General features: G+C 43.3%; 5 protein-coding genes, 1 long non-coding RNA gene and 2 other non-coding genes across 9 annotated transcripts; 4 read left to right on the top strand and 4 right to left on the bottom strand.

Annotated features, from left to right (window-relative positions):
- The first annotated feature begins 407 nt into the window (after positions 1–407).
- LOC134023931 (peptidyl-prolyl cis-trans isomerase B-like) lies at positions 408–3,214 on the top strand. 2 transcript variants are annotated; one of them, XM_062466285.1, is made up of 5 exons: positions 408–575; positions 1,640–1,753; positions 2,022–2,115; positions 2,273–2,457; positions 2,891–3,214. In XM_062466285.1, the coding sequence occupies exons 1-5, from the start codon at positions 474–476 to the stop codon at positions 3,011–3,013; spliced, it is 618 nt and encodes a 205-aa protein (XP_062322269.1). In that variant the 5' UTR covers positions 408–473; the 3' UTR covers positions 3,014–3,214. The 2 variants fall into 2 exon arrangements, with proteins under 2 accessions (XP_062322269.1, XP_062322270.1); XM_062466286.1 differs by lacking the exon at positions 408–575 and adding an exon at positions 1,177–1,215.
- An 11,565-nt stretch (positions 3,215–14,779) lies between these two features.
- Positions 14,780–15,334, bottom strand: LOC134022939 (uncharacterized). The gene is made up of 3 exons (XR_009930718.1): positions 15,298–15,334; positions 14,964–15,162; positions 14,780–14,829 (listed from the first exon to the last, which is right to left on the bottom strand). It is a non-coding gene; the product is annotated as an uncharacterized LOC134022939 (long non-coding RNA).
- Positions 15,335–27,474: 12,140 nt separating this feature from the next.
- On the bottom strand, positions 27,475–33,077 carry LOC134023104 (interferon-induced protein 44-like). The gene is made up of 8 exons (XM_062464948.1): positions 32,923–33,077; positions 32,411–32,465; positions 31,166–31,199; positions 30,837–31,035; positions 30,540–30,686; positions 28,530–28,701; positions 28,346–28,446; positions 27,475–28,235 (listed from the first exon to the last, which is right to left on the bottom strand). Exons 2-8 carry the CDS (start codon positions 32,457–32,459, stop codon positions 28,050–28,052), a joined length of 888 nt encoding a protein of 295 aa, XP_062320932.1. The 5' UTR covers positions 32,460–32,465; positions 32,923–33,077; the 3' UTR covers positions 27,475–28,049.
- Positions 33,078–33,225: 148 nt separating this feature from the next.
- LOC134023103 (interferon-induced protein 44-like) lies at positions 33,226–39,628 on the bottom strand. The gene is made up of 8 exons (XM_062464947.1): positions 39,366–39,628; positions 39,163–39,196; positions 38,811–39,009; positions 38,563–38,709; positions 36,879–37,050; positions 36,666–36,766; positions 36,414–36,583; positions 33,226–35,921 (listed from the first exon to the last, which is right to left on the bottom strand). Coding segments are annotated over exons 1-8 (897 nt in total). The 5' UTR covers positions 39,439–39,628; the 3' UTR covers positions 33,226–35,920.
- LOC134024272 (U7 small nuclear RNA) lies at positions 36,306–36,361 on the top strand. Its single transcript, XR_009930878.1, has one exon. It is a non-coding gene; the product is annotated as a U7 small nuclear RNA (small nuclear RNA).
- An 11,068-nt stretch (positions 39,629–50,696) lies between the features above and the next one.
- On the top strand, positions 50,697–50,752 carry LOC134024271 (U7 small nuclear RNA). The gene has a single exon (XR_009930877.1). It is a non-coding gene; the product is annotated as a U7 small nuclear RNA (small nuclear RNA).
- A 48-nt stretch (positions 50,753–50,800) lies between these two features.
- Positions 50,801–53,072, bottom strand: LOC134023106 (interferon-induced protein 44-like). The gene is made up of 4 exons (XM_062464949.1): positions 52,951–53,072; positions 51,270–51,441; positions 51,057–51,157; positions 50,801–50,974 (listed from the first exon to the last, which is right to left on the bottom strand). The coding sequence occupies exons 1-4, from the start codon at positions 53,035–53,037 to the stop codon at positions 50,804–50,806; spliced, it is 531 nt and encodes a 176-aa protein (XP_062320933.1). The 5' UTR covers positions 53,038–53,072; the 3' UTR covers positions 50,801–50,803.
- Positions 53,073–55,113: 2,041 nt separating this feature from the next.
- LOC134023827 (uncharacterized) lies at positions 55,114–60,172 on the top strand. The gene is made up of 6 exons (XM_062466185.1): positions 55,114–55,471; positions 55,553–55,773; positions 56,844–56,960; positions 57,081–57,158; positions 57,276–57,543; positions 58,758–60,172. Exons 1-6 carry the CDS (start codon positions 55,114–55,116, stop codon positions 60,170–60,172), a joined length of 2,457 nt encoding a protein of 818 aa, XP_062322169.1.
- The last annotated feature ends 9,985 nt before the right edge of the window (positions 60,173–70,157 follow it).

The following is a 70,157-nucleotide window of genomic DNA, read 5'->3' as shown; positions in this document are numbered from 1 at the left end:
CAACATAAGTTTACTGTATTTGTGCATATTGTAAATTATAGCACAAGGAATTGTAAAATGTAATACGGTTTATTTATGTATAAGAAAAAAGATAACGAAAAAAAACATTATTTTAACACTCCCATGTTGTACTTTTTACTGTAATGTAGTGTTTATTGTATTACAGTTTATCAGTGTTTAAACTACAGTAATGTGTACGTTTTACAAATAAATATGATTATTTTCACATTTTCTTTCATTAAAATTAACAGTTGTGTTAGGTTCCGTATTTTGCTAAATATTACTGTAAATCAAACACTGCTTCACTGTTTTTCTATTAACAATTTTTTACTGTCATGATTTAACAGCATTTCACTGTTAATTCCACTGACATTTTTTACAGTGCAGTCTCCTCCCGGGTTTTCTCCCCGGCATATATATTTCACCCGCCACGGCTACATTTTCACTGGTTGGTTCCTATCTACGAGAAGAGGATGAAGTTTCTAGTGGCTGTCACAGTTATAGTGGGATCGGTGTTTATTTTGATTTTTCCCAGCAGTTCAAACGCTGAAGAAAATATTGAAGTAACGGCCAAGGTAAATCATTTACCCCTTATTCACTCCGGACGCGTATGCGGCGTGCTAAACCTGGTTTGTATGGAAGGCCAAATGTGCAATAACGTGTAATTTGACGATCGCGTACAGACGACACATTTATCCTTCCTTAGACGACAGGAATCAACGTCTATACACAGCCGCATGGCAAGCCAAGTGTGCCAACACATGTAATTTGACGTTTGCGTACAGATGACACATTTTGTCGTTTTTCTACGTCAATTTCTGCGCGCCATTCGCGGCGCTTCGCAGTGCTTTGCGGCCTGTGTGGCCGATCCAATTTGATAACATGGGCGCCGAAAGGAAAAAGGCTGTGCTTCCAGGCACTTCGCGCTTCGCGTCCAATCGCACAGCGATTTGTTTCGGGAGCTGGTTGAATTTTTCCGCGATCCGCATGCACTTGAAAAAAATACTCCGTTTGCACGGAGTATGGACCCAACACAAAACTATTATCTCGTAATACTGTACTACTAGTGCCAGCAGTGGGAAGAGCGTGATCAAACCTGTGCTGCTCGAATATCCACGACTATGTGTCACACACTAGGACTTTGTGTGGCATAATTGCATAGCATGCCAATTGAACTATATATTTCACACAATGTGTTGCAACTTTAGCTTAAATGTTAAGTCATTGTGGTCAGTGCTACAACAGATAATTCAGATCATTGGTATACCGGAAAATAATTAGCTCGGTAGCTACCTAGCTACTATGGTCACATTGACTAGCATTGCAGACAGCTTGTAAAAAATACAGTGAATGTTTCTGATAAGGCTCGACACTAGGCTACCATATATTGAACATCTCTTTGTCATATGATGGAGTTAGAGCAATAAGTACGAGTGATGTTCGGGTCATCAGAACAGATGCAAAACATTATAAAGCTGACTTCATTTAAAAATATATATTTTAAGAAGGGGTTTGATCTCTAACATTTCCGCCAGGATGAGAAGCATAGTGACTGTTGCCCTTTTCAAATTTAAATTGAATTTGGTATTTGAACGTTATCTGAGTGCTCAGACAGCAGTAATGAACTTCTACCCCGCAGGTTTATTTTGACATCCGAATTGGAAATGAAGATGTTGGACGAATTGTTATCGGTTTGTTTGGGAGGATTGTTCCCAAAACGACTGAGAACTTCATTGCCTTGTCGACCGGACAGGTAGGTGTTTAATCTCACTGGTTTAGTTAACTAAAATATTACTGTGGGTGTAATAATGGTTATGCACCAGTTTTGTAAAAGGAACTGATTTTTATATTTTGTTTAGCATCTGATTGATCATCCAGTATAATGTATCACCACCAATGCAGCATCTCTTCTAATGTAGTGATTTTGCCACAAAAATAAAATAAAACTTGATACAGTATATGTCTTTTTGACAAACAATCTGATTGGCATATTACTGACATTATGCCTGTTATCTAAACAGAAAGGATTTGGCTACAAGGGCAGCAAATTCCACAGAGTCATTAAGAACTTCATGCTTCAGGGAGGAGATTTCACCCATGGAGATGGCACTGGAGGTAATCACAGCACAGATACAGTATCTTTAAATCGGCATGACAGGGGAGGCATATGTTCATATGTCAATGAATAACACCGGTTTTTTTGTGACAAAGTACCAAAACAATATGTATAAATTGTATGAAACGTTTACATTTGCTTTCTTTTATATTGTAGGCAGGAGTATCTATGGAGAGCGGTTCCCTGATGAGAACTTCAGGCTGAAGCATTATGGCCCTGGCTGGCTCAGTATGGCCAATGCTGGTACAGATACCAACGGCTCTCAGTTCTTCATCACCACTGTTCCGACACCGTGGCTGAATGGGAAACACGTGGTCTTTGGCAAGGTTCTAGGGGGCATGGTGAGTGTTTTACTTCTGAATGATCTACACACCTACTTCAGAGGCATGCTCTGAACATCCTTCAATTAAAACAAGTGGAAAACTGTTTTAGCAGATGTTCATTATCCATTTTATTTTTCAACTTTTCAAACTGAATGTAAAGATGATATACAGTGTCCCTTAGTTGAATTATTTGCTATGCTCGATTGTTATCTAACAAGTATTTCTATAGGCACATTTCTATGGCTAAATCATCTTGGGCAGTCATGCAAAAGCTTAGTTGAAATCAGAAACTGCCCAGACAGACTGACTGTGCCTAATTCAAAAGCCAAATTCCAAAGAGCAGGATTACTGAGTTGACTACATTTGAGAATCACAAGTGTTGGTCTTTAAAGTCTTATGATTACTGAAATAAAAACTATCCAGTGTGGATCCTAACATGCCTTATCCACAGGACGTGGTCAAGAAGATCGAGAACACAAGGAAAGACGGCCGGGATAAGCCTCTTCAAGACGTCACCATCCATAACTCAGGCACTATAGCAGTGGGAAAGCCATTTGTCATCGCCAAAGAGTAGGAGTCCTAGTGAGGGTACTGGGAAAACAGGACTGAGGGGGGTTGGAAACAAATTAGTCCTTGTTTATCTCAGTCTTTTTCTTTGTGAGTCCTCTGGTCCAGAAGGACAGCCTCCTGTAGTGGAGGTGGCGTCATGGCAGTGCCAGAGCAGACCACCAGATGGTGCACTGGGACCATTTGCATTAAAGCGTTCCTTAATGTCGCTCAGCTTTTGTGTGGTTATTTTGTAAGGGATCTTTATTAAAAGGTTTGGATTTTTGTCAGTGAGGTATGGACAGTTTTTTTATGCAATTCCTGCAGTTTTAAGTTCTCACTGAGTTATGTTCCATAAAAAGTCTAGTACTCAAAACAGTTGAGTACAACCCATTTAACCATTCATCCCAATGAGTATTTCATTATAGAGTGACCATGACTTTGCATGTACAAATTTTGCAAGTGCAAACCACCTACATATTTTCATTTCTGGAAATGAGTTAGCAATAATAGGCTGTCCCTCTGTACAGTGCTGAAAGAGGAGGAGCTTGGAAGGTAACTACAGGCACCGAGAGGGTTTAATCTGGAGGGCTGGGTTTGGTGTTATGAAACAAAATTTCATATTTTGGATTTAATTGGGTAAGCATTAGAGGCTGCCATACCTGAGACAGAGATTGTCAGATATGGATCCTTGCAGAATCCTAACCTGTGATGTTGCAACTGACAGCTAAGGAATGAAGGAGAAATGTGTTGACATTTTATTCTGGTTTATTTTTTCCTCTATGGGTACGAACACCTAAATCAACGTTCTGGGAGGGATTAAGTGGGAGGATAGGAGTAGGGTGATTATTGAGTGTATTTTGCGTTTGTTTGGACAGGGGTTAAATAGCAGCAGATACATAGTTGGGAATAGTAGGTGGAAATGATATTCAATTATTGGTATATGGTAATACCTGTTAGTGGGATCATCCATTGGTTTACCAGTTGAAAGGGTATACAAGTTTCCAGTCTCAATCTCTCCAGGGCTGATCAGGTCTCACATTAACACATTAAAGTAAACATTTGGACTTCAAACAGATGCTCACCCATCGTCACAGAACTTTATTTATTCACTGCAACCTGTGATACACGGGTGGAAGGTCTGGCTCAAGAGGAAACATGTTTGGAGTGCCCGGTGGTGCCCCCAGTACAGCACGTACAGCTGAAGCCCTAACGCAGCGGGTCAAGTTCAATTCTGGCTCGGGCCATTCCTGTATGTCTTCCCCTCTACATTTCCTGTCTACCTCTAACTACCTGTCGTACAGTAGACTACCAATGCCTGGTCTTCAGACTCTAGTTTAATGGCTGCTATAAGTTTCGATAACCACCAGATGTCCCTGTGAGCTCCACTTTCAACATGCTTAAACTTCGGCAGGCACAATCCGAAAGAAAGCACCAAGGCATAGTTCACCCATCCCTAGTAATACTTCCAACAACCTGTGTAATCAACATACATAAAACTGTAACTTGTTCATCATCTGGACATCAAAAGCCCTTCTGTCAAGGTGTTACATGAATGGTCAGATAATCCAATGACCACATAAAGGTGCATGAGTAGTGTCTTATCATTAGTTCTTATCACTTCAGAATTGAAAGTGAAAGAAACTTATCTTCGTCCTTTAAGACATAAACTTGGACAGTTTAAATATAGTAATCAGTAGTACTGTAGGTTAGGAGATGTACTGTCAGTATAGTCTAAAATAGCCATTACTCTGGACTGGATTTCAAATAAAATGCATTACATGTTGAAAACTGAGGAGGCCATATCATATCCTGTGTTTCCAAATCTGTGTACAATTTTGCAGGCTTATATTATTACTACTTCCAGCTTGGCGCTGACTAGGTTGGCTTCCTGTTGCACCAGTTCCTGCTGAACCTGGCAGGTCCATGCTGAACATGTTCTACCAGTCAGTTGTGGCAGGTGTTATCTTCTATGCGGTTGTCTGCTGGGGTAGCAGCATCAGAGTGGCAGATTGCAACAGACTGAACAACTTTATAAGGAGAGCAGGCTCTGTTTAAGGAGCCAGCCCTGACTGTCAAAGAGGTGGCAGAGAGGAGAATGGAGGCCAAACGATTGACCATTATGAACAACACCTCACACCCAATACACTAAACATTTTAGCAGAACATAGGAGCACTTTCAGTTACAGTTACACTTAATTCTGATCTGACTTTTAATCAAGCAAACATTCTAAAGTGGATATACAGGTACCATGCTCTTTGAATACAGTACATACAGAAACAGGTGTAACAGTATGGTATAAGGTATACATTATGGTTGCGTAGGGAAACTTGGCTTGGCTTCAAGCCACCACTTCACATAATACACATATCAACAACGTCACAATGCACACAAGCACATATATTATACATACAAAAGTCATGTAACATAATTTCCTTTCTGCGATTAAGTTTAGTTTGTTCTGTCGGTCACAACGCTCCAGAGCCGGAGTAAATTCATTCTCTACAGTTTCCGTGGTGCTTTACTATTTTTGTTGAAGTGTCCATATGTAATCATCGGCTGCCTGCACAATCTGAGTAACAGCCTCAAACATACATACATAAACAACATACACAAACTTAACGAGTGAAGAACACATGGGTTACCAAGAAGCGGATGCTCTTGCTCAAGCTAGGGGCTTCATTTTGAACAAATATTGTGTGTTTCCAGAATCGTGGGCTAACCCACAAGGGGGTCATGACATCCCTGATAACGAAGGCGAGAGGTACCTTCGAAACTATCATGAAGCGTTAGGCCATATAGGAGTGGAAAGAATGCGCCAATTTCTGACCGCGAACAGAATACATGTACGTCGCATGATGGAAAAACTGGCACGTGTCAAACAAGAGTGTCGTTTATGTCAAGAGAAGGGGGGACAGAAACCTAACACGCATGCAGAATTTCCGATTAGGTGCGTAGAGAGCGGAAAGCATTTTTCTGCAGACATAGGTCAAACTGCAGAGGCAGGAAGTGGCGGAAACAAAATGTTCTTGTTGATTTGCGATAACGCGGGGGGCGATGCTCAGGTTTTTCCCCTGAGACGGGCCACAGGTCTGACCGTGGCAGATAGGCTAACACATTTCTTGGGGGGTCGACAGAGTGCTGAGTCTATAAGAATGGACAATGGCACCCATTTCAAAAACAACATGGTCATTACTCTGTTAGAGAGTATGGGCATCGAGATAATATGGTCTATCCCGTACAAAAGCAATACAAACGGAGTTGCGGAGAGACGGATAGGCATCGCGAAGGATTACATTAGAACTAATTTGGGGAGAGAGTGGGACACGGCGGCAGGCCTGGCGGCTCTCAATAAACATATTTCGTTGGAAAATTTGAAACAAGTCAAAATTAACGAGGTTCTGTCAGAGGGGAGCAACGCTAATCTGGGCCACTCTGTGTTTCATGTAGGGGACCAGGTGTGGTTGAAGAGGGGGCCCAAGAAAGCTGCCGGAGTCGTGAAGAGTAATCTAGAAGATTGGGACACGGTGATTGGCATCAATAATAACCAAATTACTCTTGAACACTTTGGGCAGGTGCACCCGAACCAGATCAGTATAAAACGTCGCGTCGAGGACAAAATATGATTTCTAACTTTAGAAATATGAGCATTAAACGAGTAGGGGGTGAAATACCCACAGAAAAAAAACCTTTGCGCAACGTAAAGGGAGAAAAAGTAAAAAAATCTGAGAGCGTGTCTGAACAGGTGAACCACCTTTCCCGGGGCAAGCTAGTGGTCTCTGGGGGAGCGGGGGGCATATACCTGGGGCACTCTGCCCCAGGGGAGAGCAAAGGCAGTCATTTGAAATGGAGAGTTTATATTCCAGGCCAATGTGCTATATGTGATTTGAAGTTATATGATCTTTTGTGGCAGGGTCCCAGGTCTGAGAGGGGGGTCATGGCAGTGAACCCACCGATCTTGGACAGGAGGGGATATCCTGTTGGGCAAGAATTAGGAGGGGACTATAAAATAACTATATGTCGCACATGCTTGGACATCCAAGGTTTAAAGTATGATGTCTGCAGACTGGATCATGCTGATGGCAGACTGCCGTTCCAGTGTTGTTACAGAAACACTTATAGCATTGTGTCTTGCAACCAGGGTAGTAAACCAGAGTTGTTCCAGTTAGGTAGTCTGATTTACAACAACGGGTATAGATATAGATCTGCGGATCAAGATTTGATTTGCAAAAAGCAATATCCAGGCCTAGTGAGAGTGAAGGGGCGGTTCATGATGGGACACGGTCAGATACAGAGGCTAGGGTGTGCCATCACGGATGCCCTCAGGGGTGGGCTGATCAGAAACGCCAGGAGGATGGTGAAGCATTCAGTAAACCCATATAAGCCGACTTCACGGGGTATTTGGGACTGGGTAACCACAGGAACGGCTCCTAGGCTTGAGTCGGTTAAATATGTGACCACCACTGCTAAAGTAAAGGTTTTTTGCACTGATGAAAAGTGGCATTACATGCATATTTCTAAGAGCGTCTATTACAACAGTAAAGACAAGAAAGCGCCACCACATGCATTTCATGTTTATGCCTACACAGCGGCTACACACCGCTGTCTTTGGACTGGGCATCGATATAAGTCACATCCCTCTTTTTTGTTCCAGGTCCATGGCTTTGCCTGACCTGGAAGGAGGGGTGTTGAGGGATGTGGATGAGGAAAGGTCAGTGACAACACGATTAGATGACCTAGAGAGATTAATTCGGACAACTTCAAAACAAAAGAAAAAGAGAATTGGGGGTCAAATAGCTATTTTGTTAACCCTTATTTTAATAACTGTGACCCTATATTTAGTTGATCATGTGCAAGAAACAAAATGGATAGTTGCAAGAAAAATAGAAAGTTGGAATGGGACTTTTCCCATTTTATGGATAAAACAAGAAGAAGTAATTTTACCATCACATTCCGCTTATAGCAAATGTAGGAGTTATGATGGACAGATAGCTCCACATAATAAGGGAGAATGGGATGATAACTTTTGCTATATTATACCAATAGGATGTCGTCATTATAATATGCCCTTAGATGTATGGGACAAGGAGGGGGATTGTGACCCCTATTGGGATTGGATGACAATAACTGCAGAAGTATTTGAGAGATGAAGTGGGAGATATTGTGATGCCATAGCTACAAAACAAATAGACAACAGAAGAATACTTATAAATATGATTTGTGCGGAGAAAGGAAAAGAACTATACAACCCAGTATGTGCATCGACTCAATTAGTGGGCGTAAGTCGGACGTGGCTGAGTAAAAGATTAACAGAGACATATTTCCGGCAAGACAACTGTAGCTGTCAGCTGAATAACGGTATAACGGGGCCCCAATGCTTGCTAGATGTAGAAAGTAGATCAGAAGGGAAGTGGGAGGTAGACTTTCTAAATAACCCTTCTGCAGAAGTCATATATGTCCATACTTACGAAGACAAAGGAAAGCAAGAGAAACACATACAAGGTTTACTTAGTTATTTTGATAGTGAAGAGATACCAGAACCAGAACCAAAGGGAAACCAAACTCTAGGGAATCAAACTACAGAAAGCAAGAATGACCCTAAGCTAGTAAAAAAGATAAAAAAGACTGTTTCCTTGGAGTCCGATAAACTCAATGGTAATACAAAGAATAAATTCAATCCTGTTAGTGTCGAGGGGGAACATATATGTCGCCATTGTGCATTAAAGGATGTCAAACTTGGGGATATTGATTTTACTTGGAATTGGACTCTGTTAGTTACTCATGGAAAAAGCCTCCGATATCCCTCTCCGGAGGAAAATAGCCATAATTTCAATCTATTTTGGGGAAGGACTTCAGATAAGAGGATTTATGAATGGTATATTGAAGTGCCTCACATGGGAAATAAAAAAGTTAGAGAATGGATGAATGCAGGGTCCAAAACTGAGGGTTTCACAAAATGGGAAAATGAATTTATGAAGTGTGTGGAGAAAGTAGGAAAAGAGGTTGACTCACATGTGGAGAACGGCACAGTGGAGGCAGACCCACGCATGAGACAGAAAGGTTTAAATCATAGCACATGGTATGGGGGAAGTGGCACTTGGGGTCACACTCACCTAGGATCGATTCAAGAAACAATAGGGTGGTGGAGAAATTGGCTAAGACCAAGACAGAACAGAACTGGTTTAGGTATTATCCCGGGGGGAGGGAGAAGATGGGAACAAGGTTTAAGAAGATGTCAAAAATCAACTGCAGGCCCAATAGCAAAAAAAAGACAATTTCGAAGTCTCCCCCATAAGATGAGAACTTACTGGACTAGTCAATACATGACTCTGGTCGGAGCTGTTTATGCATATCCCGAGGAAGATATTACTAAGGCCTATCCAGGTATTCCTACAGCCATTCACATAGGTATAACCACCCACCACAGTCTGGGAACCAGAAAGACTATGAATGTTCCATTCATCGTTATCACTAAAGAAGGCGAGGATGGTTGGAAATATACACTGCTAAAGAAATCAGATTGGGATTGGAAAGATGTTTGGGGAACTTATTATAAACTGGATGTAAAGGGTCTAAAATGGGGAACAGCTAGATATCGGTATGATGGAGCTCGAGATAAGAGTATTGCTCAGAGCCGGGAGTGGCAGTCAAAAACCATAGAACAAAGAATCATTATGGGGGACATAATACAAAAACGGCCTTCTTTGAGCAGGAGTAACGTACCAGATTTTGGAAATGGGACAGTGTGCCTTAATCCTTACCATATTTTCCTAAACCTAGATCATCGTGTACTACCCACGACAAAAGGAGCAATAAAAGAAATGGCTGACAGTGACAGCCAAGGGATTGTATGTGATAGTATGGAATGGCCCTCTTTGGGCTACGACGATTTTAATATAGGCACCAGGATGGGGATAACCACTGCTTTCTGTCAGAGAGAAATAGAACAGAGTTATACTTATCTGGGGGTGGAGAGAGTCTGGACAGATGTAATAGATGCGGGAGGAGTATGGTTTAATAATTTTCTAGAGCCCACAGAACCCCCAAAGATATCAAAAGAAATGCACAACATGATCCCTAATGGTACAAAACACTGGAGATGGCAGTATAAAAGAGAGGCTGGCTGTAGGCCTGAGAAGGTGTGGATAGAACCAAGAAGGGAGGCAAATTATACCTGGCAACAAGCCATAGTAGTAGGAGTAACCCTGGGGGGGGTTGTAGCGGAAACCATGGGAGATGCTGTAGTGGATATAAGTCGCGAGATATGGGAATGGACAAGGGATTCAATAACAACAGTCCTCTCTAGCCTATGGAATTCGGTAAAATGGCCACTCCTGATAGCAGGAATGGTTATAGTAGGACTTATTGTTCTCTTAACAATTCTGAGAAAAGGGGTGAAACTATGTGTCAATAAGATGTGGGGAGTATATAGCCCTATTGTTGAAAAGAGCAATAAAAGAGCCGAACACCCAAAAGACCGTTGGGTCCGGTTTAGGAGGAAGTCGAAGAAACAGAGAGATGAGGGGCCCATTTCTTTAACCACATCCCGTTCAACTGAGGGGGAAAGGTTTCTGAGACGCTGAACCGAAGATTTTGCGCCTCAGAAACGAAAGGGGAATAGTTCATGACCAAGGGTCAGCACCTGTTTGTTTGAAAAAAAAAAAAAAAAAAAATGGATCGAAAAGCACCTATACTAATCATGAATATCCAAGAGAAAAATACGCCGGTCAACAGTACTTTCAATAATGGTACTGAATCAACGGACCGCGACAAAGAAGTCGCAGAGACTATGATTTCTTTGGTAAGAATTACCCTTACCGCCGGAATATTGATGCTGTTTGCCTTAAGGCATAGTTATTTGATGTATTTTGCTAAAACAACAGTATATGTACTTTTAAGTATATTAAGGTTTGCTCTTTTGAAAGAAACAAGACCCAGCTTAGGAATAGTGTTTTTAGCACTGGGTCATAACGGGATAACCTTAATAAAGGGGTGGAATACCTTGATATATAGCCTTGGGGCTATATCTACAGTAGGACAGTTTTTAACATTCGGGGGAGTTCCAGAACGATTTGTTACGTATATATGTGAACCTATTGTGGGGGCGCTCATGATCCTAGTGATTAAATTGTTCGTAAACTCTCACGTGAAGAACGACGGAACCAATCAGGTCATGAAGAGAAGCATGAGGAGGTTACTGATAGAATGGGCAGTGCTTATAACTGCGGGGGTAGCAATGAGCCTGGCGGGTAGCTATCCTTTATATCCGGCCCTGATGTACGTGTATTTTATAACAGGCCGAGCAAAGAGACGGATCCTACGACATGGTCCGAGAGGCAGGCAGATGTCAGGCCAATCCTCCACATAGATTAAGGAAGTGTGGGGTATCATTGGAGAATCCGGACGGCGTTTTAAGGGATCCAATATGTTTAATTTGTTTTATGGAGAGTCCGGGTCTCAGCCCCGAAAGAGGAAAACTCCAAATATTTTCAGGCACTAATATAGAGTGCGTAATTGGCTATTTCGAAACCTCACCCAGTGATGACAATTCCGATTCAGACATTGACTCTCCCTTGGACAATGGCGATGCTCGCAATTCACCTGATAATAACCAAATTACACCCGGAACTTATAGGCCCCAAAATCCAGAACTCCTGGCGGGTCGAACCCACCAGGGGAGAGGAAGCAGGACCGAACTCAGGCCCTGGAGCAGGAGGAGCTCGGAGCGAGCCCTGGGACTGAGGATGGCCTGCCACCTGGACGGGTGGAAGTGGGGGCCTCCAAGGGGAAGAAAAAGGAGGTAGCCTCTCTGACGCTTTTGTCGGAGCGGGCACTCGGTGAAGCCGACCGGGAGGGTGATGCAGAGGACGACTGGGTGCCTGAGACCATGGAGGAGACGGAGACGAGAATCGTCACTTTTAGTGAAGAGGATTCTTCTGAAGAGTCGTCCTCTTTTCTGGAGGATGTTCTTGAGTTGGATGAGGACTATGCACAATTTACCGAGAGCCCCTGTCGTCAGCGCAGGGGACGAAAAAGGGAGGATTCTCCCAACTGGGAGGAATTTAATGAGAAACTCAACATTACCATGGAAACGGACTTAATGAAGGCAGCTGTGGACAAAGTAGTAGATCTAGAACCGGACATTGAAGTGATTCGGGCTGTTATTGCGAAGAATCCCGTTATGAGAAAGTACAAAAGGGATCCAGTGATTCATGCTATATTGGAAAGGGCCATAGCAAAGGCTCACAGTGATTCATCGAGTTCAGAGGACGATTCCGATTCCGACCCACCAGTGACATTGACCACCTGGGAGGAGGTTCGAAAGTATCGGAAGACGCGCGTGGATCCTCTCGGACGGAAATTTGTCAAGATGGACCCCAAAGTAGCTGCCCAGAGGATTGCAGAATATCACCAGCAGTTTCCAATAGACCCCCGTGAGGGATTTGCTTCAACGAGGGAAGAATGGCGCGGTGAGGCTGAAAAAGAAAGACAGACTGCTGGGGGGAGAATAAAAGCTGGAGCGGTAGTACCTGATCAGAGTACTTCCTCTGAGGAGGATGAGAAGCAGGATGAAAGACTGAGGCTTTTCAGATGTGGGAAGATGGAAGCGGGGGGACCTTACAGGCCTTTTTTAGTACCCTGGCCAGAGAGGATCTCGATCTCCCAGTACCTGACAAATCCATACGAGTGGGTCTCAATCCGCTTGGTGAAACCCGGAGTAATCAAGCCCTCTGACAAAGGACATCTTAAAGTGTTGGAGTGGGACGCTCTAATGGAACATTTTGGTAATTCCAGATTGATAAGCCTCCATCAGAACCGCAAGGAGTTTTCCAAAGAGGAGTATGACATCGCGCGGGGCCGCAACAAGCTGGCCTGTGATGTTTCCATCTGGGAGTACGGAGCCGACGGAGAAAGAGTGTGGGGACACATTGCTTGGGAAGGGGGCCATGTGGAAATCTTTGAGCCGGTGCCGGGAGCGCACAAGGAGAGAGTGAGGCGAATGGAGAACCGTAATGCTGGAGGGCAGTCGCCGTTTTACCTTGCCGGGGTGTTTCGTGATCCCGCGCATCACCTGCCGAGGCATATCAAGCAGTGGGATAAATCCGACTGCTCCCAGATGGGCAGGAGGCTCATGGTCCAGGGAGCAGACGACGAGCCTGGATATGTGAATGAGGACGGGTTCTTTGTTCCGGTGTTCTGGGACCCGTACACAATGACCTGGAAGCAGTGAAGGACTTATGTCTTTCTTTCTCCAAAGTTCCAGAGGAGGGTGTCGAACGCCCCTGAAGGAGCATTCGTTTTGATGGACTTTGGAGAAACAATTTTGAAAAAAAAAAAAAAAAAGAAGAATGCTTAATAATGAGAAGTGTGCATTTTGGCAAATGTGTTTGACTTTGTGCATACGTATATCCAAGTTGTGCATTAAAAAGTTGTAGATGCTTGCATACATATATAAAGGTTTTGCAATTTTAAGTTTGGTGTTTTTAAGAGGAGTTTTGACCTCTAACATACGCATGTGTTTTATTAGAAAGAATGTGCATTGGCAAATGTTTTTTAAGAAAGTGCTTGCATAATATTTTAAAGAATGTTAAGAAATAGCTGGAAAATGTTTTAGAACCTTTTTTACCTTTTTTGAATTTTAAAAACTTTGTAGATGTGCATCTTAAAATGGATATGTAGTATTGCTAATGTGTAAAAGTTTAAGACAGAGTGTTTCAGTATGATAAATGCAGAGGATGTGGTTAGGAAATGCTTGAATAGATGGAACCACATTTAACTTTTTGGAGAATACAGGAAACGTGTAGACCGATACCTGCGTCAAAGTCTAGACAGGGCCATCACGTGTTAAAAGAAATAAGAATGAAAGTTGGGGGTAGAGAAAAAGCTTTTTGGGAGTTGTACTTCGTGAGTCGAGTAGTCGAGGTTGTTTGTTCCTGAGCCTGTTTTTGTAGAGTGTCCGCCTGTGCTTATTTTAGAAAAGAGTTTCTTTTCTGTCAGTTGTGCTGCTGTTTTACTAGTGACCCAGGGTCCGCGTTTTCCTATTTTTTTTGTCGTGCCTTAATCAAGGAGGCTTTAGCTTACCTTTTTCTTTTCCTTTTTACACTTTTGTATCTGTTCCAATAATCTGCCAATAAAAATTTGAAAAGACAGTCGTTGCTCTACCGCCCATTTGTGCGCCCCTCGCTCGAGACCAAGGGATCCACTCAGCGCCCCACACCGATACTCAGGTGAGTCCCCCGGGAATCGCGACCAGTCATTTAGGCACGAAAACTGCCCAGCTGGTGTTTACGCGAAACAGGGTCTTGAAGTGTTCATCTGCTCAGACACATATACTCTCTCGATAGGTGCGGTGTTGCGTCTCACAGATAAACTAACGGGGGGAATAAGGGCGGACGAGGGCCCTTGAACGTTTTTGTTATCGGGTGGGAAGGGCGCGGTAACCGGGAGCGAAACGTAGCCATAGGAATAAGTGATCGATAAATTATGATGTTTTGCCCAAAAAAGGGCCTATAAACGTTTGCTGCTATAAAAGATCCCTCCAGGTTTGCGTCAGGAGGCCCCGGTGAGCGTCTGTGACACCGTGGTTTGGTTGGGTGCGGAGATTGCTTGCCGGGAGGGAGGGAGCCTCGGACTAACTCGTAGCCAAGCGTGTGTTCTCCGCACACGTAGCCTATACAAATTCGTGAGACCCCGTGCGAGAGTTGGGTGGCGTAGCGAGGCGTAACAGTATATTTGTTGCCGGGGGACCAGCACCCCGGTCAGCGACCTCGAGTCCCCACACGATCGTTCGACAACACAAAAGGTGAACGTCCTTCTCCCTCTTTAATATAATGTGTTTCATACTACAACAGCAAATCAACTCCTTTCAGATTATTTTTATTCATGGTTTAGATGCATCATTTACTAAACTGTAATTGAGTTCATCATACAGTATTATATTAATATATATATATATTTGTCATTCAAGATTACTTACTTTGCTGGTAAAGCTAATGTCGGAAAGAGACGCTACTAGCACACTCATGACCACACGTCCAGCAAAGGCACTTTTGACTGAGTTGATAAAGCTGGACTTTCCTGCCCCAACAGGTCCATGCAGCAGGATTCTCATAATGCCAAATTCAGGATCATTCAGCGGGAATGTTCTGAGTTTCTCCACCATCTGGTCTCTATTACTGTAAGAAAAATGCAAATATTTCACAAATCAATATGCTATGTAATATTTATTTCAGAATTTGACACAGTTTGTGCAAGTACAATACAGTTTCTTGCCCATGTACATATATATATGTATTTTTATCAGTACTCACGTCCAGACAGTTTCCCTCCAAGGTTTTTCAAGACCTGTGTTTAAAAAACCCCCAGTAGAATTAGAATAAACGGGAAGTTTGCAAAACTGCAGGTTATCCTAAGACATGGAACTTGTATGTAGTTGAAAAAAACATCTTGCAGCATAATCTTGGTTAAAACAACCAAATGTAATGCTAATTTTGTTGAGTTTCTACCCAACTGAATGATACTATAATATAACAGAAAACATATTTAATACTTAAATTGAATACTTAAATAGACAGTAAAGCTGTCCCACTTTGACAGTATAGGTGTCTCACTTTACCAATGTCACATGATCAAATGTGGGTTTTGGTCAGCAGAGGTTCAAAGAAGGTTGTGCTCCCTGTGTTTGGTCTTTCAGTTTTTTTCCTTATGACCAGTTTAAGGGAGACTTTAAGCTTTTCATAAAGGTATCATGTTTGATTAAATGGCAATGCGTTCATGGCAAAAAAGTGACGTACAAAGCAGAGTGTCTGAAAGTGTCCACTGTATTCTCCCTATATGGTAAATAACGACTGTAATCGTCTCTTACTGCCCTAACACAGCTAGCTCATTTACACACTGAACCTGATGATGTCCCTACAGTGCTCATACTGTATATATAGTAATAAACATGTAAATAGACTGAATGCCATCATGTTAGAGACAAAAATGGATCCCCTGCTTGTCACCTAAGCAAATATGTAAAGTTATAAAACGTGTTAAATAACAACATTGTTAACACTTACAGTTTGCCCAGGTGAGTGTGAAGTTCGGGTATTGTACGGTTTAAGTAGGCTAATACAGATGCTCAAAATGTAAGTAATTGTAGAACAGATACCAGTACATATCTAACTGAAGCCGTTCTGCTTGTTTGTCATTTTCATTTCTCGTAAATCAGCCTGTTTACTTAGATTAAGTTTTACTTTCACTGTCTGGCCCATCCCCTCTCTGATGTTAAGCAACTGTTGTGGAAAAAACATCACATTGTTGTAATTATGAGGATGGATAATGATTATGGATTCATATGATTGAAAATGAACCTTTTAATCAATTCTTTGCTTTTATATGCTATATGTCAGGGTTTGAGGGGTGACCTAGTGGTCACTGTGTGTCATGGCAGCGCTCTTTCTATCAGCAGCTTTTTCCTTCTCACCACCTGTTCCCTGTTTGCGCTGATTACACCCCTTATAAATACCCTCTGTTTTCCCTCCTTCTTTGCCGAAGAGTTTTGTTATGTTTGAGACCAGTTCTATATCCTGCGATACACTTTTTTCCCCAGCCACGTTGAGCCGCTGCCTTACCCTTCCCTGGACACACTGGATTGCCTTCCCGATCTCGGACCCTGCCTTTCCTGACTACGTTTTTCGGATCATCCCTTTTTGAGTTTCTTTCTACGGCTTGTTTTCTGTTTTGGTTTCAGAGCTTTGCTCGTGAGTTTTTAGTTGTCCTTTCATAAACTTTCCGTTCCGCACTCCGTTATTGGGTCCTCCTTGCAGCCAGCTTTGACATAACTCTTCGGCTAGACATGGACCCAGCGGAGACTTCTCCTGTTCGTTCTGCACTGGAGCACCAGGGTGCAATCCTAGGCAGGCACGAGGAACAGCTAAACGCTTCTCACCGCATGACAGAAGCCCTCGTTGATCGGGTCTCGGAGCTCACCACGGAGCTCCAGCGACTTCGGCAAGACCAGGACAACATGCAGGGGACCGCCTCCGAACGTTCGATGCGTACTCCGGAGCCCCACATTAACAATCCACTGCTGTACGCAGGGGAGCCTGCCGCCTGTCGTGCATTTCTCACTCAGAAATCCAAGACGAGATCTACGCCCGTGGCCCTCCAGATCTGCTCGATGACCTGGTCCGTCTTGCCATCTGCCTTGATCAACGCTTTGACGTTCGGCGCCGGGCCCGGAGCACCACCCAGGTGCGAGCGGAGGACGTTACGAACCCTTCTCCTGGGCCGTCCTTTCCCTCCCTGCCTCCTCCGGAGCCCATGCAGATGGGAAAACTGCGCCTGTCGACAGAAGAGAAAAGCCGCAGGATGAACCTGGGCTTGTGTCTGTACTGCGCTGGAGAGGGTCATGTTGCGGCAAAGTGTCCGTTAAAAGCCCCTGCTCGCAGGTTAACAGGGGAGTCCTGGCGAGCGGTTCTTCTCTCTCCATCAGTCGGTGCCCGTACACTGATTTCTGTTACCCTGTCATGGGATCGTTTGTCCCTCTCCTGCTCTGCCTTGGTGGACTTGGGTGCAGAGGGGAATTTCATGGACCTTGGCTGGGCCGTTAAAAACAGGGTTCCCCTTCAGGACCTCCAAGAACCTCTCACGGTACACACCATTAGCGGTGAGGAACTTACCACCATCACCCAAGTCACCGAGTCCGTGGGTCTCGTGACCTCGGGTAACCAGAGAGAACATGTCCTTTTTTTGTTCTTGACTCTCCCTCTGTGCCCATGGTTTTGGGCCACCCCTGGCTCTCCCTCCATAACCCTCATATTAAGTGGTCGGCGTTGTCCATATTGTCTTGGAGTCCTTACTGTCATGCCCATTGTATTGTGTCTGCCTGTCCTTCTGTGCCTGTTTCTGTTCCTGTGTTACAGGACGACATGGACGTTTCCGGGGTCCCAGCTGTGTACCATGATCTGCGGGTGGTTTTCAGTCAGTCACAGGCTGTATCTCTCCCCCCTCACCGGCCCTACGATTGTGCCATTGACCTGTTCCCCGGCACTTCTCCTCCTCGGAGCCGTCTTTTCTCCCTGTCTGCCCCTGAGTGGGAGGCCATGGAGAAGTACTTGGATGATTCTCTAGCAGCGGGTATCATTCATCCCTCCACGTTTCCGGCCGGGGCGGGGTTCCTCTTTGTGAAGAAAAAGGAGGGCTTGTTGCGCCCCTGTATAGACTATCGGGGGTTGAATGAGATAACGATCAAGAACCGGTACCCCCTGCCGCTTATGTAATCGGCCTTTGATCTCTTGCAGGGGGCAAGGGTGTTCACAAAGTTGGATCTTCGCAACGCTTACCACCTGGTTCGGATACGTGAAGGGGACGAATGGAAGACGGCTTTTAACCCTTGTGTTATCTTCGGGTCGTTCTGACCCATCAGTCATTGTGACCCACCGTCGTATTGCGACAACTTTACCGCATACAAAAACAAAGTGAAGCATTTTCTTTTCACCGTTGGGCTGTCTCAGACCCCCCACATTGCGAAGGTTAAAAGAAAATTATTTTTATTTGTTTTTGTATTGGGTAAAATTGGGTAAACACAACGATGGTTCGTTATGAACCTTTGGGTCATGTGACCCGAAGGCAGCACGAGGGTTAACACTCCCGTGGGGCACTTTGAATACTTGGTTCTGCCTTTTGGGCTGACCAATGCTCCAGCCGTCTTCCAGGCGCTTGTCAATGACGTGCTAAGAGACATAATTAACAAGCATGTGTTTGTGTACCTGGATGATCTCATCTTTTCTCCATCTCTCCAGGCACACATCCAGCACGTCAGGCAGGTGCTTCAGAGGCTGCTGGAGAATCAGCTTTACGTTAAAGTGGAGAAATGCGAGTTCCACGTCCAGTCGGTTCCGTTCTTGGGGTCCATCGTCTCGGTGGAGGGGATTCGCATGGATCCTGCTAAGGTGAGGGCTGTCACCGACTGGCCGCAACCTGGCTCTCGTAAGGCCCTTGAGCAGTTTTTGGGCTTTGCTAACTTTTACAGGCGGTTCATTCACAACTCCACAAAGCTTCCGTTTCTGTGGTCTCCTTCAGCCCAAGCTGCATTTGGTATGCTCAAAGCCCGTTTTACTTCGGCTCCTGTGCTCATAACACCTGATCCTGCACGCCAGTTTATAGTGGAGGTTGATCAGAATCAGAATTCGGTTTATTTGCCATGTATGTTACACAAACACGGAATTTACTGTGGCAGGGAGGTGCAAACACTAAACATACAAATCTTAAATTAAGTAAAGGTACAGAAGTTTAACTATTCCTAAGAACTAAACAATCTAAGAATAAAACAATTTAAAGCAGCCTTCTTCCGGAGGGGAGTAGCTGGAACAGGGAGTGGCCAGGGTGGGAGGGGTCGGCCACAATCTTCCTCGCTCGCCTCAGGGTCCTCGAGGTGTGCAGGTCCTCGAGGGTAGGCAGATTGCAGCTGATCACCTTCTCAGCAGTGTGGATGATACGCTGCAGTCTGCTCTTGTCCTTGGCAGTGGCAGCAGCGTACCAGATGGTGATGGAAGAGGTGAGGATGGACTCAATGATGGCTGTGTAGAAGTGCATCATCATTCTTTGGCCGGTTGAATTTCTTCAGCTGCCGTAGGAAGTACATCCTCTGTTGTGCTTTCTTGGTGAGGGAGCTGATGTTCAGTTCCCACTTGAGGTCCTGGGAGAGGATGGTGCCCAGGAAGCGGAAGGACTCCACAGTGTTGACTGGGGAGTCGCACAGGGTGATCGGGGTGAGTGAGGCTGTATTCTTCCTGAAGTCCACAACCATCTCCACTGTCTTAAGAGCATTGAGCTCTAAGTTGTTCTGGCTGCACCAGATCACCAGGTTGTCAGCTTCCCACCTATAATCGGACTCGTCCCCGTCAGAGATGAGCCCAATGAGGGTGGTGTTTGTCTGCAAACTTCAGAAGTTTGACAGACGGATGACTGGAGGTGTAACTGTTAGTGTACAGGGAGAAGAGCAGAGGGGAAAGGACGCAGCCCTGAGGAGATCCGGTGCTGATGGACCGGGCGTCAGAGACTTGCGTTCCCAGCTTAACGCACTGCTTCCTGTCAGACAGGAAGTCTGTGATCCACCTGCAGGTGGAGTCGGGCACGTTCAGCTGGGAGAGCTTGTCCTGAAGCAGGGCGGGGATGATGGTGTTGAAGGCAGAGCTGAAATCCACAAACAGGATCCTGGCGTAGGATGCTGGGGAGTCCAGGTGCTGTAGGGTGAAGTGGAGGGCCATGTTAACCCTACCGGCAGCAGTTTCGCTCCCTGAGACGGAAGGAGCGTGAGTCTCACCTAGACGTCTAGGAAGTTAGGGGTAGCGTGTGAACGCTGGTTGAAGGCCACCGAAACATATGACTTTGAGCACCTGAAGGAGTTGATTCTGCTGGAGCAATTTAAGAACTGTGTCCCCAGGGCGGTTCAGATCTACCTCAGTGAGCAGAAGGTTGCTACGCTCCAGGAGGCTGCTCAAGCCACTGATGCCTATGATATCATCCATGGGGGGCCCACAGGTTCGGGACGCCTTGCCTGGGGACCCGCTGAGCAGGGACGGGGCAGGGAGGCTGTAGGTAAAGGCAGCCCAGCGGGGAGTCTTGCCCAGCGGTCCGGGGTGGAGAGAGAGGAGAAGTCTCACTTCACCGTAGTGTCATCACTGCAAGGAACCAGGCCATATTAAGCCCCGTTGCCCGCTCCTTAAAGTTTAAAAAGCTTTTAAAAAGGGACCGGGAGATTGTCTGCCACGGGTGTCGGCGACCAGGTCACGTGCAGTCCCAGTGTCCCCAGCGGGGTCAGTGGGAGAGCCGGGCCAGGGTGGTGGCGCTGGTGGCCGCCCTGACCCCAGGCACCGATGGGCCAGGCTATGGGGGCCACAGAGAGGTACCCTTGTCCCTCCCGTCCAGCTACAAGCCTTTCACGTCAATGGGGACTTTGTCTGTGACCCCGGGGGGAGAAGAGATGCCGATCACCGTTCTACGGGATACTGGTGCAGCCCAATCTCTTTTACTGGAAGGAGTGGTGGAGCTATCGGGTGCTGCCTCCACCCGGGCTGCTCTAATTAAAGGTCTAGGGGGGCAGTATGAGCGTGTGCCACTGCACCGAGTGTCTTTGAAGTCTAATATAGTGACTGGGGAAGTGACTGTGGGGGTGGTGCCCACGCTGCCTGTTCCGGGCATTAGCCTTTTATTAGGCAATGATCTGGCAGGTTCCCAAGTATGTGTGACACCAGTTGTTTCCACTCCACTGGAGGTCCCAGAAACGCAGGCAGTGGTACAAGAACATCCTGATGTGTTCACCGCGTGTGTGGTGACTCGTGCTCAGACCAGGAAAGCCGAAGCCCAGGCTGGTCAAGTACCGCCTCTGGTTGAGGTGAGGCCGGGGGTTTCGCCCTCTGCTGGGGAGGAGGAACTGATTAGTTTGGCGGACACCGTGTTTGCTCAGGCTGTGGGTGAGCACCGGTTTTCAATGAAGGAAGACCCTAGTCCTCCCCTGGCTCCAGTGCGGGATTCAACCTTCTTCTCCCGGGAGTCTTTGATTAAAGAACCACGCCAGGATCCCTCGCTGGATCCCTTGTGGAAGCGAGCGGTGACCGCAGAGGAGAGTACAGACATGGCGGTTGATGAGTTGGAAGGTCGGGTGATCACAGAGGTGGTTGGCCCTCTGCCCCGAACCAAGAAAGGGCATGAGTATTTGTTGACCATTATGGATGTTGCCACGTGGTTTCCAGAAGCGGTGCCTTTGCGCAACATTCTGGCACCAGCGATCTTCGAGACGCTGCTGCAGTTCTTTTCACGTGTGGGGCTGCCTAGAGAGGTTCAGTCAAATCGAGGGACCCATTTTACATCTGGAGTTTTCCCAAAGGGCATGTGTGAGCTTGGGATCACACTGGTACGGTCCTCTGCCGTGCGCCCCCCTTGATTCATCAGGCTCCATACCCATGACGTCATTGAATGCAAAAGGTAAGCGTCCTTTTCCATGTGTTTGATACTACAAGAATAAAAGACACTTCCCTCAAAACATTACATTAAAAAGAAATTATTAAACAGTAGATAATCTGTAAGGATGTATGTGTTTTCCGGGAATACTTGCGTTCTTGGTGAAGCTTGTGCCAGTGTCAGAATCTGCCAGCGCAGCAGTCACAATACGTCCAGAAAAAGTACTTTTGAATGAGTTAACAAAGCTGGACTTTCCTGTGCCAATTAGTCCAAATGGCAGGATCCTGAGCTGGCCCATATCAGGATCATTCAAACTGAATTGTTTCAGTTCCTTAATCATAGTATCTCTCAGCCTGTCCAGAGAATTGCCAAAAATATATTTTTATTAATTTACTACGGTAATTTAAAGGGCTGCTGAGCAATGTTACAATACTTTTTCAAGAGTTGCTACACACGTCACATATTTCACTGTATTTTTCATCAGTCAGGACAGTAGGCTACTTACATCCAGTCAACCTCTCTCCAATCTTTGTCATAAACTGTAGACATAAAAAATGTGTTTAAGTACAATTAACTATGGATTTTGTGAAATTAATTTGGATCAGGGCATTTTAAGAAGTTTAAAATGGGGTGGACAGGACCGACTTGGAGCCCTTCATGGGTAGCCTACAACAACTTTGTGAATTAAAAAGTAACAAACCTGGTGCTGGTGCTCGTGCTGGTGCTGGTATTGATGAGCCACCTCCCATGTTGACTGTTTTGCAGGGGTGGTCAATACAACAAGTTCAATGTATGTCTTCATTTAACTTATTTAGAAGACGCTCGTATCAAAAGCAACATATCCAAAGTCATAATTTATGAATGATAAAAACATTTCACACTGCACTTTCTCATATGCATATTAAATACGCTTGTATCTAACAACCTGACACTTTGGTATTACATTATATAAAACTGTCTAACCAATAAAGAATACAACCAGAATATTCTAAATGCTTGCCTCGGGGGGAATGTCACTGTACTTACTGTAAGTCGCTCTGGATAAGAGCGTCTACTAAATGGCTAAATGCAGAAAATTCTTACCCTCTTTTTTGACATACGAAGACTAAAGCCAGGGTGTGACTGGACACGATATATATGTAGGTGAAAAGTTACTTTCAGTTTCCAGTTGATTATTAAAGAATATATTGTGCTTAGTAAAGTTATGCATTGTGCTTATTAAAGTTCTGTCTTATGATCTGAGAAGTGTGCTCAGGCTTAAACATGGTGTCTCACACAGGGTGTGGGAAGCAGGCTGTTCTTTGTGTCTATCTCTTCATTTTCAGAAACAACCTTGAAGCCGGAGACGGCACCCGAGCAGGTGGCAAGAACAACTCCTTGATGCACGAGGGAACAATCTCAACCCTCTTTTCATCTTTCTGTTTTAATTGCACTGTATAAATATATGCTGGGGAGGGACAGATAGCCAGTTGGACTTCGTGAACCAACCCAAACTCTGTTGCGGGAAACGTAGACAACCCCAGAGCTCTGTACTTGTTGATTTCCAACTGCTGCATTAAAGCTGATATTATGGGACCTCTGCGACTCCAGAACACAGGGTTGCGTACAATACATTTCACTTTCTGTTACAAAACGAGGACAGTGCTGAGTTTGTGCAGTTATAACCGGACTGTGTTCCAGTTTAGCCATCAAGGCTCTTTAATATTAGGTGTTTCAAAAGGCACATTTTACATTTGTTCAAATAGGTAAATTTATATAGAACAGATATTCTGTTGTCCAATTGTTCCATACTGGACTTACTCTGTGTTGACTGACTGAGCTGTCAAACGGTTTCAGAACGTGTAGCCTGGCTCTGCCCTCCTACGTACTTCCGCTCAATAGTGGTCACCCAGTACGGCTAGGGTCTTTATAAATAAGGTGAAAGAGAGCACACAGAAGGGGCACACAGCAAAGGTTTCACCAGGCATCAAAGTCTGCCCCGCACACAAGATAAGGAGAATAGTATAGGCACTCAATAACACAGAGGCTACACACAAATAGCACACACACAGCACTTCATTCTTCACACATGCACATAAGGACCACCAAGCCTCTACCAGTAACTCCCATATAGCCCACCCCCAACGCCATCCCCTGTCTAGGCAGTGTGCTAGAATTTTAGGGCATATGCATAAATGTATGTGTATGTAATCTATAAGCTTCTATGTTCATTGGTAAGAGACAGGAAGGGAAGATAATTAAGTTGAGTTCAAAGGAATGCGAGGTGCTGATGGCTCTGTGGGACGGTTTACCCTGGGGGATGGGTGAAGCATCTTATATGGCCTTCTGTCCTCTAGTCATAGAGTAAGGGCCTATTGAGGCAGCTGCTCTGAACTTTGGCTAGAAGGACTGTGTCCTGTTTCATTGTTAGTGTTAATTAAGTCTTGTTTGAAGATGGCCACACAAAGGACAGTTGACTATTTGACTGGTCAACTCCTGTGGCTTTTATCTACTGGTCTGGAGAGAGATGTGACATCAAAGAACTGTGGGACACTTGGTGTGGAGTCAAACTGTCACTGAGTAGTGCTGGCCAATCACAGAGACCGCTATATTGATAGATTGAACATCTTGAAGATCCTTTGTTCTAAGTTCATATAAGGCAGTGCATGTGTGATAGTTCTTCACCTCTCTTCCGAACGACCTGTAGCTTACAAATCACATGTCCTCCGTTATGACGGGTCACAGAGTACTCTGTTAAACTTAAGTTTGTGCAAACTAAATAAATTGTATTGAAACCGCCATTCTTGACTATATTCAAATCTACACAGTGCCGCTAGAATTTTCTTTCACAGCAGGCAGGCTGGCACACAAACAGAAAAAGAATGTCCGTTCTTTTTCTGTAATTTTCCTGTACCAAATTTACAAGATATATCTGTAATAGTACATTACTATGGAGGACCAAACCTGCCAAAATAAAATAAAAATGAATAAATAAATAAATGTATCAATAAATGTATTTATACATTTAAAAATATGTATATATAAAAATAAATGTATGAAGAAATGTTAATTACGTATTTATTTATTTACATGGCCATTTATTTCTGTATTTATTTATTTTTGTATTCATTTATTTCTTTCCTCATTTATTTCTGTATTTATTTATGTGCTCATTTATTTCTGTATTTCCCTGCATACTTCTATTCTATTTTCTTTTTAATAACATAATTATTCATAAGTATGCAGTGGCATAACGACATCTCTGACGTTGATAACAACCAAACCGTTTAAGAATTGGTTGAAAATTGAGCAAGTTATGGTCATTTAAAAAGTACATGTAGCATCGACACAATGTTATGGGTGAGCGAGTTGACTGTAGCAAGATGGCCGCCATGTGCAGACGTTCTAGACTCCGCCGTAAGACATCTAGTCTTTATATATATCTATGGTACACACAGTAATTAGATTCTTTCAGCTAATAATCTGCAGTGTCACTTGGCGAGGGCCCCCGTTCTCGTTAGTGACTCACAATTGGCGGCGTTTGAAGGGCCCTTAAACATTTAAATATATTAGTAAATCATAGTAAATGGACATTTATTAAGTTTACTTCTTGAAGTACTTACATTAATTGAAAGTGCACTTGAAAGTATTTTTTAAGTATACTTTGAGGTACTTTAGGAAGTATACTTCATGAACTGAAAGTGCACTACAGAGGTTACTTTAGAGTATTCCAAAGTATACTTTGAAGTACTTTAGGAAGTATACTTCATGAACTGAAAGTGTACTACACAGGCTACTTTACAGTAGGCCTATTTAAAAGTAAAACTCAAATACACTATAAGTGTACTTTAAAGTGTACTAAATGACCTAAAAAAAAAAAGTGGGCCAATTCAGTTTACTTAGTACAAAAATAGTATATAAATAAGTACACTGCTAGTATACTTTAAGTACCATGATAGTATACTTTTTATATACTTAAGTATACTTACAAATTAAGCTCGAAGTATACTTCTTTTTCATAAGGGTTATTCAGATCTAAAACAGTCTTCGTACTGTGAGGTTTGCATTCATGCATTTGAACCAGATCTGACAGGATTTCCATTTTAGTGAAAGCCACACATTGCATGAAATAGTGTTACGAGTAAAGCAAGTTGTCATCTGTTTAATGACTGTGTACCTCATGACCTTCTAGAATAAAGCCTTTGATGGAGAATGGATTATGTAATTTGTGCCCACCCCCCTTTGACTATTGAATTAGCAATGCAAGCATTCATTTATATTTTGAATGGGTGTAATGCGTGTATGCAGTGGCGATTTTAGACCCTTTTTATGGGTGCTCAAGCACCCCTAAATTTAATCTCAGCACCCCCAAAAATAATAATAATAATAAAATACAAAATATTAAATATTATTGTTTATTATCATTTGATGCTGGTAGTTCATTAAGAAAGGGACATCCTTAGTTTTTTCATTCATTCTATTTTGCATAATAATACATAAATGTATTCATTGTTATCTAGCGAAATTACGGATTTATTTACAGGCATGCAGCTCCTCACTTTTAGGTGAGACTTTTTTGAAACCAAAATGGGTAACCTATGTGATTCGGGGGGGGGGGGGGGGGGGTAGAGGTCGTGGCGGGTCGTGGCCAACAGAGCACTTTACCCGTGCTTCCCAACTTTACAACTTGCTCTGGAACCAATCGTCACTCCTAATGCCTAAACCTCACAGCCAATCAGAGGCAGAGTGGGGAGATGTTTACAGACCAATCTTACATCATCTAGTAGAAACAATTTTAATACAATATTAAAAATTGTCTATTGGATGTGTTAGCTTTAGAGTTTTTAGCTTTTGACTTTTGCTTTTAAAAGTAGTTCAACACAGGTAATCACGTTTGTTTAATTGTTTATGGTTAAAAGAACATGACATTGTTTACAAAGGCACAGATTCTACATAGATCTAGCCACTTAATTTTGCTCTCAAAGTGCACCAGATTCATGCGTTTAACTTTAAAATGTAATACATTTTCTTCCGGGGAACGCCGTATCCTTCTCACCTTTTTTACCCCTGACCTGTTTGCATGCCTGTTATTAGCAAGGGGTTTAGCACTTTTGCAAGGCACTGTATTCATGTCACATTCTCATTGGGGGCTGAGCACCCCTAAAGGTCTGATCCTAGAATCGCCCCTGCAGGTATGTAATGTGTTTCAAGCAACAATAAAAACAAAAACAGTATTTTACACAGACAGCACAATCTAAATGTGTTTTATAATTGTATTTCTAATATTTATGATAGAGTATCCCAAATTTGTTAAAAGTATTTGGATTTCCAAAGCAGTTATCTGTGAGATGTACTCAAATTCAGTTGTTGTGCACTTACAGATGTCAAGAGTCCCCTGTGTATCTGTGGTAACACTTAGACCCCCCATAACCCACTATCATTATCATCACCTTACCCATCACTTATCAAAACAAAATGTAGTCTGTTTTAGACATGTTTAAGAGTTGGGCATGTAAGACAAGGGAACACTATTATCATCTATCTTCTTCTTAATTTCAAGGTACCAGAATCAATCAAGTGTTTATTGTGTTTGTACAGGAAAGAAAAAAACATTTTAAAATCTGGTCAGGATTTTCATATTGGATGACAAAGAAATGGGTCAACAACTCAGTCACTCTATCCCACATACAAACTGTGCATTATGTGTGTATTTATACAGTGTGTGTTTGTGGATCCATGGGTGTTTGTAGTTTGTCATCAACTGACAACTGTGGGTCTTAGTTCTTAGGTCTTAGAAACTTAGGTACTGTCTACCGAAGCTTCAACAATTATTATCGAGAAAAGTATGCAATTAAATAACCACATTGATATTGTTTTTATGTAAATCACGTGTATGTACATGAATGTAAACCGTAAATGTATGAATGTAAAAACAGTAAACCTTTAATAATATTTTTACATTAAATGACTATGGTCAGACAAAATTAGATTTCACCTCAGTGGCAAGTCAAATTTGAGAAGTGCCAAAAGTGATTAAAAAGGTGTACCAGGGTTAAAACTCTGTTATAACTTCTAACTTACTGAAACTTACAGAGGCTCTTACCACTTTCAGTGGACATATGTGTGCAGTAATGCCTCATGAGAGGGTTTTTTTCTTCTGCTGAAGGTGCCATATGTAGTCATTGGCAACCTCTACAATCTTAGTCATAGCCTCCAACACCAGGACATCGATGTCATTGTTCATCTGTGTCTCTTCATGGTAGTTCTTCACTGGCAGGATGCAGGTCATTGGGACACCCAGCACATTGCTGCAGGTCTCCATCTGGAAGGAAATGAACCGGAAAGGACTTGGCAATGACAAATGGTTATATATTTATATTTAGTTTGAGTCCACACAGAGGAGAACTTCACAGTCATTTAAATTGGTTGTACCTTAGATTTGATCTCCTTGCTTCGGTAGATATTTTTCAGATCCCGTGCCACTTCTGGACAAGCAATGTCTACCATGGTCATGACAACAATTTGAGGAATTCCTATAATTAGATGAGTGTTTAATGTTACAAACAGCCGTGTTTTGTATCCAGAGAATCATAAACAGTTTCTGATGTTCACTTACCCAATATGCTGGCCTTGTCCCTGACAGTTCTCATCTTGGCTGTAATCTCTTTTGACATCATAGAAATTTTATCTGCAGACACAACACTCACCAGACAGTGAACTTTGTCACTTAGTTTGGGATCCTTGACGTATTCTGGCTTTGAATTTGTCAAAAATACATTGGGGTTAAACTGTAACAACAAAATAGAAGAAAGGGGGTTAGGTATTAACAGGAAAGTATCTGAAAAAATAATTTTTTCACAGAATGAAAAAGTAAATTAAAGTAAGAGCCATTTCCTTTTTGTGTAGGCCTAATGTGGGTGGCAGTATAGCAAGTTGTAGGCATATTGGTGGGGTCACCCAGATGGGCATGATTTGGGAAGCATACTAGGTTTTGACAATGTCAACCATGTGATACCGTGAAAAGCTGTAAGCATTTGCCTATATTGATTATGATTAGTGGACAGCTTCGAAACTCAGAAGAAACAAATTGTTAAACAAGACATAATCTATGAATGCAGGAATTCTGTCTGTGTTTCTATATCTGTCTATTGCGCAGTTATCTTGAGAACTGGGCATTGTATGAAGTGTTTTGCTTAGGACCCAGGTATGTGAAGTAACCAAGGCCTATTGGGTGTGAAGTTGTTTGGATGAGTAGTTATATAAATACATTTACATAGGCCTATACATCTATCATTTTCTATATACAGCCGTGGCCAAAAGTATTTGGAGCAACATACATTTTGTGTTTGCAAAGCTTGCTGGGCCTTGGCATAAAATGACTGCTAACATAATTTCAGTCATATCATCAGCACAGTGGAAATAACACATTCTGATTGGATTTTAAGAGCAGATTGACTGCTGTAAAAGAGGGGACGACTATTTGCATATATTGCAAATTTTCGCCCCCAAAAAGCTTGAAAAATATGAAATGTGCCTTATTATTATTCCAGTATTCTATAGAAATATGTGAAAAGAATCCTCAGATACTGACCAGCAAACTTTGCAAAACACAACATTTGTCATTGCATAACTTATGGCCACGACTGTATGCGCTGTTGAGCTGCACTACACGTGAAGCAATGGATCTCACAAGCTGCAAAAGGGCAGTGCACTAGTAGATATTCATCGCCATTGGGTAACACTTGCGTGCACCGCCTTCACACTAATATAGCAAAACCGCATGAAACTGCCCTGACATCATCTTTAACGCAACACAACACTCTCGCTGGATCTTTTTGTCGGCAACCACAGGTTCTACACCTCCTCCATTGACAATGGCGTTATGCAAATGGATATTCAATCAAGTAGTCCAGTGACTTAACCCTTGTGCTGCCTTCGGGTCACATGACCCAAAGGTTCATAACGAACCATCGTTGTGTTTACCCAATTTTACCCAATACAAAAACAAATAAAAATAATTTTCTTTTAACCTTTGCAATGTGGGGGGTCTGAGAAAGACCAACGGTTAAAAGATAATGCTTCACTTTGTTTTTGTATGCGGTAAAGTTGTCGCAATATGACGGTGGGTCACAATGACTGATGGGTCTGAATGACCCGAAGATAACACAAGGGTTAAGAGAACACTGGTGTCCGCTATAGACAGTGGTTGCTAATTTATGCCGCTATAATAGTAGCTAATCTGGCTATTTAAGAATGGCAGGTTTGTGCAGTAGGCCCATGTCCCATGCTCCCAATTCTCTTTGACAAATCAGTAGTCTTCAGTGTTCTCATGCAACCCCAATGGAGTGGTTCCAAGAAAAGTACGAGATACTAGGTTCCAGGGTGGCACAATGGAAAACCAAAAACGTAGAGTTGAGCCGGAACCACGCAGTGGAAAAGCATCATAAGTGATGTAGCCGTGGATCTTGCTAGCTGGCAATGTACACTGCACTATGTGGAACACACGGCAAACTCGTTATCCCCCGATCAGTCAACGTACAGTGAGTCCCATGGTCCCAAGTAGCCCATCCCATGAATTACAATGCTAATGTTAGTGCATGTTTTTATGCGTTCAGGTTTGGTGTACCTCATAGCCTTCTGGGATATGACCTTTGAGTGCACTGATGATGTCGTCAATGTGCACCCCTCTGGATTCCTGTGCCTCCAGACCCATGATATCGTTGAACACAAAAGGTGAACGTCCTTCTCCCTCTTTAATATAATGTGTTTCATACTACAACAGCAAATCAACTCCTTTCAGATTATTTTTATTCATGGTTTAGATGCATCATTTACTAAACTGTAATTGAGTTCATCATACAGTATTATATTAATATATATCTATATATATATAGATATATATTTGTCATTCAAGATTACTTACTTTGCTGGTAAAGCTAATGTCGGAAAGAGACGCTACTAGCACACTCATGACCACACGTCCAGCAAAGGCGCTTTTGACTGAGTTGATAACGCTGGACTTTCCTGCCCCAACAGGTCCATGCAGCAGGATTCTGATCATGCCAAATTCAGGATCATTCAGCGGGAATGTTCTGAGTTTCTCCACCATCTGGTCTCTATTACTGTAAGAAAAATGCATTATTTCACAAATCAATATGCTATGTAATATTTATTTCAGAATTTGACACAGTTTGTGCAAGTACAATACAGTTTCTTGCCCATGTATATATATGTATTTTTATCAGTACTCACGTCCAGACAGTTTCCCTCCAAGGTTTTTCAAGAACTGTGTTTAAAAAAAAACAGTAGAATTAGAATAAACGGGAAGTTTGCAAAACTGCAGGTTATCCTAAGACATGGAACTTGTATGTAGTTGAAAAAAACATCTTGCAGCATAATCTTGGCTAACAACCAGATTTAATGCAAATTCTGTTGAGTGTCTACCCAACTGAATTTGAACTGAGTGGCATGTGTCTTTTCAACACAAGGATCTTAACATTTATGATAAGTGACATGACAGCAATATGAAGCGAATTTTGTTAAAGCTTTAAAAAAAAAGGGATATGCTATAACTGACTTATTTTCAGTATAATGTAAAACGGTTAAAAACATATTTCAGGATAGAAATGTTAAACAGACAGGGAGGAAGACAAGGGAGAAAGAGAATGTTGAATTAATAGAGTAGAGTGCATTTAAAGCGGTTTTATTTAGAGTAAAGAAATTAAATGTTTTACTTAATAGTATACTATATAAGCGCAGCTAGTTCAGGCAGGGCAATTGGGCAGCGCGCGTCATCTGCTCATTACCACACCTGTGTTAGTCAGCACAAGCCCATTCGGCCACGTCCGATAAGACGGCATTAAAAGGCCGCGCGGATACGCACACACACGCACACACTCAGCCAATTTGTTGTATGATCATGTTGCTGCCGCCCTCCGCCATCCCCTTCTCCCCCGTGCTGTCTGTATGTTCTATCCATCAGGGGGATTATATCTCTATTGCTCCCTGCCTCATATGTCATGTATGTATGTGTTGCATCAAGGAGGCAGGGAGTGCTTCCCTTAGATCATCCACTCCGCCAAAGTAAAATCTACATGTCCATGTCATGTAACAATAAATGCTCAAATCTTTTTTGTCAAATCAAATTGTTTTGACTGAAATACTATAGTAAAATTAAAAAAATAAATAAAAATACTTAAATATACAGTAAAGCTGTCCCCCTTTGACAGTATAGGTGTCTCACTTAACCAATGTCACATGATCAAATGTTGTCAGCAGAGGTTCAAAGAATGTCATGCTTCCTGTGTTTGGTCTTTCAGGCTTTTTCCTTATGAATAGTTTAAGGGACACTTAAAGCTTTTCATTAAGGTAATATGTTTTATTATATGGCAATGCATTCTTGGCAAATAAGTGACGTACAAAGCAATTTTTCTGAAAGTGTCCCACTTAACTTGTATTCTCTCTATATGGTAAATAATGACTGTAATCGTCTCTTACCTGCAGATGGCACTGAAGGAAACCAATAATTTCTCAAAGCAGATGCCATGTCTACCTATTCATGGGTACAACAATTTGAGAAATTAAAAAGCATTTAACGTTGTGGTGGTGGTGTTGACTCGTTACCTCCCATGTTGACTGTTTTGCAGGGGAGGTCAATACAACAACTTCAACATATGACATGTCTTTAAGGAATTTATTTATGTCAAAAGCAACATATTCAAAGAAACATATAATTTATGAATGATAAAAACATTTCACCTGCACTGCACTTTCTAATATACAGGCATTCAACACAGTAGTCTCAGAATTTGCTTTAGTCTACCAACCTAGATTTTTTATTTTGCACAGCATCACATAAAATCAATGTCTATTTGATTAAGAACACAAAACAACTTTTCTAAATGTTGGAACATCTAATGTAGCAGTTTTAGCAGTCTACAAGTCCATGTATTATGGAGAAAGAGTTTACAGAAGAGATTCCAATAACAGCAGAAGCAGAAAAGACTTACCCTCTTGGATGTCTAACAGATAAGCAGGGGTGTGACTGGACATGATATATATGCAGATACCCAACCCAGATACCAGTTACTTTCACTTTCCCGGTGTGCCACCGGTATTACACAGGTGAGCATGCCAGTACGTCACGTTGTCTGAGGCAGGGGCGGACTTACGTTTAGTCAAACTTGTAATTGCCTTGGGCCCCAAGCTAACATCAACCCGATTTTCGTGTTGGACAGGGTACACACCTTTAAGTATGATCAGATTGCCATCTCGGTAGGCACTGCATAATTACCGTACGGACAATGAACAGCTTTGTTCTGTCAATTTCTAGAATGCCACTGTTGATTTACATCAGGGAAGGGGAAGATAGTGAAAGTAAAAGAGGTCAACTTGATGTAAAGTAAACAGGCTGATTTACATGAACTAGGTAATGAAGATGTACAAACCAGAATGCCTTAAGTTAAATATGCATACAAACAAGCAGAACACCTTCAATTAGATATGTTCTGGCATCTGTTGTACTATTACTTCTTTCTATGACAGGAAAGTGAATGTGGCTTAATGGAGACATTTGATTGGTCAATTCATCCCAAGCATCTGTATTAATTCAACCATAAAATACTTGAACGGCATACTCACTTGGGCAAACGGTAAGTGTGAACAATGTTTTTAGATAACAAATAATAACTTTCCAGACTACAGTTGTCCACATTTTCTTAGGTGACCAGCAGGAGATCCATTTTTGTCTCTAAACATGATGGCATTCAGTCTATTTACATGTTAAACACTATACATATAATATAAGCACTGTCGGGACATCATCAGGTCCAGTGTGTAAATGAGCTCGCTGTGTAAGGGCAGATTAGTAAAAGCAGTGTTGAGGCCATTTCTCCCAATCACCCTTCTTCAGGTGTTGTTCATCCTTTTCGTGGCCCACGTGGACATTGAATTCCTGGGCAGATCCTGACCGGGCCTGACTCTCCACCCTGACAACTTGTAGCAAGAAAGGTCCAGAGAATCTACACTGGTATCACTTATGCCACCTGCTCACAAGGTGAGTAATGGACCACTGAAGGTTCCGTCCAACCACCAGTCTCTAACCCAAATGTAGTTTAGGCTGATTTCAACGATCAGTCTGTTGTACCCACTTAATGGATCAGACCGCTAGATTGAAAAAACAACCATATTCATCCTGACTTAAATGTGTTATGTAGAGCATTAGGGTCATGTGACCTGCTTTAAACAACCTAGTGACTTTATTTACAAGTGGATTGGTTCACATTTTCTGTTTTCAGAATCAGAATGAGCTTTAATCGCCATGTAAGTTCACACAAACAAGGAATTTACCGTGGCAGGAACGTGCATATAATAAACATATACTGATCTTAAATATAAAAATTAGAGAATGTACAATAGAAATAAAACATTCTAAACAACACTATACAGTGTAATATAAAATAAGATATAAAATAAGATCAGATAGTTCAATGTGACTGGTAGAGACCAGATGACATTGTGCAATGTGCAATAGTGATGGATGGACTTATAAATAAATGAATGTCTTAATGACAGTGGGAGTCCTTAGACTTGTTGGAGAGGCCAGCCACGGATGGAAAGAAACTTGTTTTTGTGGCGTGAGGTTTTGGTCCTGATGGACCGCAGCCTCCTGCCGGAGGGGAGTGGCTGGAACAGAGCGTGTCCAGGGTGGGAAGAGTCGGCCACAATCTTTCTTGCTCGCCTCAGGGTCCTAGAGGTGAACAAGTCCTCGAAGGAAGGCAGATTGCACCCATTCACCTTCTCAGCATCTCGGATGATACGCTGCAGTCTGCTCTTGTCAGCAGCATACCAAATTGTGATGGAGGATGTGAGGAAGGATTCAACGATGGCTGTGTAGAAGTGCACCATCATTGTCTTTGGCAGGTTGAATTTCTTCAGGAAGAACATCCTCTGCTGAGCTTTCTTGATCACCTCACTTTCAGTGATAGATGATCATTGATTTTCTTATCTGTTCAGGATGAGGCTCTACAACTTGAACTGAGGCAGAGGACAAACATGGGGGTCAAGGAAGGTTGGGCGTAATACAGCTATCAGACATCCATCAATATTATTTATTATTACTGATGGACTTCTGACAGATGTATGGTCACTGAAAATGTTGTTGTTGTCCCTGCAGTGTACTATACTGTCTCTTTACTATGCCTGTTTCATGTTGTTTAATTGTACCTTGTTTAACTACATGCTCTTATGGTTCTTGCCTTTGGCACTTATTTGGTTTTTCACAATGTATGCTTCATGTTTTGGCTACCCGCAATGTTTGGGGCTATCTCGTTGTTATGGTCAGTGACTTATGCACTTTTGTAAAGCGCTCTCTTGGAAGTCGCTTTGGATAAAAGCGTCTGCTAAATGAATACATGTAAATTTAAATGCTTCCAAGAATTGCCCCTTGGGGATTTTTTTTGTATTTTTATTGTATGTTCAAGTAAATATGTATAAAAGTTTGTTCCAAATTTTCTTTGTAAAACATATACATTCAATTGGCGTGTTTATTTATTGTGCATGATTATATTTTATGCCTATAAAAGTATTGACAAATTTTGTTGCACTCTTACCATAACTCTGTAAGTCATGAACAGGCAAACGACATGTCACGGTATGGCAGAGTAGAAAATCAATGTACACCAAAACCCTCGTGCTAACGAAACACTGCGTGAAATTAGACCCTCACCCAATGCAAAACATTGCAAAACAGTCAATTGTGCAGTAAAACATTTTGTTTGTGTTGCTGTCATTTTTAGGATACTAATTAATCAACAATCATGACTTGGATTGTATTACAATACATTAAATAGGCAAATGGCACCTACACAGATAAAGACAAATTCTTCTGACCTCAGACTTTTAATGATCAAATTCCACCACAATATGCACACTGGGGGCTTAATTAATTAGGTGAAACTGATCAAGGCCAGGGAAGATGAGCACACAGGCAGGGTAGAAGAAGGACACTCTGAAACAAGAGGACAGATGAGGACATCAACATACAACAGGAATTAAAATAAGACATGACAAAGAAAACATAACCCAGGGAGCAGGGCAGGATGTTATAATACTGCATACTCGTGAGGTTTTTATTGATTTATATTGATCTATTGACATCTAAATTGAAGGTATGGTTAGGTTAAGTTAAGGTATATGTTTTATTTATTTATTGTCCCGTAGGGAAACTCGTCTTGGCTTAAAGCCAATCAATCACACAATACAATGTCACAATGCACACAACTACATAGATTATATATACAGAATATTTGCCTTTTGGAGATAAAGTTAGTTAATTATGTCTGTCTGTCTCAGTGGTACAGAGGACAGCCTAAGTAAATTCAATCTCTATATGGAATATTTGCTCTTTTAGTATTTTTCTAGTAGGCATCTTCTATAGAAGAAGCCCCTGGAAACAAATAAAATAATAATTTCAATCTCTATGGTTTTCATGGTGGCTTACTATTCTTGTTGAAGTGTCCATATGTAATCATTGGCTGCCTCCACAATCTGATGAATAGCCTCCAACACCAGCACATCTGCTTCATTGTTTGTCTTTGTCTCTTCATGGTAGTTCTTCACTGGCAGGATGCAGTTCATGGGGATCCCCAGCTCATTGCTGCAGGTCTCCATCTGAGAGCAATTAGAACCATACAGGGTTTTATAATGACCAAAGGCTCAGCCAAGACCACAGCAGAGTAACTTTAGAGCTTACCTGCTTTTTAATTGCCTTGCTTTTGTAGATATTTCTCAGATCCCTCTTCACTTCTGGACAAGCATCATCAACTTTTGTCATAACAAGAAACTGGGGAATATCTAGAATTTCATGGGATGAAATGTACCTGTTACGTCACATAAAATGATGACAAACCACTGTCTTCAGTAATCGCGCCACTAGTTGTTATTTAGGTTTGTGGAGAACATTTACCCAGACTGCTAGCCTTCTCCCTTATAGCCTTCAGCTTGCATTTGAGTCCATCTGACATTCCAAATAAGGCATTTGCAGACACGACACCCACTAAACAGTGGACTCTGTGTTTTAACTCAGGACTGCTGTTGTAGTCTGGTTTTTCTTGTGTCAAAGGACAAGTGGGGTTGAACTGTATCAGGTAAAAAGTACAGAGATGGAGAGTTAGAGATTGCATCTCTAACAGGATGGGAACTATGGAGGAGCCAGGGGGAACATTGGCTCCTCTTAAGACTCCCCTGAAACTATAATTTGTGAATTTTTGGGGGTCTCTAAAATTTAATATTTTTCCCATGAATTTGTATTTTTCTCTATCTTCATTCACTTATTGACTATGCATCAAATAAACCTACGATAGATGCATTATTCATGCATGTGGGTGATTCAAAGCTAATTCACTTTACGTAACTAGTGCAGTGCCCTTGCCTGTGATGCAGCTGGTAATTAAGATGTCGGTTTGTTGATCTGGTGCATGTGAATGAACTCAACTAAACACAATTGTTTATGAAATGTGTATTGTTTATATAGGCAAGGTTGTAAAATAAACTTGCCTTTGTCCATCAGTCATCAATTTCCGGGTTCATAGCCTAATCAGTGATTATTTCATTAGAACGTTTCCCAGCAAACACACAAAGTAAAGGCACTGTATTTATATAGTGTTGGTAATTTGATTATGTGAGCTCTATTTATTGTTCTAGTGCACAGTGCCCGAGATGCTGTCGGTGCATGTAGCCTAGTTCTGCCTAAGCCTATAAAATGTTATCAAAAGTTTGGCGTGAGATTACCATACTTATCAACGGGGAGGGCCATTGTCACGCATTCACGGCGAATGCGTGACAATGGAGGGCCCTGGCCTAAAGGGTGTTTGCTGTTTTCATAAAAAAAATGTATATCATGTTCCTTTGTGCTATGCAATGCTGTCATTTTTTTACAATTATTTTCTATATCACATTCACATAAATAAGACACTGACAACCGACCAAGGAGGCTACATTTGTAAGAACATTGTTCCTGTCAAAATCCTCGTTTAGAGCTCGCTATATCCATGCCTCAAGAAACCAACAGAGAAAGCTTAAGTTGTAGGAATAGTGTTCTTGTCCTATAGCGCATGTCCTTGGGTTCTGAAATGGACATTACAATTACTACTTTGCACAGTGTCCAATTCTCAAACTAATACCTAGTCAAACAATCGTTGGCCTAAAATCCCACCATAAAACTTGCAGACAGAGATTTCTTGCATTGTAGTATACATATTCCTGTGATGTTACAATGATTCGTAAAGACTTAAAATTACAATTGTATTCATTGTGTTTTGTATTCAGACAAGGATACTACACAATAGCTATGTAAATGCAAGAAGTACGTTTGCTCAATTAACTATATAATCTCACAAAATGGGTAGCGTATACAGACCATTTTGAACTATTCGATATTTGATCGTATTGCCCCACCTATAGTAATGAAATTAAAGACTATCTACAAAAGTTAAAATGCATTCAAATCTGAAACACCCACAGTGCCTTGATGATATGCATCTGAGCAAGGTCTCATAGAGCCCTTCTGGTGAGTACTAGGTACTCCATGAAACAACTTGATACAATTGTCATGTGTTGCTGTGGTAGTTACATGTTGCAGAGTAGCCTACCTGATAACCTTCTCGGACATGGCCTCCAAGAATGCTGACGATGTCATCAGTGTGCACCCCCCTTGATTCATCAGGCTCCAAACCCATGACATCATTGAATGCAAAAGGTAAGCGTCCTTTTCCATCTTTAATGTAATGTGTTTTATACTACAAAAATAAAAGACACTTCCCTCAAAACATTACAGAATTTTTTTTTACAAAACAGTATATAATGTGTAAGGATGTATGTGTTTTCTGGGAATACTTGCCTTCTTGGTGAAGCTTGTGCCAGTGTCAGCATCTACCAGCGCAGTAGTCACAATACGTCCAGAAAAAGCACTTTTGATTGAGTTAACAAAGCTGGACTTTCCTGCGCCAATTTGTCCCATTAACAGGATCCTGAGCTGGCCCATATCAGGATCATTTAAATCCAATTTCTTCAGTTTGTTATTTACGGTATCTCTCTGCCTGGCCAGAGAATTGCCAAAAATATATTTTTATAAATTTACTACAGTAATTTAAAGGGCTGCTGAGCAATGTTACAATACTTTTTCAAGAATTGCTAAACACTATTTTCTATTTCACTGTATTTTTCATCAGTCAGGACAGTAGGCTACTTACGTCCAGTCAACCTCCCTCCAAGCTTTGTCATAAACTGTAGACATAAAAAAGCGTGTTTATTTTACAAGTACAATTAACTATGGATTTTGTGAAATTAATTTGGATCAGGGCATTTTAAGAAGTTTAAAATGGGGTGGACAGGACTGACCTGGAGCCCTTCATGGGTAGCCTACAACAACTTTGGGAATTAAAAAGTAACAAACCTGGTGCTGGTGCTGGTGCTGGTGCTGGTGCTCGTGCTGGTGCTGGTGCTGGTTTTGATGAGCCACCTCCCATGTTGACTGTTTTGCAGGGGTGGTCAATACAACAACTTCAATGTACAACATGTCTTCAATTAATTTATTTAGAAGACACTCGTATCAAAAGCAACATATCCTAAGTCATCATTTATGAATTATAAAAACATTTCACACTGCACTTTCCCATTATGCTTATTAAATACGATTGTATTTATCTAAAAACCTGACACTTTACGTGGTATTGCATTATATAAAACTATGTCTAACCAATAAAGAATACAACCAGAATATTCTAAAAGCTAGAACATATGATGTAAAAGTGTTGGCAGTCTGTCTTATGTGCAATTCAGTTTACATTATCTAGAAAGAGATAAGATACTACAATAAACGCAGAAGCAGAAAATACTTACCTTCTTTTTTGACTAAAGACTAAAGCCAGGGTGTGACTGGACACGATATATATATGTAGGTGAAAAGTTACTTTCAGTTTCCAGTTGATTATACAACGTGTCAGTACTTTGTGTTGTCCACTTAGGGGCTGCCGTTTTGCTGTATCTATGCTGGCAGAAGCTGGCGGCCATTTCCTTGAAATGAGACTGTTTCCCAGAAGACATTTTTCTTTCACTTTCTGTTACAAAATGATGACAGTGCTGAGTTTGTGCAGTTATAACAGTAGGACTGTGTTCCAACTTAGCCATCAAGGTTCTTTAATATTAGGTGTTTCAAAAGGCACTTTTTACATTTGTTCAAATAGGTCAATTATATAGAACAGATATTCTGTTGTTCAATTGTTCCATACTGGAGTTACTCTGGGTTGACATATCATCATTAACTGATAAAGGCAATTAGCCTGTAAAAAGAAATCAATCGCCAGGGTGTGACTGGAACTGATATATATATGTAGGTGAAAAGTTACTTTCAGTTTCCAGTTGATTATACAACATGTCAGTACTTCGTGTTGGGGTTAGGTTTATTGTTTAATGACTGTGTACCTCATGACCTTCTAGAATAAAGCCTTTGATGGAGAATGGATTATGTAATTTGTTCCCACCCCCCTTTGACTATTGATTTTGAAATGCAAGCATTAATTTATATTTTGAATGGGTGTAATGTGTGTATGTAATGTGTTTCAAGCAACAATAAAAACAAAAACTGTATTTTACAAAGACAGCACAATTGTGTTTTATAATTGTATTTCTAATATTTATGATACAGTACCCCAAATGTGTTAAAAGTATTTGGCTGTCCAAAGCAGTTATCGGTGAGATGTACTCAAATTCAGTTGTTGTGCACTTGCAGGGGTTAAGAGTGATCAGGTTGTCTCTTTTCTCTGTCATCTTGTATTAATTTCCTCTGTTAGGGTCTCTGTGGTAACAGTTAGACCCCGCATAAACTACTATCATTATCATCACCTTACCCATCACATTACCATTACATTTGAATGTTTTTAACACACTGATCAACTGTCTTTCAGGTGATTATAATAATCTTGTCTTTTTTAAGACTACCTTTATAATACACTACATCTACCAACTTATCAACACAAAATGTAGTCTGTTTTAGACATGTCTCAGAGTTGGGCATGTAAGACAAGGGAACTCTTGTCATGGCTATTATCATTTCATCATCTATCTTCTTCATAATTACAAGGTACAAAAGAGTAGAGTTTCAGTGAACACATGTTAAAGAAATTACCAGAATCAATCAAGTGTTTATTGTGTTTGGACAGGATAGAAAAAAACGTTTTTAAATCTGGTCAGGATTTTTGTATTGGATGACAAAGAAATGTGTCAACAACACAGTCACTCTATCCCACATACAAACTATGCATTGTGTGTGTATGTATACAGTGTGTGTGTGTGTGGATCCATGGGTGTATGTAGTTTGTCATCACATCAGAGAACACATTAGTCCGGTCCTAGTTACTTTACACTGGCTCCCTGACCACAAAGCTAATGATAAATCCTGCCCTGCTAAAGACTGTATATGTAACTCATGTGGGAAGGTTGGGCACTATTCACGTGTCTGTAAATCATCTCAACAGCCGGTTAATGAAGTGACTGTGCCGGAACTCTCTGTTTTAAGTGTTAGACATTGTTGCACTGTTGACACAGCTAAACTCATGTGCAATGTTACTGTAACTGTACCAGACACTGAACAAACATGTACTGTTAGATTGTTAGTGGATACAGGGTCTAGTGTCTCTATACTGCCAGAGAATATTTACAGTGCACATTTCAGCGCAGTTAAACTAAAGGAGCCTGAAGTGCAGCTGGTGACATACTCTAGAGAGAAACTGAATGTTTTAGGCTGCCTTAGAGCTAGCACTACTTATCATGGCAAGAGTGCTGTGACAGACTTATTTGTTGTGAAAACAGGGACACCTATACTGGGCATGGACCTGGTGACTGCCCTCCAGTTACACTAAGGAGACCAGGTTATATCTGAGACTGAGACTGTCAAGATGTGTGCAACATTTCGCCAACCCGACACCCACTTCAAACAGGAATGCGAGTCTCCAATAGCATTCGGGTGTGCAAAGGGCTTCGTACACAAGGTGAAGGTCCGACCGGAAGTGAAGCCGGTACAGCAAAAACTTAGACGTCTACCTCTCTCAGTTCGTGATGCTGTCTCCCAGGAACTCAGGACCCTGGAGCAACATGGAATCATTAGGAAAATTGATGCATCGGAGTGGGTCTCCCCGATTGTAGTCACAAAAAGAAAATCTGGTGATATACACATGTGCGTGGATTTGAGAGAGACAAACAAAGCTGTAATCACTGACAGCCACCCATTGCCGCTGATTGAGGACATACTGTCACTGTCATACATCAATATTATTTATTATTACTGATGGACTTCTGGCAGATGTATGGTCACTGAATTTTGTTGTTGTCCCTGCAGTGTACTGTACTGTCTCTTTACTATGCCTGTTTCATGTTGTTTAATTGTAAGATGTTTAACTACATGCTCTTATGGTTCTTGCCTTTGGCACTTATTTGGTTTTTCACAATGTATGCTTCATGTTTTGGCTACCCGCAATGTTTGGGGCTATCTCGTTGTTATGATCAGTGACCTATGCACTTTTGTAAAGCTCTCTCTTGGAAGTCGCTTTGGATAAAAGCGTCTACTAAATGAATACATGTAAATTTGATTGCTTCCAAGAATTGCCCCTTGGGGATTTTTTGTATTTTTATTGTATGTTCAAGTAAATATGTATAAAAGTTTTTTCCAAATTTTCTTTGTAAAACATATACATTCAATTGGCGTGTTTATTTATTGTGCATGATTATATTTTATTTTTATATATTATATACCGTTTTACAAAACGGTATATAATGTGTAAGGATGTATGTGTTTTCCGGGAATACTTGCGTTCTTGGTGAAGCTTGTGCCAGTGTCAGCATCTACCAGCGCAGCAGTCACAATACGTCCAGAAAAAGAACTTTTGATTGAGTTAACAAAGCTGGACTTTCCTGCACCAATTTGTCCCATTAACATGATCCTGAGCTGGCCCATATCAGGATCATTTAAACAAAATTGCCTCAGATCCTGAATCATAGTGTCTCTCTGCCTATCCATAGAATTGCAAAATAATATATAGGCTACATTTTAATTATTGCTACAAACGTCAATATTTTCTATTTCACTGTATTTTTCATCAGTCAGGACAGTAGGCTACTTACATCCAGTCAACCTCTCTCCAAGATTTGTCAAACTGTAGACATAAATAAACTGTTTATTTTACAAGTACAATTCATTATGGATTTTGTGAAATTAATTTGGGTCAGGGGCATTTCAAGAAGTTTAAAATGGGGCGGAGAGGACTGACCTGAAGGCTTACATGGGTATAACAATATGGATCATTCAAAAGTAACTAACCTAGTGATGGTGGTGGTGGTGGTGTTGACTGGTTACCTCCCATGTTGACTGTTTTGCAGGGGAGGTCAATACAACAACTTCAACATATGGCATGTCTTTAAGGAATGTATTTAGCAGACACTGTCTTGTCAAAAGTAACATATTCAAAGAAACATATCATTCATGAATAATAAAAACATTTCACTTGCACTGCACTTTCTAATATACAGGCATTCAACACTGTAGTCTCAGAGCTTGCTTTTGTCTACCAACTTTGATTTAGATTTTTTATTTTGCACAGCATTCAATAAAATCTATGTCTATTCAATAACAGTTTTAGCAGTCTACCTAATGTAAAAGTCCATGTATTATGGAGAAAGAGTTTACAGAAGAGATTCCAATAACAGCAGAAGCAGAAAAGACTTACCCTCTTGGATGTCTAACAGATAAGCAGGGGTGTGACTGGACATGATATATATGCATTTTTATGCATTATATGCATTTTTGTACTCGCTGTGATATATTGTTTTTATTATTGTTGCTTGTTTTTTCTACAGGTACACTTGCACTTATAGTGGTTCATGTTGTTTAATTGTAACTTGTTTAACTACATGCTCTTATGGTTCTTCCCTTTGGCACTTACTTTGGTTGTTCACAATGTGTGCTTCATGTTTTGGCTACTCGCAATGTTTTTGTGGCTATCTTGTTGTTATTATCAGTGACCTATGCACTTTGTAAAGCCCTCTCTTGGAAGTCGCTTTGGATAAAAGCGTCTGCTAAATGAATAAATGTAAATGTAATGCAGATACCCAACCCAGATACCAGTTACTTTCACTTTCCCGGTGTGCCACCGGTATGCCACAGGTGAGCATGCCAGTACGTCACGTTGTCTGAGGCAGGGGCGGACTTACATTTAGTCAAACTTGTAATTGTCTTGGGCCCCAAGCTAACAAGAACCCGATTTTCGTGTTGGACAGGGTACACACCTTTAAGGATGATCAGATTGCCATCTCGGTAGGCACTGCATAATTACCGTACGGACAATGAACAGCTTTGTTCTGTCAATTTCTAGAATGCCACTGTTGATTTACATCAGGGAAGGGGAAGATAGTGAAAGTGAAAGAGGTCAACTTGATAGTAAACAGGCTGATTTACAAGAACTAGGTAATGAATATGTACAAACAAGCAGAACGTCTTTAGTTACATATGTACTGGCCTCTGTTCTACAATTATTTATATCTATGACACTGAAGTGAATGTAGCATATTGGTAACATTTAACTCACTTTTCCCTCTCCCCCATGGGTGTGTCTGAGGGCATGTGTGGTGTGTGCTCTGGAATGTCCCTCTGTCTATCCATCCATAGATACAGCTATCAATGTGACAGTTGAGTCCTTAGGTACATGACTGGCCCACCCAGAGCTTGAGATGTCCTCCGCAAAATGTCTGAATGAGAGACAGGCTGACAACTTGTAGCAAGAAAGGTCCAGAGAATCTACGCTGGTATCACTTATGCCACCTGCTCACAAGGTGAGTAATGGACCACTGAAGGTTCCGTCCAACCACCAGTCTCTAACCCAAATGTAGTTTAGGCTGATTTCAACGATCAGTCTGTTGTACCCACTTAATGGATCAGACCGCTAGATTGAAAAAACAACCATATTCATCCTGACTTAAATGTGTTATGTAGAGCATTAGGGTCATGTGACCTGCCTAACAACCTAGTGACTTGGATTGGTTCACGTTTTCTGTTTTCAGAATCAGAATGAGCTTTATTTCATTATCATTGTATCATTGTATCATTGTATTGATTATCTTACTATTTAGATAATAAACTATTATTGTGCATTTGAAGTTACTTGTTCTCCTTGAAACTTATCTATCACGCTACGGCGGTGAAAACTTTGATCTAGTCTGGTTGATGCGGCTAATACTGATTATAAACATTGACTTTTGAAGTAGGTTTTAACTTAAGGCCTCTGAGTCACTTACGGTGGATCTCCACGCTCCGAAGGAATTTACCGGAGCCTCTGAGTGATTGGTTTACATACTAGGTCTACTATGGTTAAAATCCATATTATAGTAATGATAAACGACTGATTAGTGAACACGCATACTTTAGGGTCGATGCTCTGATCAAGCAGACGATTTTTACCTACGCCAGAGTTTCATGTCATTAACTGTTTAGCGCTCAAGGTTACAGGTAACGCACTTGTGCACATTTCTAAAATTGGAGTCAGATATTAACGAGTCAATTATCTCCCTGAACATCTAACCAGAATTGAATTGGGTTTCCCAAGCCGGGGACAAACACCAAGCGTCCCCGGCCTTACGAGATATCCTCTCCAACCTACAGTCCTGATGGACCGCAGCCTCCTGCCGGAGGGGAGTGGCTGGAACAGAGCGTGTCCAGGGTGGGAAGAGTCGGCCACAATCTTTCTTGCTCGCCTCAGGGTCCTAGAGGTGAACAAGTCCTCGAAGGAAGGCAGATTGCACCCATTCACCTTCTCAGCATCTCGGATGATACGCTGCAGTCTGCTCTTGTCCTTGGCAGTGTCAGCAGCATACCACATTGTGATGGAGGATGTGAGAATGGATTCAACGATGGCTGTGTAAAAGTGCACCATCATTGTCTTTGGCAGGTTGAATTTCTTCAGCTGCCGCAGGAAGAACATCCTCTGCTGAGCTTTCTTTGTGAGGGAGCTGATATTCAGTTCCCATTTGAGGTCCTGAGAGAGGATAGTGCCCAGGAAGCGGGAGGACTCCACAGTGTTGATTGGGGAGTTGCACAAGGTGATGGGGTTGAGTGGGGCTGGATTCTTCCTAAAGTCCAAAACCATCTCCAATGTCTTAAGAGCATTGAGCTCCAAGTTGTTCTGGCTGCACCAGGTCACCATGTTGTCAGCTTCCCACCTGTCAGACTCATCCCTGTCAGAGATGAGCCCAATGAGGGTGGTGTTGTCTGCAAACTTACGGATTTTGACGGACTTATGACTGGAGGTGCAGCTGTTCTTGTACAGGGAGAAGAGTAGAGTGGAAAGGACAATCCAATTGTCTTTCAAAACGACAGTAGAACTCGTTCAGGTTGTTGGCCAGGCTAGAGTCGTTAACGGAGTGGGGGGCTCTAGGTTTGTAGTTGGTGATCTGCCTGGGCCCTCTCCAGACAGAAGCAGAGTCGTTAGCTGAGAACTGGTGTCTTAGTCTCTCAGAGAGCAGTCGTTTAGCCGCTCTCACCATCTTGCTAAACCTGTTCTTCGACTCCTTGAATCTGTCTCTATCCCCACTCCTAAACGCTTCCTCCTTGTCCAACCTCAGCCTTCTGCTGCTTTTTGCTGTAAACCAGGTTTTGTCGTTGTTGTAGCTCACCGTGGTGCGTGTTGGTATACAGCTGTCCTCACAGATTTACATTTATTCATTTAGCAGACGCTTTTATCCAAAGCGACTTCCAAGAGAGAGCTTTACAAAGTGCATAGGTCACTGATCATAACAACAAGATAGCCACAAAACATTGCAAGTAGCCAAAACATGAAGCACACATTGTGAACAACCAAAGTAAGTGCCAAAGGGAAGAACCATAAGAGCATGTAGTTAAACAAGTTACAATTAAACAACATGAACCGCTATACGTGCAAGTGTACCTGTGGAAAAAACAAGCAACAATAATAAAAACAATATATCACAGCGAGTACAAAAAATGTAAAATAGTTACCACTAACCACAAGAGCAACAAGTCTCTGAGCAAGAGTCATTGTGATCCTTGAGGAAACTAACATCGGGTCAAGCGAACCATTCCTAAGTACCGTTGTACTCCTGGAACAAGTGCGTCTTGAGCCTTTTCTTGAAGGTGGAGAGACAGTCAGTGTCTCTGATGGAGGTGGGGTGTTGATTCCACCACTGGGGGGCCAGACAGGAGAAGAGCTTGTGTTGGGACCGGGCGGTCTTGAGCGGTGGGACCACCAGGCGGTTGTCTGAAGAAGACCGTAGGTGACGGGTGGGGGTGTAAGGCTGCAGGAGAGACTTGATGTAGACGGGTGCAGTCCCGTTCACTGCTCGGAAGGTCAATACCAGGGTCTTGAATCTGATACGGGCCATGATAGGTAGCCAGTGGAGAGAGATGAGGAGCGGGGTAACATGAGAGCGTCTGGGTAGATTGTAGACCAGGCGGGCCGCTGCGTTCTGAGTCCTCTGAAGAGGGCGGGTTGCACATGCTGGGAGACCAGCGAGCAGCGAGTTGCAATAGTCCAACTTGGAGAGGACAAGTGCTTGGACTAGCAGCTGGGTGGAGTGCTCAGACAGGTATCTCCTGATCTTCCGGATGTTGTAGAGGGTGAATCTACACGACCGGGAGACCGTAGCAATGTGGGCCGTGAGGGAGAGCTCGTCGTCCATGGTAACCCCAAGGTTCCTGGCAGAGGATGAAGGGGTCACCGTCGCAGATCCCAGGGTGATTGAGAGATCGTGGGAGATGGAGGGTTTAGCCAGGATGATGAGAAGTTCTGTTTTGGCGAGGTTCAGCTGGAGGTGGTGCTCGGTCATCCAGGCGGAGATGTCTGTGAGGCAGGCCTCAATCCTAGCTGAGATCCCCGGATCGGTCGGGGGGAACGACAGGTACAGCTGCGTGTCGTCAGCGTAGCAGTGGTAGGAGAAGCCATGGGAGGTGATGATTGGTCCAAGTGAGGTGGTGTACAGAGAGAAGAGGAGGGGTCCAAGGACGGAGCCCTGTGGGACACCAGTAGAAAGCTGGCGAGGGCCTGACAGTTTGCCTCCCCAGGAAACCTGGTAGGATCTTCCCGACAGGTAGGATGAGATCCACTGGAGTGCAGTGCCAGTGATGCCCATCTCAGAAAGTCTGGCGAGCAGGATCTGGTGGTTAACCGTATCAAACGCTGCGGAAAGGTCCAGCAGAATGATGACGGATGACCTGAAAGCCACTCTGGCAGACTGGAGGGCAGTGGTGACTGAAAGGAGGGCAGTCTCTGTGGAGTGGCCAGTCTTGAAGCCCGATTGGTTGGGGTCAAGCAGGTTGTTCTGAGAGAGAAAGTTAGACAGTTGGTTAGATACAGCACGTTCAATTGTTTTTGAAAGGAAGGGTAACAGTGATACCGGTCTGTTGTTCTGGAGGACGGCAGGGTTAAGGGAGGGTTTTTTGAGTAGAGGGGTAACTCTGGCCTGTTTGAAGGCAGAGGGGAAGGTGCCAGAGGTAAGAGAGGAGTTTATGACATGGAGAAGAAAAGTTATGATGGAGGGGGAGATGGTTTGAAAGAGAGGGGAGGGGATAGGATCAAGGGGACAGGAGGTGGGGCGATGAGAGAGAATGAGGTCAGAGATCTCTGCCTCAGACAGGGGAGAAAAAGAGTTTAGACATTTAGTTGGGTCAGTCATGGAGGGTGAGAGGGTAGGAAAGGTGGGTTTAGGGAACCGACTGCTAATGTCGGCGACTTTTTTCTCAAAGGAGAAGTCGTCTGCTGTCAGGGTGGAGGGAGGGGGTGGTGGGTGGAGAAGGGTGGAGAAGGTAGAAAAAAGTTTGTGGGGGTTTGAAGCGGAGTTAATTTTGTTCAGAAAGTAGAGGGTTTTAGCACCAGTTATGTGAAAAGAGAAGGATTTGAGGAGGGAGTGATACTTATCAAGGTCCAGACCGCCTTTGGACTTGCGCCTCGTCGGCCATCCTCGGTGGACTCCCGCAGGTAGACTCCCTGTCTTTGTTCGACCGAGTCTTCGTGCACCGAGGCTGCCTCTGCAGTGCTAGCCGCCTTAAATATGCTAAAGGCGCAGCTGACAATGGCCCTAATTATGTAAACAAAGCCAGGGTCTCACTCGGCGGCAAGTACCCTGAAACTCGATCTCTAGATAGCTACCTATTGACCAATTTAGCTGCTATACCCTTACCCTCTGTCCTTGAGGCAAAGTTTTAGCAAAACACAAATGAATGAAACAAACTCTGGTTACTTACAGTCAGATGGCAGTCACGAAGTACACTCAGTAAGACACTATTCGCTCTGAATCTGATTACAGAAGTCAGGGCTGATTTAACCAAATTCTACAATGGCCCTAATTATGTAAACAAAGCCAGGGTCTCACTCGGCGGCAAGTACCCTGAAACTAGCTGCTATACCCTTACCTGCTGATTGAGGACATACTGTCACTGTCATACATCAATATTATTTATTATTACTGATGGACTTCTGACAGATGTATGGTCACTGAAAATGTTGTTGTTGTCCCTGCAGTGTACTGTACTGTCTCTTTACTATGCCTGTTTCATGTTGTTTAATTGTAACTTGTTTAACTACATGCTCTTATGGTTCTTGCCTTTGGCACTTATTTGTTTTTTCACAATGTATGCTTCATGTTTTGGCTACCCGCAATGTTTGGGGCTATCTCGTTGTTATGGTCAGTGACCTATGCACTTTTGTAAAGCTCTCTCTTGGAAGTCGCTTTGGATAAAAGCGTCTGCTAAATGAATACATGTCAATTTAAATGCTTCCAAGAATTGCCCTTTGGGGTTTTTTTGTATTTTTATTGTATGTTCAAGTAAATATGTATAAAAGTTTTTTCAAAATGTTCTTTGTAAAACATATACATTCAATTGGCGTGTTTATTTATTGTGCATGATTATATTTTATGCCTATAAAAGTATTGACAAATTTTGTTGCACTCTTACCATAACTCTGTAAGTCATGAACAGGCAAACGACATGTCACGGTATGGCAGAGTAGAAAATCAATGTACACCAAAACCCTCGTGCTAACGAAACACTGCATGAAATTAGACCCTCACCCAATGCAAAACATTGCAAAACAGTCAATTGTGCAGTAAAACATTTTGTTTGTGTTGCTGTCATTTTTAGGATACTAATTAATCAACAATCATGACTTGGATTGTATTACAATACATTAAATAGGCAAATGGCACCTACACAGATAAAGACCAATTCTTCTGACCTCAGACTTTTAATGATCAAATTCCACCACAATATGCACACTGGGGGCTTAATTAATGAGGTGAAACTGATCAAGGCCAGGGAAGATGAACACACAGGCAGGGTAGAAGAAGGACACTCTGAAACGAGAGGACAGATGAGGACATCAACATACAACAGGAATTAAAATAAGACATGACAAAGAAAACATAACCCAGGGAGCAGGGCAGGATGTTATAATACTGCATACTCGTGAGGTTTTTATTGATTTATATTGACATCTAAATTGAAGGTATGGTTAGGTTAAGTTAAGGTATATGTTTTATTTATTTATTGTCCCGTAGGGAAACTCGTCTTGGCTTAAAGCCAATCAATCACACAATACAATGTCACAATGCACACAACTACATAGATTATATATACAGAATATTTGCCTTTTGGAGATAAAGTTAGTTAATTATGTCTGTCTGTCTCAGTGGTACAGAGGACAGCCTAAGTAAATTCAATCTCTATATGGAATATTTGCTCTTTTAGTATTTTTCTAGTAGGCATCTTCTATAGAAGAAGCCCCTGGAAAAAAATAAAATAATAATTTCAATCTCTATGGTTTTCATGGTGGCTTATTATTCTTGTTGAAGTGTCCATATGTAATCATTGGCTGCCTCCACAATCTGATGAATAGCCTCCAACACCAGCACATCTGCTACATTGTTTGTCTTTGTCTCTTCATGGTAGTTCTTCACTGGCAGGATGCAGTTCATGGGGATCCCCAGCTCATTGCTGCAGGTCTCCATCTGAGAGCAATTAGAACCATACAGGGTTTTATAATGACCAAAGGCTCAGCCAAGACCACAGAAGAGTAACTTTAGAGCTTACCTGCTTTTTAATTGCCTTGCTTTTGTAGATATTTCTCAGATCCCTCTTCACTTCTGGACAAGCATCATCAACTTTTGTCATAACAAGAAACTGGGGAATATCTAGAATTTCATGGGATGAAATGTACCTGTTACGTCACATAAAATGATGACAAACCACTGTCTTCAGTAATCGCGCCACTAGTTGTTATTTAGGTTTGTGGAGAACATTTACCCAGACTGCTAGCCTTCTCCCTTATAGCCTTCAGCTTGCATTTGAGTCCATCTGACATTCCAAATAAGGCATTTGCAGACACGACACCCACTAAACAGTGGACTCTGTGTTTTAACTCAGGACTGCTGTTGTAGTCTTGTTTTTCTTGTGTCAAAGGACAAGTGGGGTTGAACTGTATCAGGTAAAAAGTACAGAGATGGAGAGTTAGAGATTGCATCTCTAACAGGATGGGAACTATGGAGGAGCCAGGGGGGACATTGGCTCCTCTTAAGACTCCCCTGAAAATATAATTTGTGAATTTTTGGGGGTCTCTAAAATTAAATATTTTTCCCATGAATTTGTATTTTTCTCTATCTTCATTCACTTATTGACTATGCATCAAATTAACCTACGATAGATGCATTATTCATGCATGTGGGTGATTCAAAGCTAATTCACTTTACGTAACTAGTGCAGTGCCCTTGCCTGTGATGCAGCTGGTAATTAAGATGTCGGTTTGTTGATCTGGTGCATGTGAATGAACTCAACTAAACACAATTGTTTATGAAATGTGTATTGTTTATATAGGCAAGGTTGTAAAATAAACTTGCCTTTGTCCATCAGTCATCAATTTCCGGGTTCATAGCCTAATCAGTGATTATTTCATTAGAACGTTTCCCAGCAAACACACAAAGTAAAGGCACTGTATTTATATAGTGTTGGTAATTTGATTATGTGAGCTCTATTTATTTTTCTAGTGCACAGTGCCCGAGATGCTGTCGGTGCATGTAGCCTAGTTCTGCCTAAGCCTATAAAATGTTATCAAAAGTTTGGCGTGAGATTACCATACTTATCAACGGGGAGGGCCATTGTCACGCATTCACGGCGAATGCGTGACAATGGAGGGCCCTGGCCTAAAGGGTGTTTGCTGTTTTCATAAAAAAATGTATATCATGTTCCTTTGTGCTATGAAATGCTGTAATTTTTTAACAATTATTTTCTATATCACATTCACATAAATAAGACTGACAACCGACCAAGGAGGCTACATTTGTAAGAACATTGTTCCTGTCAAAATCCTCGTTTAGAGCTCGCTATATCCATGCCTCAAGAAACCAACAGAGAAAGCTTAAGTTGTAGGAATAGTGTTCTTGTCCTATAGCGCATGTCCTTGGGTTCTGAAATGGACATTACAATTACTACTTTGCACAGTGTCCAATTCTCAAACTAATACCTAGTCAAACAATCGTTGGCCTAAAATCCCACCATAAAACTTGCAGACAGAGATTTCTTGCATTGTAGTATACATATTCCTGTGATGTTACAATGATTCGTAAAGACTTAAAATGACAATTGTATTCATTGTGTTTTGTATTCAGACAAGGATACTACACAATAGCTATGTAAATGCAAGAAGTACGTTTGCTCAATTAACTATATAATCTCACAAAATGGGTAGCGTATACAGACCATTTTGAACTATTCGATATTTGATCGTATTGCCCCACCTATAGTAATGAAATTAAAGACTATCTACAAAAGTTAAAATGCATTCAAATCTGAAACACCCACAGTGCCTTGATGATATGCATCTGAGCCAGGTCTCATAGAGCCCTTCTGGTGAGTACTAGGTACTCCATGAAACAACTTGATACAATTGTCATGTGTTGCTGTGGTAGTTACATGTTGCAGAGTAGCCTACCTGATAACCTTCTCGGACATGGCCTCCAAGAATGCTGACGATGTCATCAGTGTGCACCCCCCTTGATTCATCAGGCTCCAAACCCATGACATCATTGAATGCAAAAGGTAAGCGTCCTTTTCCTTTCATTACATCTTTAATGTAATGTGTTTTATACTACAAAAATAAAAGACACTTCCCTCAAAACATTACAGAATTTCTTTTTACAAAACAGTATATAATGTGTAAGGATGTATGTGTTTTCCGGGAATACTTGCCTTCTTGGTGAAGCTTATGCCAGTGTCAGCATCTACCAGCGCAGCAGTCACAACACGTCCAGAAAAAGCACTTTTGATTGAGTTAACAAAGCTGGACTTTCCTGCGCCAATTTGTCCCATTAACAGGATCCTGAGCTGGCCCATATCAGGATCATTTAAATCCAATTGCCTCAGATCCTGAATCATAGTATCTCTCTGCCTGTCCAGAGAATTGCCAAAAATATATATTTTTATAAATTTACTACAGTAATTTAAAGGGCTGCTGAGCAATGTTACAATACTTTTTCAAGAATTGCTAAACACTATTTTCTATTTCACTGTATTTTTCATCAGTCAGGACAGTAGGCTACTTACGTCCAGTCAACCTGCCTCCAAGCTTTGTCATAAACTGTAGACATAAAAAAGCGTGTTTATTTTACAAGTACAATTAACTATGGATTTTGTGAAATTAATTTGGATCAGGGCATTTTAAGAAGTTTAAAATGGGGTGGACAGGACTGACCTGGAGCCCTTCATGGGTAGCCTACAACAACTTTGGGAATTAAAAAGTAACAAACCTGGTGCTGGTGCTGGTTTTGATGAGCTACCTCCCATGTTGACTGTTTTGCAGGGGTGGTCAATACAACTTCAATGTACAACATGTCTTGAATTAATTTATTTAGAAGACACTCGTATCAAAAGCAACATATCCTAAGTCATCATTTATGAATTATAAAAACATTTCACACTGCACTTTCTCATTATGCTTATTAAATACGATACGATTGTATTTATCTAAAAACCTGACACTTTACGTGGTATTGTGTGATAGAGGGAGCTTTAATTACTAGCTCCAACCATATCATTCTAGCCGTAATTGGTAGCCCCGCCCATATCAGCCAAGCCCATTAAAACAGCCAGTGAAGCGTGACCATTTTTACAACACAGTGTAAAACGTGTTGGGCTGTTGACTAAAGATTTTGGGCATACGAAGTCGTCAGAGACTTGACTTGGATCTCCAACCATTTCCAAACCTATCTGGGACCGGGTGAAGGAGGGTGGACTGCTCTGCGGAAACGTCGGCTGCTGATTTGCTGCGTTTGTTCCCTGCTCCGTCAATTTTGCTACTACTGGCTTATTATCGTGGGGGGACGAGGCTAGTTCTGACTAGTCTGGCTGGACTAGCTGGGGACCGATACCGGGGCTGTCCTGAGTAGCGTGTATTTGATTTGTGTTTTGTTTTTTTCATTGATGTGATGCACTGATTAACTTTGAGGGGTTATCCCTGGTCTACATCGGGAGGACCTCTTTGGTCTTATGGAGTTTCTCCGCCATTAACATTTGCTGTGTAGTTGCACCCAAGTTTGATTATTTTTGTGGTTTTATTTGTGTGAAATTTCTTTTTTCTTATGGTGTGATTTTTTTGGGTTGGATTCTACAATTAACGTGTTTGCATGTATTTTCTTTTGGCGCAGAAACTAACTCAGACCATGGATGTTTAGCCCCGGCTTTATTTAACTGATAACAGTGCAACTTTTAATATTGTTCCCTTTTCTACTTAATATATAATAAATGATATGTATTGTTGGGAAATCACATCTCTGTGTGTCATTTAGTTGACTGACCCGCAACTTTTCGAACTGGCTGTTGTGCCTAGGCGCACCTTTCCACATTTGGCGCTGCGAGTAGGGTTTGTACAGAGATGTGTTTTTCCTTAACTTTGTAGAGGAGTTCTGAGTTTATTTGTATATTATTTACTCTGTAAAAAAAAAAAAAAATTGTGCATTAAGTCTTGAGTGAATCTGTATTGTGTGAGTAGGTGTTCTGTTTTAAGCAGCAAAGCGGCAGCTGACTAGACTGGGTAAGACCTGTGGTCTTGGGCAGATGTGACCTAATTCGAAAGTGAACATTCTTTTCATTGTTTACCATGGAAACTGAATTAGAGGAGTTGCGTAGGCGGGTACAGACATTGAACACTGAGAATGAACAATTACAGCAACAGGTTGGCACCGTTGGGGGCTCCCAGGCCACCAGTAGCAGGAGCATCCACACTCCTCTCAACCCAGAGGCAGGCACTAGTGCAGCTGCAGAGCGTCTAGTTTACCTCCCTAGAGAAAGGCGCTGTGCTACTTTTAGGGGTGGGGAAGAAGAAGACATCTTTGAATGGATGGAGGATATTAAGGCCAGTTTCAGGGTCCGGCGTCTATTGCCTGTAGAGGAGGCCCTGTTTATCCTAGATCACCTAGAGGGTTCTGCAAGGAGGGAAATTCGGTTTCGACCCCAGGGTGAGCGAGAAGACCCAACCAAGGTCTTTGCTATTTTAACAGAATTGTATGGGTGTTCTCGATCATATATTTCTCTTCAAGAGAAGTTCTTCTCCCATAAACAAGGAGAAGGAGAGTCCTTACAAGACTTCTCACATGGCCTTCTAGCACTGATGGAGCAAATCATACAACATGCCCCCGGCGGTATGCCAAACTCTGGTGACTTACTGCGAGACCAGTTTGTGGAGCACGTGTTTGACCATGGCTTACGCCGAGAACTTAAGCGTTTTACGCGACTCAGTCCTACGTCCACGTTCCTGGAAGTACGGAGGGAGGCTATCAGGTGGGTGGACGAGGGAATGAGTTCAGTTGACCAGAGAGCAAGGAGCTATTCTGTTCCAGCATCCTTTGCCACCCAATATCAGGTACATGGTGGTGGTACGGTGGCCTCCACCCCAACAGCTAAAAATATTGAATTGGCTGAACTGAAAGAAATGCTCAAAGTTCAACAAGAGCAGCTTAATCAACTTACCCAGGGTTTACAACAGTTGCGGTCACACCCGGCACTCGGTCGACCCTGGTCTAATAACCCAATTATCTGTAGGCGTTGCCACCAACCAGGTCATATAGCGCGGGATTGTACAAGAGCTTACAACCGGTCAGTAGAACAAGGAACAACAATACCACGGCAGTCACAGGATCAGAGTAGGCAGGCGGAAAACTTTCCCCCCCTGAATTAAGGAGCCACACTTCAGGAGGGGTATTGCTTGGCTCACGGGCCTCAGAAAATAGTAGTACCCAGGCTGTTTTGAAATTATTAGGCAATTGCCCTTCTGTTTCTATTATTATGGGTGGGGTTGAGGTTTCATGTTTATTAGACACTGGGTCTATGGTGACTACCCTTTCTGAGAGTTTCTTTAGACAACATTTTGCGCCATGGGGCAAGGAAAAGTTGCATAGTTGTGGATGGTTAACACTCCATGCTGCCAACGGACTAGAAATTCCATATGTGGGATATCTAGAGTTAGATTTTTTTGTCCTTGGAAAACCAATATGTAATAAAGGGGTGTTGATTGTCAAGGATCTGCCTAACCAGGCCTCAGACAGTAGACTTCCTGGGTTGTTGGGGATGAATGTCATTCAGGAATGCTACCAGGATCTTTTCCACCAACATGGTAGCAAATTATTTGATCTTCAAAGTGTACAGGCCACTCCCGCATGGCAAGGTGCCCTACAATATTGCCAACAGGTGGGGGATGAGGCCACCGGGGTTGTGGAAAGACAAGCAAAGGTTGGAAGTAGGACAGCAGTGCGGGTTCCTGCTGATTCCTTGCGTTTTGTAGCCGTAACCTGTTCTTTATTAGTTGGGGCTAACTCTATGATGTTGTTTGAGCCACTAAAGGAGCAGAGTTTGCCACCGGCAGGTCTACTGGCCTCAGTGTCACTGGTCCCTGTGGTCAAGGGTGTTGCCCATGTACCCATAGTTAATGTGGGGGAGCAAGATGCACTGGTACAACCACATGTCGTGGTTGGGACATTATGTCCAGTCCAGGCAGTAGAATGGCCAGATGGGGTTGTTGCAATGCCAGCTGAAGAACAGGTTGGCGCTCAAGCGGTTTGCTCCTCCCAGATAGTGGGTGTTGATCGGGTAGGGAAGATGATCGCAGACATAGACTTGTCCCAGCTTTCACTCCCTGAGCAGGCCCAGGTGAGGATGTTGTTGGACAAACATAAGTCTGTGTTTTCAGCGGAAGAGGGTGATTTGGGCTGTACAAGGCTCATAACCCATGAGATTCCTTTATTGGACAATGTACCCATACGCCAGCGGTATCGCTGCATACCTCCTACAGATTACGAGGCTGTGAAACAACATATCCACCAGCTCATGCAGAGCCAGGTAATAAGGGAGAGCAGTAGCCCTTATGCTTCTCCCATAGTGATTGTGAGGAAGAAGGATGGCCAGATCCGTTTGTGTGTTGATTATCGGCACTTAAATAGTAAGACCAGGAAGGATGCTTTCCCTCTACCACGCATCGAGGAGTCACTGGATGCCCTGTGTGGGGCCAAGTGGTTTTCCACGTTGGACCTCGCAAGTGGGTATAACCAGGTTCCGGTAGCAGAGGGAGATAAGAACAAGACTGCCTTTTGTACTCCGTTTGGATTGTTTGAATTCAATCGTATGCCCTTTGGCTTATGCAATGCCCCAGGTACATTTCAACGTCTTATGGAGCGTATGTTTGGTGACCAGCGGTTCCAAACATTACTGCTGTATTTGGATGATATTATTGTCTTTTCGTCCACTATTGACCAACAGGTGGAGAGACTGGAAATGGTGCTCACTCGACTGCAACAAGAGGGCCTTAAGGCTAAACTTGAAAAGTGTTGCTTCTTACAACAGCAGGTGAGCTATTTGGGGCACGTTGTGTCCAAGGATGGGGTATCCACAGATCCAGCCAAAATCAGTGCAGTATCTGAGTGGAGGCGTCCTACCAATGTCACAGAGCTGCGATCCTTTTTAGGATTTGCAAGCTATTATAGGCGCTTTGTTGAGGGCTTTGCTAGGCTCGCTGCCCCATTACATCATCTTGTAGCCAAAACATGCGTCACCAAGAGAAAGCGAGGTTCTAGGGAGCCACTTGAACATGGTTGGGGTGAAGAATGTGAACGGAATTTCCATCTGTTGAAAGAGAGACTGGTGACCGCACCTGTTTTGGCCTATGCTGATTTTTCCAGGCCGTTTGTGCTCGAAGTCGATGCGAGCCATTTGGGGTTGGGGGCAGTACTCAGCCAAGAGTGTGATGGTAAACGCAGGCCAGTGGCTTATGCTAGTCGAGGCCTTAGGCCCACCGAGAGAAACATGCAAAATTATAGTTCCATGAAGTTAGAACTGCTGGGATTAAAATGGGCACTAACTGATAAATTCTGAGACTACCTGTTGGGGCAGAAATGTATTGTCTACACTGATAACAATCCACTGAGTTACTTGAACTCTGCCAAACTTGGTGCCTTGGAGCAACGTTGGGCTTCACAATTGGCAGTGTTCGATTTTGAGATCCGCTACCGTCCAGGTCGCGCTAATGGTAATGCTGACTCTCTGTCCAGGCAATATACCACAGTCCCGAGCTTAGAGCGAGACGAGGGGTCGGCTTTGCCAGCAGCCCTTGTTGAGCATTTAGAAAGTTTCAGACCAGTTGAAGCAACGCAGCACACGGTTGCAGTGTTCCCTTCCACCACTAAGGTAGACCTTGGCCAGCTGCAGGAAAGGGATCCAGTCATTGGTAAGGTTCTCCGGTTCTTCTCACAATAGCGGAAGAGGGCGTGCTTTATCGACACATTAAGTTGCCAGGGGATGGGGAGGAAGTAGATCAGCTAGTACTCCCAGAGGCCTTGCAGGAGGTGGTTTTTCAGCAGTTGCACAATGACCAGGGTCATCCAGGCAGGGATCGGACCTACGAACTGATTCGTAGGCGAGGCTTTTGGCCCGGAATGAGTGTTGACATCGAGCGTCGCTGCCAGAATTGTAGCCACTGTGTGATTGCCAAGTCTACTCGGCCTCCTGCTCGTGCCCCTATGGCACATCTGCTGGCTTCAAACCCAAACCAAATCCTGGCTATTGATTTCACCATTTTAGAGCAGTCTAGTGATGGTTGGGAGAATATCCTGGTTATGACGGATGTATTCTCAAAGTATACCCAGGTTGTGCCCACTCGTGATCAAAAAGCTACCACTGTTGCCAACATCTTGGTTCATGAGTGGTTTTATAGGTTTGGGGTGCCAGCCCGAATCCATTCGGATCAGGGACGGAACTTTGAGAGTGCCTTAATATCTCAGCTTTGCCAAATTTATGGGGTACAAAAGACTCGCACAACCCCGTACCATCCACAGGGGAACGGCCAATGTGAACGTTTTAACCGGACACTTCATGATCTCCTCCGAACGTTGCCTCCGGAACAAAAGAGATCCTGGACGCAGCACCTTGCCCAGGTAGTTTTTGCATACAACACCACGTGTCATACTGTTACCGGAGAAGCTCCGCATTTTTTGATGTTTGTGCAGGTGCCGAGGCTTCCTGTGGACTTTTTGTTGGCAAGGGTGGATGAGCCCAGGGGCGGTCAGGTGGTGGATTGGGTGGTAGGACACCAACAGGTATTACGGGATACCTATACCAGGGTGAGAGCTAGGCTGGCTAGGGCGGCTGAACTCCGCAAGGCGAAGTATGATCAGTATGTTAGGGATGAAGTGCTGAGCGAAGGTAGTTTGGTGTACATGCGTGACCACACAGTCCGTGGTCGCCATAAGATCCAAAATCATTGGTCCACCATTGCTTATAAGGTTCTCAAGACTCCTAGTGGTGATGGTGGGGTATATACCATAACTAACCCGTCTACACCCATCGTAGTGAAGCACGTACACAGGTCCCAGTTAAAACTGGTCCCCAATCCAATTTCACAACAGGCTCTGCCAGACCCAGGGTTGGGAGAGTTGGGTCTTGAAAGGGAGTTCGAAGATATCTCAGCACTAGTAATCGTAAAACCTGGATTTGGTCCTGCCAGGGCAGAACCCTCTACTGTCATGGACCCACAGTATGATTTGTTACAACCATCTGTACATCCTATATGTATGTCCGACACTGGCCCTCTTGAGGCAGAATCCCCCCTTCCCATGAGGTCAGGACATGATCTGTCTGGTAGTTCTATAGATATCCCGGGTGAGGACAGATAGGCCTAGTACTACGAACATAGGGGGCCCAGTACCTATGGGAGACCCGTTACTTAATCAGGCTGTAATGCAACGACGGACCACCAGGGCTAGTGCAGGACAGCATTCAAATCCACACCACCTGCCAAAACATATGATCATTCGTACCATTAGCTCATCTCCAGGATTGGAGGACCTGCGACCCTCCTGTCCTGGCCAGACCATGGATGGCCATTTTAGACCATGGCTTTAGGTTGAATCATCGGGACGATGATTGAAAATCTAGGGGTAAATTGTGATAGAGGGAGCTATTTTAATTACTAGCTCCAACCATATCATTCTAGCCGTAATTGGTAGCCCCGCCCATATCAGCCAAGCCCATTAAAACAGCCAGGTGTGAAGCGTGACCATTTTTACAACACAGTGTAAAACGTGTTGGGCTGTTGACTAAAGATTTTGGGCATACGAAGTCGTCAGAGACTTGACTTGGATCTCCAACCATTTCCAAACCTATCTGGGACCGGGTGAAGGAGGGTGGACTGCTCTGCGGAAACGTCGGCTGCTGATTTGCTGCGTTTGTTCCCTGCTCCGTCAATTTTGCTACTACTGGCCTATTATCGTGGGGGGGGCGAGGCTAGTTCTGACTAGTCTGGCTGGACTAGCTGGGGACCGATACCGGGGCTGTCCTGAGTAGCGTGTATTTGATTTGATTTGTGTTTTGTTTTTTTCATTGATGTGATGCACTGATTAACTTTGAGGGGTTATCCCTGGTCTACATCGGGAGGACCTCTTTGGTCTTACGGAGTTTCTCCGCCATTAACATTTGCTGTGTAGTTGCACCCAAGTTTGATTATTTTTGTGGTTTTATTTGTGTGAAATTTCTTTTTTCTTATGGTGTGATTCTTTTGGGTGGGATTCTACAATTAACGTGTTTGCATGTATTTTCTTTTGGCGCAGAAACTAACTCAGACCATGGATGTTTAGCCCCGGCTTTTTTTAACTGATAACAGTGCATCTTTTAATATTGTTCCCTTTTCTACTTAATATATAATAAATGATATGTATTGTTGGGAAATCACATCTCTGTGTGTCATTTAGTTGACTGACCCGCAACTTTTCGAACTGGTTGTTGTGCCTAGGCGCACCTTTCCACATTTGGCGCTGCGAGTAGGGTTTGTACAGAGATGTGTTTTTCCTTAACTTTGTAGAGGAGTTCTGAGTTTATTTGTATATTATTTACTCTGTAAAAAAAAAATTGTGCATTAAGTCTTGAGTGAATCTGTATTGTGTGAGTAGGTGTTCTGTTTTAAGCAGCAAAGCGGCAGCTGACTAGACTGGGTAAGACCTGTGGTCTTGGGCAGATGTGACCTAATTCGAAAGTGAACATTCTTTTCATTGTTTACCATGGAAACTGAATTAGAGGAGTTGCGTAGGCGGGTACAGACATTGAACACTGAGAATGAACAATTACAGCAACAGGTTGGCACCGTTGGGGGCTCCCAGGCCACCAGTAGCAGGAGCATCCACACTCCTCTCAACCCAGAGGCAGGCACTAGTGCAGCTGCAGAGCGTCTAGTTTACCTCCCTAGAGAAAGGCGCTGTGCTACTTTTAGGGGTGGGGAAGAAGAAGACATCTTTGAATGGATGGAGGATATTAAGGCCAGTTTCAGGGTCCGGCGTCTATTGCCTGTAGAGGAGGCCCTGTTTATCCTAGATCACCTAGAGGGTTCTGCAAGGAGGGAAATTCGGTTTCGACCCCAGGGTGAGCGAGAAGACCCAACCAAGGTCTTTGCTATTTTAACAGAATTGTATGGGTGTTCTCGATCATATATTTCTCTTCAAGAGAAGTTCTTCTCCCATAAACAAGGAGAAGGAGAGTCCTTACAAGACTTCTCACATGGCCTTCTAGCACTGATGGAGCAAATCATACAACATGCCCCCGGCGGTATGCCAAACTCTGGTGACTTACTGCGAGACCAGTTTGTGGAGCACGTGTTTGACCATGGCTTACGCCGAGAACTTAAGCGTTTTACGCGACTCAGTCCTACGTCCACGTTCCTGGAAGTACGGAGGGAGGCTATCAGGTGGGTGGACGAGGGAATGAGTTCAGTTGACCAGAGAGCAAGGAGCTATTCTGTTCCAGCATCCTTTGCCACCCAATATCAGGTACATGGTGGTGGTACGGTGGCCTCCACCCCAACAGCTAAAAATATTGAATTGGCTGAACTGAAAGAAATGCTCAAAGTTCAACAAGAGCAGCTTAATCAACTTACCCAGGGTTTACAACAGTTGCGGTCACACCCGGCACTCGGTCGACCCTGGTCTAATAACCCAATTATCTGTAGGCGTTGCCACCAACCAGGTCATATAGCGCGGGATTGTACAAGAGCTTACAACCGGTCAGTAGAACAAGGAACAACAATACCACGGCAGTCACAGGATCAGAGTAGGCAGGCGGAAAACTTTCCCCCCCTGAATTAAGGAGCCACACTTCAGGAGGGGTATTGCTTGGCTCACAGGCCTCAGAAAATAGTAGTACCCAGGCTGTTTTGAAATTATTAGGCAATTGCCCTTCTGTTTCTATTATTATGGGTGGGGTTGAGGTTTCATGTTTATTAGACACTGGGTCTATGGTGACTACCCTTTCTGAGAGTTTCTTTAGACAACATTTTGCGCCATGGGGCAAGGAAAAGTTGCATAGTTGTGGATGGTTAACACTCCATGCTGCCAACGGACTAGAAATTCCATATGTGGGATATCTAGAGTTAGATTTTTTTGTCCTTGGAAAACCAATATGTAATAAAGGGGTGTTGATTGTCAAGGATCTGCCTAACCAGGCCTCAGACAGTAGACTTCCTGGGTTGTTGGGGATGAATGTCATTCAGGAATGCTACCAGGATCTTTTCCACCAACATGGTAGCAAATTATTTGATCTTCAAAGTGTACAGGCCACTCCCGCATGGCAAGGTGCCCTACAATATTGCCAACAGGTGGGGGATGAGGCCACCGGGGTTGTGGAAAGACAAGCAAAGGTTGGAAGTAGGACAGCAGTGCGGGTTCCTGCTGATTCCTTGCGTTTTGTAGCCGTAACCTGTTCTTTATTAGTTGGGGCTAACTCTATGATGTTGTTTGAGCCACTAAAGGAGCAGAGTTTGCTACCGGCAGGTCTACTGGCCTCAGTGTCACTGGTCCCTGTGGTCAAGGGTGTTGCCCATGTACCCATAGTTAATGTGGGGGAGCAAGATGCACTGGTACAACCACATGTCGTGGTTGGGACATTATGTCCAGTCCAGGCAGTAGAATGGCCAGATGGGGTTGTTGCAATGCCAGCTGAAGAACAGGTTGGCGCTCAAGCGGTTTGCTCCTCCCAGATAGTGGGTGTTGATCGGGTAGGGAAGATGATCGCAGACATAGACTTGTCCCAGCTTTCACTCCCTGAGCAGGCCCAGGTGAGGATGTTGTTGGACAAACATAAGTCTGTGTTTTCAGCGGAAGAGGGTGATTTGGGCTGTACAAGGCTCATAACCCATGAGATTCCTTTATTGGACAATGTACCCATACGCCAGCGGTATCGCTGCATACCTCCTACAGATTACGAGGCTGTGAAACAACATATCCACCAGCTCATGCAGAGCCAGGTAATAAGGGAGAGCAGTAGCCCTTATGCTTCTCCCATAGTGATTGTGAGGAAGAAGGATGGCCAGATCCGTTTGTGTGTTGATTATCGGCACTTAAATAGTAAGACCAGGAAGGATGCTTTCCCTCTACCACGCATCGAGGAGTCACTGGATGCCCTGTGTGGGGCCAAGTGGTTTTCCACGTTGGACCTCGCAAGTGGGTATAACCAGGTTCCGGTAGCAGAGGGAGATAAGAACAAGACTGCCTTTTGTACTCCGTTTGGATTGTTTGAATTCAATCGTATGCCCTTTGGCTTATGCAATGCCCCAGGTACATTTCAATGTCTTATGGAGCGTATGTTTGGTGACCAGCGGTTCCAAACATTACTGCTGTATTTGGATGATATTATTGTCTTTTCGTCCACTATTGACCAACAGGTGGAGAGACTGGAAATGGTGCTCACTCGACTGCAACAAGAGGGCCTTAAGGCTAAACTTGAAAAGTGTTGCTTCTTACAACAGCAGGTGAGCTATTTGGGGCACGTTGTGTCCAAGGATGGGGTATCCACAGATCCAGCCAAAATCAGTGCAGTATCTGAGTGGAGGCGTCCTACCAATGTCACAGAGCTGCGATCCTTTTTAGGATTTGCAAGCTATTATAGGCGCTTTGTTGAGGGCTTTGCTAGGCTCGCTGCCCCATTACATCATCTTGTAGCCAAAACATGCGTCACCAAGAGAAAGCGAGGTTCTAGGGAGCCACTTGAACATGGTTGGGGTGAAGAATGTGAACGGAATTTCCATCTGTTGAAAGAGAGACTGGTGACCGCACCTGTTTTGGCCTATGCTGATTTTTCCAGGCCGTTTGTGCTCGAAGTCGATGCGAGCCATTTGGGGTTGGGGGCAGTACTCAGCCAAGAGTGTGATGGTAAACGCAGGCCAGTGGCTTATGCTAGTCGAGGCCTTAGGCCCACCGAGAGAAACATGCAAAATTATAGTTCCATGAAGTTAGAACTGCTGGGATTAAAATGGGCACTAACTGATAAATTCTGAGACTACCTGTTGGGGCAGAAATGTATTGTCTACACTGATAACAATCCACTGAGTTACTTGAACTCTGCCAAACTTGGTGCCTTGGAGCAACGTTGGGCTTCACAATTGGCAGTGTTCGATTTTGAGATCCGCTACCGTCCAGGTCGCGCTAATGGTAATGCTGACTCTCTGTCCAGGCAATATACCACAGTCCCGAGCTTAGAGCGAGACGAGGGGTCGGCTTTGCCAGCAGCCCTTGTTGAGCATTTAGAAAGTTTCAGACCAGTTGAAGCAACGCAGCACACGGTTGCAGTGTTCCCTTCCACCACTAAGGTAGACCTTGGCCAGCTGCAGGAAAGGGATCCAGTCATTGGTAAGGTTCTCCGGTTCTTCTCACAATAGCGGAAGAGGGCGTGCTTTATCGACACATTAAGTTGCCAGGGGATGGGGAGGAAGTAGATCAGCTAGTACTCCCAGAGGCCTTGCAGGAGGTGGTTTTTCAGCAGTTGCACAATGACCAGGGTCATCCAGGCAGGGATCGGACCTACGAACTGATTCGTAGGCGAGGCTTTTGGCCCGGAATGAGTGTTGACATCGAGCGTCGCTGCCAGAATTGTAGCCACTGTGTGATTGCCAAGTCTACTCGGCCTCCTGCTCGTGCCCCTATGGCACATCTGCTGGCTTCAAACCCAAACCAAATCCTGGCTATTGATTTCACCATTTTAGAGCAGTCTAGTGATGGTTGGGAGAATATCCTGGTTATGACGGATGTATTCTCAAAGTATACCCAGGTTGTGCCCACTCGTGATCAAAAAGCTACCACTGTTGCCAACATCTTGGTTCATGAGTGGTTTTATAGGTTTGGGGTGCCAGCCCGAATCCATTCGGATCAGGGACGGAACTTTGAGAGTGCCTTAATATCTCAGCTTTGCCAAATTTATGGGGTACAAAAGACTTGCACAACCCCGTACCATCCACAGGGGAACGGCCAATGTGAACGTTTTAACCGGACACTTCATGATCTCCTCCGAACGTTGCCTCCGGAACAAAAGAGATCCTGGACGCAGCACCTTGCCCAGGTAGTTTTTGCATACAACACCACGTGTCATACTGTTACCGGAGAAGCTCCGCATTTTTTGATGTTTGTGCAGGTGCCGAGGCTTCCTGTGGACTTTTTGTTGGCAAGGGTGGATGAGCCCAGGGGCGGTCAGGTGGTGGATTGGGTGGTAGGACACCAACAGGTATTACGGGATACCTATACCAGGGTGAGAGCTAGGCTGGCTAGGGCGGCTGAACTCCGCAAGGCGAAGTATGATCAGTATGTTAGGGATGAAGTGCTGAGCGAAGGTAGTTTGGTGTACATGCGTGACCACACAGTCCGTGGTCGCCATAAGATCCAAAATCATTGGTCCACCATTGCTTATAAGGTTCTCAAGACTCCTAGTGGTGATGGTGGGGTATATACCATAACTAACCCGTCTACACCCATCGTAGTGAAGCACGTACACAGGTCCCAGTTAAAACTGGTCCCCAATCCAATTTCACAACAGGCTCTGCCAGACCCAGGGTTGGGAGAGTTGGGTCTTGAAAGGGAGTTCGAAGATATCTCAGCACTAGTAATCGTAAAACCTGGATTTGGTCCTGCCAGGGCAGAACCCTCTACTGTCATGGACCCACAGTATGATTTGTTACAACCATCTGTACATCCTATATGTATGTCCGACACTGGCCCTCTTGAGGCAGAATCCCCCCTTCCCATGAGGTCAGGACATGATCTGTCTGGTAGTTCTATAGATATCCTGGGTGAGGACAGATAGGCCTAGTACTACGAACATAGGGGGCCCAGTACCTATGGGAGACCCGTTACTTAATCAGGCTGTAATGCAACGACGGACCACCAGGGCTAGTGCAGGACAGCATTCAAATCCACACCACCTGCCAAAACATATGATCATTCGTACCATTAGCTCATCTCCAGGATTGGAGGACCTGCGACCCTCCTGTCCTGGCCAGACCATGGATGGCCATTTTAGACCATGGCTTTAGGTTGAATCATCGGGACGATGATTGAAAATCTAGGGGTAAATTGTGATAGAGGGAGCTATTTTAATTACTAGCTCCAACCATATCATTCTAGCCGTAATTGGTAGCCCCGCCCATATCAGCCAAGCCCATTAAAACAGCCAGGTGTGAAGCGTGACCATTTTTACAACACAGTGTAAAACGTGTTGGGCTGTTGACTAAAGATTTTGGGCATACGAAGTCGTCAGAGACTTGACTTGGATCTCCAACCATTTCCAAACCTATCTGGGACCGGGTGAAGGAGGGTGGACTGCTCTGCGGAAACGTCGGCTGCTGATTTGCTGCGTTTGTTCCCTGCTCCGTCAATTTTGCTACTACTGGCCTATTATCGTGGGGAGGGGGCGAGGCTAGTTCTGACTAGTCTGGCTGGACTAGCTGGGGACCGATACCGGGGCTGTCCTGAGTAGCGTGTATTTGATTTGATTTGTGTTTTGTTTTTTTCATTGATGTGATGCACTGATTAACTTTGAGGGGTTATCCCTGGTCTACATCGGGAGGACCTCTTTGGTCTTACGGAGTTTCTCCGCCATTAACATTTGCTGTGTAGTTGCACCCAAGTTTGATTATTTTTGTGGTTTTATTTGTGTGAAATTTCTTTTTTCTTATGGTGTGATTCTTTTGGGTTGGATTCTACAATTAACGTGTTTGCATGTATTTTCTTTTGGCGCAGAAACTAACTCAGACCATGGATGTTTAGCCCCGGCTTTTTTTAACTGATAACAGTGCATCTTTTAATATTGTTCCCTTTTCTACTTAATATATAATAAATGATATGTATTGTTGGGAAATCACATCTCTGTGTGTCATTTAGTTGACTGACCCGCAACTTTTCGAACTGGTTGTTGTGCCTAGGCGCACCTTTCCACATTTGGCGCTGCGAGTAGGGTTTGTACAGAGATGTGTTTTTCCTTAACTTTGTAGAGGAGTTCTGAGTTTATTTGTATATTATTTACTCTGTAAAAAAAAAATTGTGCATTAAGTCTTGAGTGAATCTTTATTGTGTGAGTAGGTGTTCTGTTTTAAGCAGCAAAGCGGCAGCTGACTAGACTGGGTAAGACCTGTGGTCTTGGGCAGATGTGACCTAATTCGAAAGTGAACATTCTTTTCATTGTTTACCATGGAAACTGAATTAGAGGAGTTGCGTAGGCGGGTACAGACATTGAACACTGAGAATGAACAATTACAGCAACAGGTTGGCACCGTTGGGGGCTCCCAGGCCACCAGTAGCAGGAGCATCCACACTCCTCTCAACCCAGAGGCAGGCACTAGTGCAGCTGCAGAGCGTCTAGTTTACCTCCCTAGAGAAAGGCGCTGTGCTACTTTTAGGGGTGGGGAAGAAGAAGACATCTTTGAATGGATGGAGGATATTAAGGCCAGTTTCAGGGTCCGGCGTCTATTGCCTGTAGAGGAGGCCCTGTTTATCCTAGATCACCTAGAGGGTTCTGCAAGGAGGGAAATTCGGTTTCGACCCCAGGGTGAGCGAGAAGACCCAACCAAGGTCTTTGCTATTTTAACAGAATTGTATGGGTGTTCTCGATCATATATTTCTCTTCAAGAGAAGTTCTTCTCCCATAAACAAGGAGAAGGAGAGTCCTTACAAGACTTCTCACATGGCCTTCTAGCACTGATGGAGCAAATCATACAACATGCCCCCGGCGGTATGCCAAACTCTGGTGACTTACTGCGAGACCAGTTTGTGGAGCACGTGTTTGACCATGGCTTACGCCGAGAACTTAAGCGTTTTACGCGACTCAGTCCTACGTCCACGTTCCTGGAAGTACGGAGGGAGGCTATCAGGTGGGTGGACGAGGGAATGAGTTCAGTTGACCAGAGAGCAAGGAGCTATTCTGTTCCAGCATCCTTTGCCACCCAATATCAGGTACATGGTGGTGGTACGGTGGCCTCCACCCCAACAGCTAAAAATATTGAATTGGCTGAACTGAAAGAAATGCTCAAAGTTCAACAAGAGCAGCTTAATCAACTTACCCAGGGTTTACAACAGTTGCGGTCACACCCGGCACTCGGTCGACCCTGGTCTAATAACCCAATTATCTGTAGGCGTTGCCACCAACCAGGTCATATAGCGCGGGATTGTACAAGAGCTTACAACCGGTCAGTAGAACAAGGAACAACAATACCACGGCAGTCACAGGATCAGAGTAGGCAGGCGGAAAACTTTCCCCCCCTGAATTAAGGAGCCACACTTCAGGAGGGGTATTGCTTGGCTCACAGGCCTCAGAAAATAGTAGTACCCAGGCTGTTTTGAAATTATTAGGCAATTGCCCTTCTGTTTCTATTATTATGGGTGGGGTTGAGGTTTCATGTTTATTAGACACTGGGTCTATGGTGACTACCCTTTCTGAGAGTTTCTTTAGACAACATTTTGCGCCATGGGGCAAGGAAAAGTTGCATAGTTGTGGATGGTTAACACTCCATGCTGCCAACGGACTAGAAATTCCATATGTGGGATATCTAGAGTTAGATTTTTTTGTCCTTGGAAAACCAATATGTAATAAAGGGGTGTTGATTGTCAAGGATCTGCCTAACCAGGCCTCAGACAGTAGACTTCCTGGGTTGTTGGGGATGAATGTCATTCAGGAATGCTACCAGGATCTTTTCCACCAACATGGTAGCAAATTATTTGATCTTCAAAGTGTACAGGCCACTCCCGCATGGCAAGGTGCCCTACAATATTGCCAACAGGTGGGGGATGAGGCCACCGGGGTTGTGGAAAGACAAGCAAAGGTTGGAAGTAGGACAGCAGTGCGGGTTCCTGCTGATTCCTTGCGTTTTGTAGCTGTAACCTGTTCTTTATTAGTTGGGGCTAACTCTATGATGTTGTTTGAGCCACTAAAGGAGCAGAGTTTGCTACCGGCAGGTCTACTGGCCTCAGTGTCACTGGTCCCTGTGGTCAAGGGTGTTGCCCATGTACCCATAGTTAATGTGGGGGAGCAAGATGCACTGGTACAACCACATGTCGTGGTTGGGACATTATGTCCAGTCCAGGCAGTAGAATGGCCAGATGGGGTTGTTGCAATGCCAGCTGAAGAACAGGTTGGCGCTCAAGCGGTTTGCTCCTCCCAGATAGTGGGTGTTGATCGGGTAGGGAAGATGATCGCAGACATAGACTTGTCCCAGCTTTCACTCCCTGAGCAGGCCCAGGTGAGGATGTTGTTGGACAAACATAAGTCTGTGTTTTCAGCGGAAGAGGGTGATTTGGGCTGTACAAGGCTCATAACCCATGAGATTCCTTTATTGGACAATGTACCCATACGCCAGCG

The sequence above is a fragment of the Osmerus eperlanus genome, chromosome 7 (genome assembly GCF_963692335.1).
Source record: "Osmerus eperlanus chromosome 7, fOsmEpe2.1, whole genome shotgun sequence".
Lineage (NCBI taxonomy): Eukaryota > Metazoa > Chordata > Actinopteri > Osmeriformes > Osmeridae > Osmerus > Osmerus eperlanus.
The sequence above is the reverse complement of the archived record's forward strand: the minus strand, read 5'-3'. Positions and strand labels throughout refer to the sequence as shown.

Excerpts from the sequence above, each read along its gene's own strand:
- LOC134023931 (XM_062466285.1), top strand. The coding sequence starts at position 474 with ATGAAGTTTCTAGTGGCTGTCACAGTTATAGTGGGATCGGTGTTTATT. Across the intron at positions 1,754-2,021 it reads TTGCCTTGTCGACCGGACAG|AAAGGATTTGGCTACAAGGG; the intron begins GTAGGTGTTTAA and ends TTATCTAAACAG. Across the intron at positions 2,116-2,272 it reads CCATGGAGATGGCACTGGAG|GCAGGAGTATCTATGGAGAG; the intron begins GTAATCACAGCA and ends TTTATATTGTAG.
- LOC134023104 (XM_062464948.1), bottom strand. The coding sequence starts at position 32,459 with ATGGCATCTGCTTTGAGAAATTATTGGTTTCCTTCAGTGCCATCTGCA. Across the intron at positions 28,702-30,539 it reads ATATCCCAGAAGGCTATGAG|TTTAACCCCAATGTATTTTT; the intron begins GTACACCAAACC and ends TTGTTGTTACAG. Across the intron at positions 28,236-28,345 it reads GCAAGGAGATCAAATCTAAG|ATGGAGACCTGCAGCAATGT; the intron begins GTACAACCAATT and ends ATTTCCTTCCAG.
- LOC134023103 (XM_062464947.1), bottom strand. The coding sequence starts at position 39,438 with ATGGGAGGTGGCTCATCAAAACCAGCACCAGCACCAGCACGAGCACCA. Across the intron at positions 39,010-39,162 it reads TGGAGGGAGGTTGACTGGAC|GCAGAGAGATACCGTAAATA; the intron begins GTAAGTAGCCTA and ends TTCTCTGGCCAG. Across the intron at positions 37,051-38,562 it reads ATGTCCGAGAAGGTTATCAG|TTCAACCCCACTTGTCCTTT; the intron begins GTAGGCTACTCT and ends TACCTGATACAG.
- LOC134023106 (XM_062464949.1), bottom strand. The coding sequence starts at position 53,037 with ATGGGTTTGGAGCCTGATGAATCAAGGGGGGTGCACACTGATGACATC. Across the intron at positions 51,158-51,269 it reads GGAGAAGGCTAGCAGTCTGG|ATATTCCCCAGTTTCTTGTT; the intron begins GTAAATGTTCTC and ends ATGAAATTCTAG. Across the intron at positions 50,975-51,056 it reads GCAAGGCAATTAAAAAGCAG|ATGGAGACCTGCAGCAATGA; the intron begins GTAAGCTCTAAA and ends AATTGCTCTCAG.
- LOC134023827 (XM_062466185.1), top strand. The coding sequence starts at position 55,114 with ATGGAAACTGAATTAGAGGAGTTGCGTAGGCGGGTACAGACATTGAAC. Across the intron at positions 55,472-55,552 it reads AATTCGGTTTCGACCCCAGG|AGAAGTTCTTCTCCCATAAA; the intron begins GTGAGCGAGAAG and ends TTTCTCTTCAAG. Across the intron at positions 56,961-57,080 it reads TGGGGGAGCAAGATGCACTG|ATAGTGGGTGTTGATCGGGT; the intron begins GTACAACCACAT and ends TGCTCCTCCCAG.